Source organism: Cajanus cajan, chromosome 1 (assembly GCF_000230855.2).
Source record: "Cajanus cajan strain Asha chromosome 1, NIPB_CcT2T_4, whole genome shotgun sequence".
Classification (NCBI taxonomy): Eukaryota; Viridiplantae; Streptophyta; class Magnoliopsida; order Fabales; family Fabaceae; genus Cajanus; species Cajanus cajan.
This window is the reverse complement of record NC_138517.1, coordinates 17,256,358-17,328,446: the sequence shown is the minus strand read 5'-3', so window position 1 is coordinate 17,328,446 and position 72,089 is coordinate 17,256,358. Positions and strand designations below refer to the sequence as shown.

General features: G+C 33.0%; 6 protein-coding genes across 6 annotated transcripts; 1 reads left to right on the top strand and 5 right to left on the bottom strand.

Annotated features, from left to right (window-relative positions):
- Window positions 1-228: 228 nt before the first annotated feature.
- Window positions 229-3,460, bottom strand: LOC145953899 (uncharacterized). Its single transcript, XM_083067677.1, has 2 exons — window positions 1,131-3,460; window positions 229-1,049 (listed from the first exon to the last, which is right to left on the bottom strand). Exons 1-2 carry the CDS (start codon window positions 3,422-3,424, stop codon window positions 734-736), a joined length of 2,610 nt encoding a protein of 869 aa, XP_082923803.1. The 5' UTR covers window positions 3,425-3,460; the 3' UTR covers window positions 229-733.
- A 13,347-nt stretch (window positions 3,461-16,807) lies between these two features.
- On the top strand, window positions 16,808-17,839 carry LOC109818691 (acidic endochitinase). Its single transcript, XM_020384222.1, has one exon. The coding sequence runs from the start codon at window positions 16,808-16,810 to the stop codon at window positions 17,837-17,839; it is 1,032 nt and encodes a 343-aa protein (XP_020239811.1).
- A 3,537-nt stretch (window positions 17,840-21,376) lies between these two features.
- Window positions 21,377-23,393, bottom strand: LOC109796424 (auxin response factor 2). The gene is made up of 5 exons (XM_083061748.1): window positions 23,026-23,393; window positions 22,438-22,660; window positions 22,242-22,326; window positions 22,049-22,139; window positions 21,377-21,743 (listed from the first exon to the last, which is right to left on the bottom strand). Exons 1-5 carry the CDS (start codon window positions 23,391-23,393, stop codon window positions 21,479-21,481), a joined length of 1,032 nt encoding a protein of 343 aa, XP_082917874.1. The 3' UTR covers window positions 21,377-21,478.
- A 1,478-nt stretch (window positions 23,394-24,871) lies between these two features.
- On the bottom strand, window positions 24,872-25,594 carry LOC145950514 (uncharacterized). The gene has a single exon (XM_083061616.1). It carries the CDS (start codon window positions 25,592-25,594, stop codon window positions 24,872-24,874), a length of 723 nt encoding a protein of 240 aa, XP_082917742.1.
- Window positions 25,595-37,448: 11,854 nt separating this feature from the next.
- Window positions 37,449-45,470, bottom strand: LOC109818694 (plastidial pyruvate kinase 2). The gene is made up of 12 exons (XM_083075929.1): window positions 45,037-45,470; window positions 44,676-44,963; window positions 42,092-42,257; window positions 41,360-41,494; window positions 41,080-41,190; window positions 40,887-40,975; window positions 40,678-40,740; window positions 40,378-40,553; window positions 39,852-39,954; window positions 39,586-39,734; window positions 39,153-39,261; window positions 37,449-37,834 (listed from the first exon to the last, which is right to left on the bottom strand). The coding sequence occupies exons 1-12, from the start codon at window positions 45,271-45,273 to the stop codon at window positions 37,727-37,729; spliced, it is 1,734 nt and encodes a 577-aa protein (XP_082932055.1). The 5' UTR covers window positions 45,274-45,470; the 3' UTR covers window positions 37,449-37,726.
- A 10,037-nt stretch (window positions 45,471-55,507) lies between these two features.
- LOC145958461 (uncharacterized) lies at window positions 55,508-56,759 on the bottom strand. The gene has a single exon (XM_083075933.1). It carries the CDS (start codon window positions 56,455-56,457, stop codon window positions 55,813-55,815), a length of 645 nt encoding a protein of 214 aa, XP_082932059.1. The 5' UTR covers window positions 56,458-56,759; the 3' UTR covers window positions 55,508-55,812.
- Window positions 56,760-72,089: the final 15,330 nt, after the last annotated feature.

Genomic DNA, 72,089 nt, shown 5'->3' with positions numbered 1-72,089 from the left:
TAATGATTGAATTATATTTTGTGCCTTGGTTTTTATGACACCAAACCAACCTTGTTGTCCCTCAGGAAAGGATGTAAAATACACTTGTTCTGCTTGTTGAGCTAGTATAAAAGGATCATAGGTATGATATCTCCTAGATTTTTTAATTTCAACATTGCCATAAATATCTATTTTTGTCCCTTGAGAACTGGAATCAAACCAGTCACATTTAAATAAAACCAACTTCTTGTTAGGCCACCCAATGTACTCCAATTCACAAATATCAATTAACAGTCCATAATAATCATTTTCCATTACTTCATATTGGCCTCCTCGCACACAAACATGATGGTTTGTTGTACTCATTCCCTCATTTTGAGATTTAGTTACAAACTTGTATCCATTGATAGCACAATTAGGCCATTTTGTGACTTTTCTAATAGGGCCCCATGCCAAACTCCTTAAAAGCACATCATCAATTGCATTATCAGGGTTAAGCACCTACATTTGATACTTTGTTAGTCAAAGCTATTAAAATAAGGTACCTTGTTTGAAATAAAATAATTATTTCACGTACATGTGTTTTAAACCAAGTAGAAAAGTTCATGGAAATTTCCTTGTGTAGGTTGGCTTCATTTATCTCAGGGTCCAATTCCCGTAACAAATGCGAGTACATACTGCATATCCAAGATTAGGATTTAATCATTTTTAAGTTTGATTTAAATTTATAACACAATGTTTATATTAAATATACTCACTTTAAGTAAGGAACCACCTCTGGACAATTTAAAAGCACATACAAATGTGCAACTTCCATTTCCTTCTCTTCCAAGGTAGAATTGATATGTTTCCCAAAAAGACGACATGGATAATTGAAAATTGACAATGGAGGATATGAAGAAGATTGTTCACCGTCATCATTTCGTGACACTCTTGTTCTCCTTGATGGAATATGGGAAGGATAATAATATGATGCAAATGTGGACATCTCCTCAAGTAAATATGCTTTACAAATTGAGCCTTCCACATAAGCTTGGTTTGTAACTTTCTTTTTTAACGATCCTATAAACCTATGAAAAAAGTAAGTCTTTAAATTCAAGCAAAAAAAAAATAAGGATGTTGTAATAGATTTAATATTAATAATAACTAACCTTTCAAATGGATACATCCATCTATATTGAACAGGGCCACCAACTCTTGCTTCATATGCTAAATGAATTGGTAGATGTTCCATTGAGTCAAAAAAACTTGGAGGGAATATTTGTTCTAGTTTGCACATTATGATTGGAATGTTATCTTGTAACACGCACAACTTCTCTTCTGAAAGCAAGGACGAAGTAATTTCTCTAAAGAATTGACTAAACTCAGTAAGAGTGTTCCATATAGGCTTAGGCAACACTTTGAATGCGACTGAAAGCAAACGTTGCATAAAAACATGACAATCATGACTTTTCATGCCAAATAACTTTGCTTCCCTCAAGTCAACACACCTACTCAAATTGGAAGCATAACCATCTGGAAGCTTGAAACTTATAACCCATTGACAAACAGCTAGTCTTTGTTGTTTGGTTAATGTATATTGTGCCTTTGGCTTTACAAGGTTCCCATTCTTGCCGACATGTAGTTCTAAACCTCTACGCTTACAATGAACTTCCAAGTCCTTTCTAGATTTGATAGTATCCTTTGTATTTCCTTTGGTATCCATGACTGTGAACAAAATATTGAGAAATACGTTTCTCTCAATGTGCATCACATCAAGATTATGTCGAAGAAGATTTGTCTTCCAATATGGTAATTCCCAAAAAATACTTCGTTTTGTCCAATTGTGCTCTTTCCCATAGCCTGATGGATTTTGTTCTTGGGATTCTTCAATACTTGGTAGATGTTGTACCCTTTCCCATATTTCTTCACCACTCAACCTTCGTGGAGGAGTTAGAACCTCAACTTTGCCTTTTGTAAATGAAGTCTTATTCCTTCTATATGGATGATCTTGTGGTAAGAATCGACGATGGCAATCAAACCATGATGTCTTTTTACTACATGCAAGGCTAAACCCTCTATTATTTTCCATACAAATTGGGCAAGCAAGTCTTCCCATTGTCATCCAACCACTTAACATCCCATAGGCTGTAAAATCATTGATCGTCCACATCAAAGCTACTCTCATCAAAAAAATTTGCTTCAAGGACACATCATAAGTCATAACTCCATTATCCCATAGCATTTTTAATTCATCTATAAGGGGGCGCAAGTACACATCAACTTTATTCTTTGGGTTGGATGGCCCAGGAATTATAATGGTTAAGAACATGAACTCTCTTCTCATACACAACCACGGTGGCAAATTATAAGGAGTAACAATTACAGGCCAACAAGAATAAGTCCTACCAGTTTTGTCAAATGGAGCAAAGCCATCAGCACACAACCCTAATCGAACATTTTGAGGCTCTTGAGCAAAATCAGGCCATGTTTCATCAAAGTGTCTCCAAGCTTCTGCATCTGAGGGATGAGACAAAGAACTAGGTTCTCTTTGATGAGTATGATTCCATTTCATTTCATGAGCTGTTTGCATTGAAGAATACAATCGTTTCAACCTAGGAACAAGCGGGAAGTACCACATACTTTTAAGTGGCACTACTTTGTCCTTACCTCGTCTTGTAAAATGTTTATATCGCTGCCTTTGACAAACTTTACAATTTTGGAGCATCTCATTTTCCTTGTAGTACAACATACATCCACTTGGACAACAATCAATTTTCATACTTCCTAACCCCAATTCAGCAACTGCTTTCTTTGCTTGGTAAATATTTTTAGGAAAACGATTGTCATCTGGCATTATATCCCCCATAAATTGCATCCATTCATTAAAACATCCTTCGGATAAACCATAGTCTGTTTTCAAAGTTAAAGCTCTTAAAGAAGCAGACAAAACAAAATATTTATCACAACCATCCCATAAAGGAGATTGTGCATCCTTTAACATTTGAAAGAATTTTTGTGCCTCTACGTTTGGATCTTCCATCATTATGTTGTTGTTGTCATCATCATGTTGGTCAAGGTGGGTGCCAATTTCTGGTCCAGCAGCATCCATGACCAATTGTTGATAATTATCAAACATTTCCCTAGGCCCATTACTAGCATAGTATGATTGATCTGCAACCATAGGAGGAATTGGGGGTATTGGTTCACCATGATTTGTCCAATGATAATAGTTAGCCATGAATCCTTTCTTGCAAAGATGCACCCTTACTAAGTTAGGTGTTTCATATCTCCTACACTTACATTTCTTACAAGGGCACCTAATCTTCCCTTGTCCAATATCATGTTCATCGTGTTCCAAAGCAAAATTCACAAATTCATTAATTCCGACAATAAATTCTTCTGTGATACTTCTATGACAATCCACTCTATTATCCATCCACCTTCTATTTTCCGGAATATTCATTTCTGATGCATATAATAAGACAAAATTAATTATTATAACAATTTTAATCTATTTTCTCCTGTGACACTCCTATGAGCATTAAATGAATTTTGTGTATATATATATATATATATATATAGAGAGAGAGAGAGAGAGAGAAAAGAGATAGAGACAATGAGGGGTTCACTTCAACAATAACACTTAGTGGAGTTACTCCACTCAATAATAACACATACATTAGTCGTTTACATAGAGGCATAGTATATATATATATATATATATATATATAAACAAGGTTTTGAAAATATAAGTTTTGTGTATCTTAAGTTTTAATGAGGAAACTATTGTTTTAAGAGTGTGGTAATCGATTACCTATAGGATCTATGGTAATCGATTACACATTTATTGTAATCGATTACCAGACAATGAATTACTTATTAAAAGGTTCTCTGGTAACCGATTACAAATTTCTTGTAATCGATTACCAGACAATGAATTACTTATTAAAAGGTTCTCTGGTAATCGATTACTCATTTATTGTAATCGATTACCATACAATGAATTACTTATTAAAAGGTTTTCTTGTAATCGATTACCCATTTCTTGTAATCGATTACCATACAATGAATTACTTATTAAAAGGTTCTATGGTAATCGATTACCCGTTTTTTGTAATCGATTACCATACAATGAATTACTTATTAAAAGGTTCTCTGGTAATCGATTACCCATTTCTTGTAATCGATTACCATACAATGAATTACTTATTAAAAGGTTCTCTGGTAATCGATTACCTGTTTATTGTAATCGATTACCAGACAATGGGAATTATAGGTTCAAAATTTACTTATTAAAAGGTTCTCTGGTAATCGATCACCCATTTGTTGTAATCGATTACCAGCAGATGAAAATTTCAAAATTTGAATTTAAACTTTATAAAATTAACAAGCCATCGAGTTTAAAATTTAAATTCATCTTTGTATCTAAGTAAAACTTTATAAAATTTAAGATCATCAAATTAGTACAACTCAAGCATAAGTGTAAGTTAGCAAGATGTTACATCTAAATTAATTATTAAAAAGATTAAAAATATTTTGTAAAATTTATTGTAGCAATTACATTCAATTATGCCAGGAAAGAAGAGACACTATGTGTTTGAGTGTTTGTCTATTTTTAAAATAAATTAAAATTAAAATAATAAACTCACTTGGTTTTTTCTTTTGTATCTTCGTCTGAATCCTCTGTTGCAGTAGTGCCAGTAATGTTATCTTCCCAAAAGATTCCTTTGCGTCTCCGAAAAAGTCTTTCACTTTATCAAGAACGGTTTTTAGTTGATCTTCTGTTGGGAGCTTGAATTCAGAAAAACATAATATATTAGTGGGAGAGTATCGAAAATTATTTAATTAATTAGAAAGTATACATAATGTGGACTATTATCAATAAATCCTAACTCATATATATATATATATATATATATATATATATATATATTGAATGATGGAAAAGCATTATGATACATTTACGCACCACTTAAGAGGAAGGCCCTTGTATTCAAATCAAATGGTGTCAACTCCAGGGGGAAGCGCGGTGCTGAAGTGAGGCTTCAAAAGCGAAATCAACAAAGGCAAGTAGCCTATCCTAGAAAGAAACAGAATAAAAGAATTACAAAGTATCAGATTTAATATCAAGTAATTAGCAATTGTACCATTTAAAACAGAGCCCCAAAGCTCCACCTGATCAGGATGCGACATGTTCATGACATTCTTGCAATTACCATTTATTACATATGCAGCCTGCAGCAGTAAAATCAAAATTCATTTAAGAATGGTTAACTTAAGATCAAGGCTTTAAATAGTGCACTATAGAAAGTCTATCAGTGCAGAACAGCCCCTGCCCACTACAGGAGCTGCCATAGTGGCGTTGTGTTGATTCCAACAAAGTCTCTTTGCCTCTCATGCAATGCAAGTAGATGTGTTTATTAATCTATTAACAATACCATTTACAGTCATTGGTAGAAAAAAGTTATCTCTTGAATTAGTAGTGTCATTAAATGTAACCACTATTTAAACCATTCAATTCAAAGGATTTTTTTATAATAAAATTAAATTTATGACATTATTCATGTAATACCTTAATTAGTCATTTGTTTCTTAAATAAAGGATTAGAGGGAGTACTATACTAATTTATGAGAAGCAGAGTTACATTCAAAATTGTTTAGATGTCAAAGAATCCAATAACAATTTTGTATTAATAGGGATTAGGATATGCTTGTTTATAAATTTTCGAAGAATTAGGTAGTTAGACACATGCAGACTTTGGCAGGGAGTCATCATTTTAGACAAGCAAGAAAGTTTTTCGGAGAATCATTTGGTCTAGTGGCATACTAATTACCATCGAAGTAATATCATTATTCGAGAGAGATGTACAAAAAGTATATAGAAAAGTGGAACAAAACATTTTGGGAAGCTTATGAAGGTAGTATACCTACTACTGATTTTCAAAGATGTCATTCCTTATTATAGAACCTGCAGTACAAAGGCTGATAAGGAAGTAGAGGTCCCAATACTGGGCCAGAGTCAGAAAAGGCCTACAATATGGAGGGTTTATTCTAGATGGAATAAGGGCCTAGTGGAGAGTTAATTATCTTAGGTGGAAACTAGAGGGAAGAGAGATCATGTGGGAAAAGGATTATTTAATAAGCTGATTGGAGAATAGGGGATCTGTTATTGGAAATCACAGTTTGTTAGGCCTTTTGCTGGGCAGAGAGTGTTTTCTCTGGGGAGGTTAAGCTCTGGTTTCTTTCTTTCAGTTCTATAATAGCTCAAGCTCTCTTCAATTCAACAAAACTCATTTTATTCAATATTTTGTTTTCTTCAATATTTTGTTTTCTGGTTTCAGAATTCAGAATTATTCCAAGATCTGGAGACTATAAATCATCATAGATTCCATAGAGAACTCCTTATTTGAAAGTAGTAATAGGTTCTTCCTTGGATAGTCCACAAAGGAAAAAACTTGTATGCAATTCCATAGGTCCAATTGATTTTGTTCTCTAATAAGAATTGAAATTTCACCTCAATAATCCACGTTGACATGTAATGGAAACCTTTATCATGCAAATTACCAAGGTAAAAGTCCAATTCTTATTAGACAACAGCACCAAAAGTACCTATGGAACTACATCTAAGTTGTGTCCTTCCACAAAACCCATATATCCATTAACCTTAATAATTAAAACACATTTTATAGCAGCCAATTATCACAGATATTTTGGTTCATTACTCCATTAGCATCATTCCTTTCTTCCCAGCAAACCATCATTACCTTGATACATGCTCAATAAACCTTGAAACAACCAAGTTCCACTACTGATATCCATCCAAAACCATAAACCTAGCCCTTGACATTGTAGTTTCCTTAATATCGTATATGCCACACCAATAAACCATGTAAAGGACTCACCTTCACGCTGTCTTCACCTTCACAGGGAAGCAACAAATTACTTGGATATCCTCTAAAGTGTACCTACAAATCATAAGATACAGATTGATTGTAGCTAGCATAAAAATGTTGTAATAAATCCCTCCTAATTTCTTTAAGCAATCTTACTATTTCATTTTAAGCCCTACTCCCCTTCCCCTCCCAAAATCAAAAAATAGCTCATAGCACATGGACCTATATTCATTTGATAAGCAGCAAACGAAAATAAAACAAAAATCTTTACCGTCAAATTCCACGGCCTCTCTGGCTCCACGCATAGAAGATCAAAAAGAACACCAGTGGGTATATACCTGCACGAATCATGAACAAATTGGTGAGTGCAACGCGATGCGAGAGTGAAAAAAACATCGTAGACGCACCACTTAAGAGGAAGGCCCTTGTATTCAAACCAAATGGTGTAACTCCAGGGGGAAGCGTGGTGCTGAAAGCGAAGAGAAGCGAAATCAAAAGCGAAATCAACAGAGGCAAGTAGCCTATCCTGGGAGCCAACAGCTGAAAGCGAAGAGAAGCGTCTACGATGACTTAAGAAAGACTGTGGGATTGAAATGAGATGAAAACCTAACTTAAGAGGAGGAGGGAGAGTGCGTCTACTCTACGATGACTTAAGAAAGAGTGTGAGATTGAAGTGAGATGAAAACCTAACTTAAGAGGAGGAGGGAGAGTGGTTCAGATTTTTCAGGGGCGCGGGAGGGAAATTATTTTCCTATTTATTTTCAGATTTTTTTTAAAACACTTTTTTAAACAAATTCTACATTAATTTATTAACTATAGTCTTTTTTTAACTAAGTTATTTAATTTTAGTTTTTACAATAATTTATTTTTTATGAATTAACTAAAATTTTGAAATATATTTTTAAAAAAAATAATTTTTTAGTCAATACGGTGATTAAAAAGTATTATAATAAATAATTTTAATTATATTTTATCACGTTTTAATCAAGTGAGTGAATGATAATGAATTAACTAAAATTCTAAAATATATTTTAATTAAAAATAATTTTTTGGTAAATACGGTAACTAAAAAGTATTATAATAAATAATTAAATTAAAAAAGAATAAATTTTATAATGATTATTTTTTTAATGATGTTAAATTAAATATTTTAATTATTTTATAATAAATTAAAATGAAAATATAATAAAATATGTTAACTGATATTTTAAATAAAATATATTAAAATATTATAATCAAAAGAAATTTAATATTAAATCAAAATATTATATAAATCATAACTAAAATTATAATAAATATTTTGATATTAAATTTATTATATATTAAAATTAATTACATATTTGTATCAAAGAAATTGCTCTAGATTTTAGATTTTATTTATTATGTTTTATAATAAATAGAATCCAATATTAATTACATATTTGTATACTTTATCTTTTAATCAATAATTTTATTGAGTTTTGCTTATATATATATATACATATATATATATATATATATATATATATATATATATATATATATATATATATTGGACAAGATAAGAAGATAAGGAAAATAATCCTTATCATGTGTGTTTGGATGAAAAATATTACAAATTTAAAGAATTTTAAATTCTTACTATTTGAATTATTTGATGCTATGAAATTAGAAAGACATTTTTCAATAAACAACTAAATTAGTTAATTATTATTTATTTTATATTTGTGGACATTATCTTCTTATAGTTATTTTAATGAGTTTTATAGAATGTTTTAAAGTTTTTTAATAATTATTAGTATTTTAATAATGAATATTTATGAAAATTAATTTTTGTAATATTTTGATTTTTAAGTAGCCAGAACGGGCCGTTCTCAAACTGCAACGGGCCGTTCTAGACTACTAAAATAGCCTATTAAAAGTAAAGCGGAACAGACCGTTCTAACACATAAATTTATGATTAATACGCAAATATAGAATGACCCGTTCCCATAGTGGAACGGGCCGTTCTAAACTAAACTACTAAAATAGTCAGATGTTTATTGTATGGATTAGAGTGTTATGTAGGTTCTTAAGAGAACCATGAGAGAAACAAACAAACTATACAAGTTTATATTTTGCTTTTTGATTGTTCTGTTGTATTTCTTGTTGCATGAGATGTATGAATATCTATTTAATTCCACAAATAGATGAGTTTTGATTTGAATTAAACATGTTTGATATTTCAATTATGAAAAAAAATTAGATTATTCAATTTTTATTATTTGTGTTATAGTATGTGGGGGAGAGGGTGTCACAAAAATGATATATAGTTATTATTAATAAATAAATAAAATATATATATTATTATTTTTATAATATTATTGATAAATTAATATCAATAATATTATTAGTATATTTATAGATAAACTAATAATTTGATAAATATAACTTATTATATATTAATATACTTTTACAAAAATATAAATATATTAATTATAAATATACATATCTTATCTACTATATTTTTATTTTTGTAAAAGTATATTAATATATACTAAGTTATATTTATCAAATTATCAATTTATCTATAAATATACTAATATTATTATTGATATTAATTTATCAATAATATTATAAAAATATACTAATAATATTATTTGATCTATGCATTATTTGATCTATGCATTAACAATTTTAAATTGAACATTTTGATCGTTAAAATTTAATGTTAAACATAAGTTATTGAATGAAGTAAGTCTATGTAAACTTACTGTTGGAGTAAAAGGATCCCTATTCATATATTAAATTAGGTTATCACATACCATTATATACACTTCATGTCTTTAAATCTTTTAATAAAAAGTAAAATTAATAATTAAAATTTATTTATTCATTTCTTAAGAATTGAGGGTTATAATATTATCCATTATTTTGGAGACAAAAATCAGTTACAAGATGACGTAATATATTTTCCCTATATAGATAATCAAACAACTATATATTTAATTATTTTTCTTCCATTCATTATCTCAGTCTCTCTGTCTCTCTCTCTATATATATATATATAGACAAACAGGTTATACTAACACTGATACTGGGTGTAACTTTTATATATTAAATATTACACACCGCTTGATAATTAATTATATTATGAATAATAATATATATATTTAATTAATCTTTATTTATATACTTACCTTTATAATTAACAATCTACTTATTTCTAATTTTTATATATAGATTCATTGAATTTTTAAATATAATACTCATATATTTATACTCATTACCTATATTTTACAGATTTACTACTTAAATATAAAATTCACAATATTAGGATACTTGAAAATACAAGATCGAGTAATACCTGTCATATTAATAACTTTCATGCAAAATAAAATATTTCCATTTTTTAGGTTGTGTTTATTTCTTTCATAAATCTAAATTACATTATTTTATAAGTTTGCTTTTAAGCATAAAAATTAAGAAATTAAAGGATATTATTTTATTAACAAAAAATAAGAAATTTTTAATTTTTAACTAAAAATTTAAATTTTAAAATTAAAAATTATGAAATTAGAAAGATATTTTTCAATAAATAACTAAATTAGTTAATTATTATTTATTTTATATTTGAGGACATTATCTTCTTATAGTTATTTTAATGACTTTTATATAATATTTTAAAGGTTTTTAATAATTATTACTATTTTAATAATGAATATTTATGAAAATTAATTTTTGTAATATTTTGATTTTTAAGTAGCCCAAAACGGGCCGTTCTCAAACTTGGGCTTCTACGCTCTTAAGTAAAAAGAGTTGCGCCCTAACTATCAGCTATAGCTTTTGGCCTAGTGGCCTACCATGGTCATGTAATTGATTAACAGTATGTGTCTGCTTGTTAGAGCTGTCAAAGTGGGCTCCAGTCCGTGGGTCAATCCGGCCCACCTTGAAAACGGGCCGGGCCGGGCCAAAAAAATGAAAAAATTTATGATGGGTCAAAAAATGTGACCCGGCCCACTTTCGACCCGGCCCACCCGGGTTGAACCCGTGGTGGGCCGGGTGGCCCACCTAACCCACTTACCAACCCATCCCCTAAACCCACTAACAACTCACTTAACTATTTATTATTATATATGCATTATTTTAATAAGATCATTTTTTTATAGATAAAGATAAAATCAATGTTAAATAATATGACATTACTATAAATTTATCTATCCAAACCTCTAATAAAATTTAATATTGATGAATAATCACTCTCATGAAAGATTTTTTATTTTTTATTTTTTTAATTTTTTAAAGTTGCACACTTATTAGTTTAATTTTAATGTTGTACCCATGATACTTAGTTTAAAAATTTTTACTTTAGATTAAATATTATTTTATATTGAAATTTATTTTAAATTATAATTTTTTTTAAATAAATAAGGTGGGTTGGTGGGCTGCCCGTTTAGCCCACCAACCCGTCGTGGACCGGGCCGGGCTAGAAAATTTTAGATAATAAACTTGGTGGGTCGGGCCGGGTTGGCCCACTTAAAAAGTGGGTTGAGGTGGGCAGGGCCAAACGGGCCGGGCTGGCCCGTTTTGACAGCTCTTGTTCAGGTATATAAAATTAGAAAGATATTTTTCAATAAATAACTAAATTAGTTAATTATTATTTATTTTATATTTGTGGACATTATCTTCTTATAGTTATTTTAATGACTTTTATAGAATGTTTTAAAGTATCAGCTATTGGTCACGTAATCGATTATCAGTGCATGTTTGCTTGTTCTGATATATGTAATCGATTACAGAGTAGTGTAATCGATTACCAGTGCTAATTCACGTATCTGGGTATAGTGTAATCGATTACCGTGTAATGTAATCGATTACCAGTGCCAAAAATGCAAAGAATCTCAAAAGGTGTAATCGATTACCATAGTCATGTAATCGATTACACGACTCCTCTGCACTTAAAAAAGTGCAGTTCGTCTTCTTCCTCACCAAAGAAAACCCAAAACCCTCCGCGCCCTTAGATCTTCAAATCCCCATATCTTCCTCAAATCTTAACCAAATTGAGCCCCGTTTGTTCCATTCTTCATCGTTTTCAAGTCACTTCAACTCTACTGATTGCATTTTTCAAAACAAACACTCAAATGGCAGAATCATCCAAACGTCATAAGGGTTCTTCGTCTCGTTCAACCACCGACAGGCGCCAACAGCCTCCCTCCGACGACGCCCCTACTCCTACGAATCCCATTCCGTACGCTGGACGTGCTCTCGCTCTGTTCTCCACAGACGAACAACGAGGTAAGTACTACCAGTTATTTTCTGAGAGAAATATTGTTGATCCCAAATATATCAGTATTAATTTTTTTGAGGATGAATCTTTTGAGTGTTATACGATTTTTAAGAATTCTGGGTTAGTAGATTTTATGGCTATGAAAAACCCTGTTTATCCAGAATTAGTTAGGCTCTTTTACAGCAATTTGGAAATTAGGAATGGAGTTCTTTATAGTGAGGTTAAAAAGATTCCAATAGTGATAAATCAGTCTCTGTTTCGGGATTTATCAAAATTAAAAGATCAAGGTACTCTGTTTGAGGGAACGATTCCGGATACATGGAAACCAGAATATTCCCATCCCAATGCCCGAAGTATGATTTGTGTGGATAATGTTGACATGGCTGGAAGATTATTGGCTGGCTCAATGAAATTTGATTATAGAATCATGCATTACATAATTGTTCGGGTACTGCTTCCACGCACGACTAACCTTGCACAGGCTTCAGAAGAGGACTTAATTTTGATATGGGCTCTAATCACTGGCCGGGAATTTAGCTGGGGTGATCTGATTAGGAGTCGAATGAAGAAGGCCTTGCGGGTTAATGCTTCTCTTCCATACCCACATTTTGTAACTACTATTTTGGAACATTTTAAAGTTCCTTTGGAAGATGAAACCTGGGTTCCAGTTAAGAGGGTCTTTGAGATTGGAGCAAATGCAATTGCTTCCTTTGGGTACAAGAAAACACTGGACAACACCTGGGTCAGGAAGCGGGATTTTCAAGCAGTAGACACTGACGATCGAACTCCGTCACCACCTCCTCAAGATCCTTCATCAGCACTTCTCTCGGATGTTCTCAATGAAATTAGAGATCTCCGGTTCTATGTTGGTGAACGTTTTGATTCTCTTGACACTCGCATGACTCGTCTTGAGGAGGAAGTAAAATCTCTTAGACGCCCTTCCGAGTAGCTAGTTGACTCTGATTCTGTTATTTGCTATTTTAGTTTATCTTATGTTTTGGACTATTTTTTAGTCAATTTCTGGATCTTTGATTAGTATGTTTTAGATTAATTCTGCTCGCTTGACTCTGACTATTTAGCTCATAGGACATATTGTACTTTTGTTTCTGAATGGTGTTTGTTTATCTTATTCAATTTTTTATATATATTGTCTCATTCCTTTTGATGTTGCCAAAGGGGAGAGAAAAGGAAAGAAGGGTCCTGATCAAATATTAGATATTTTGAATTGAACAATTTAATCTGATCATTACAACTGTCTATTTAAAGTCAAATTTTTACAATATAAAAATTAACATCAAACAATGATTTATTAAGGGGGAGTGATCGATATACACTGTTTTATGTTTCTTTCCATCTACAGTATGTTGTCATCATCAAAAAGGGGGAGAAATATTGGATAAAGTTCTTGGCCATTTAAAATAAAGAATTTCAAAGAAAACCCAAATATGATTTATATTAATAAGGTTTTCAAATTAAAGGTTTTCAATATTTTAAGTTTTAATAAGGCAATTATTGTTTTTAAGAGACTGGTAATCGATTACCATTCCATGTAATCGATTACCAGAAGATGAAAATTTCAAAAATTGAAATTAAACTTTACAACGTTCCAATCATTTTGAAAATAAACCGTTGTAATCGATTACCAAGTGTTGTAATCGATTACCAGAGCATTTGTGAAATTTTTTGAAGTAGTAGAATTTCAAATTCTCCCAAAAATGTAACAATTTGAAATTTCTCATATTTTTTCCCCTTATTTCACTTATATATTTTATCTTATATCTTCATATTTTTAATTATTGAATATTCAAAATACTTTAAAAATTATTAAATATTATCTAAATTAATTTTTAAAATTATTAAATATTTAAAAATTGGTTAACATTTTTTTTATAAAATTTTATTTAAAAATCTCAACATATAAATATCTTTTTAAAAGCAATTTTATCATGATAGAATCATATTATCATATATCCAAATTAATAATTTAAAATTTAAAAAAATTGAATTGACTTATCCAAACAAAATATTTTAACAATGATAGAAATTGAAATCAAAGTAATTCAAATATCAAGAATTTCAAATTCCTTGAATTTGTAAAATTACTCATCCAAACACACCATAAGGGAATGCAATTGTAAGAGACAATTATATGAGTAAGATGTTTATTGTATGGATTAGAGTACTCTGTGAGTTCTTAAGAGAACCTGAGATAAACAAATAAACTATGTAAGTTTATATTTTACTTTTTGATTATTCTGTTGTATTCCTTGTTGCGTGAGATGTATCAATATCTATTTAATTCCACAAATACATAAGTTTTGATTTGAATTAAACATGTTTGGTATATTTCAATTATGAAAAAGATTATGTTATTCAATTTTTGTTATTTGTGTTATGGTATGTGGGGTAGAGGGTGTCACACAAATGATATATATTTATTATTAATAAATACATAAAATATATATATATATATATATATATATATTATATTTTTATAATATTATTCATAAATTAATATCAATAATATTATTAGTATATTTATACATAAACTAATAATTTGATAAATATAACTTATTATATATTAATATACTTTTACAAAAATATAAATATACATATCTTATATATCTACTATATTTATATTTTTGTAAAAGTATATTAATATATACTAAGTTATATTTATCAAATTATCAATTTATCTATAAATATACTAAAAATATTATTGATATTAATTTATTAGCAATATTAAATTATTAATAATATATAAATTTTATTTATTTAGTAATAATAAATATATATCATTTGTTACATTAATAAAAATTATAGTATATGTTAACTTAAATAACCTATTTGTGACGGAATTTTGAGAGGGAATAATCCGTCACTAAATTTTTTCATTTTAGTGACGAAATTTGTGACGGATTTTTTAGAGACGAAGTCCATTCCATCACAAAATCCGTCACAAACATTTTTTTTTTATTTAGAGATGAAATTTGTGACGGATTTTTAGAGACGAAAATTTTTCCGTCACAAAATCTGTCACAAATTTTTTTTTTTGATTCAGTGACGAAATTTGTGACGGATTTTTAGAGACAGAATAGATTCCGTCACAAAATCCGTCACAAAATTCAATAAATTCTAGTCCGTCACAAAACTTAAAATTCCCTCACAAAATGCGTCACTATTAGCGATGCTATTTTTTCCGTCACAAAATTCGTCACAAATATTAATTTTTCTAGTAGTGCATGTATAGCCAATTTTTTTTTTCCAACAGAAGCCAAACATCTCCTTTGTTTTTTCACACAAGAAAACATATCATGGATATGCTGGGGCAAACTTCCCAAAAAGCATAGAAAAATAAATATTTTTTTATAAGATAAAGTTAATTTATGTATAAATATTTAATTTATAAAATCTCTTTTATTAGCATTTTTAAAATTTTACTTTTCATTTATGCACAAAATAATTTTAACTTATTAAAAAAATATTTCAAACTTTCTAATAACCGAAATTTATCCAAACAAAACTTATGACTATTTCTCTTGGTAGGTACATAAGCAAATAAGGTCATGAATCGTCAAATTTCAATAAGTATAGTATCTGAATAATTTACCAAAGTATAAATGAGTGGCGTCAAAAGTTTCAACGCAGAGAAGAAACGTGTTACAAAACATCATTTTCACTTAATCCTCTATATCCATGACAGTGACGGATACAAGAGTGCAAGGAGAGCCTTCCATGACTCTTTGGAAATTGAACTGTGATAATATATATATAGTTATTATCTTAAATATATAATTATTAAAAAAATATTTAACTTAACTTTTAATTACCTCTTTCTGTTTCGGTTATTATAATTAAGAGACTTCTTTTAGATGGTAAAAAATAAACTTCAGAATAAGATAAATGATATTTCATTATTTGTTTAGTTTTATATAGAGAGATCGATTAAAAGTTTATATATATTTTATATTGCTAATAAAAGATATGATGCATTTAATAATTATAATCTAATATTTATATAAATTTATCATTAAAAAAATTCCTTCACGCCACTTCTTAACAGAGTTTTGGATCTATCCTTGTTCATGATAATTAATCATCGATTTGATAGTCGAGTAAAATCAAACTCGATCCTTTAAATAGGATTTTGAAAATCTTGAAAAAAATATATAATTAAATTAAAAGATCTACCAAAAATAACTAATCAATTTTTTTTGATAAATATTAGTCATCTAAAAATCAACAAGTATTTTACATAAAAGAAAATTTTCTTACCAATAAAGACATACATAGCTCCTTTTCCTTTTTACTTATGATCAACTAATCCTGGCCCATGCATTTAAAGAAGTACTTGACTAGAACTAATGGATTATCCTCAGAAGGATTATGTACTCTATGGTACTGGATTATTTTATGTATCTAATTTGTTATCTATTTTTTGGAGTCCTTGATTAAAATATAATTTAATATCATAAACTCAAATAATTAATTTTAATCAAGGGTAATATAACTTTCTATTTATCTTATGTATTTGGGTTTTACCTCTTATACGTACCTCTACATATTAATACAAATATTTGTTGGTTGATAAAAAAAATAAAAAAAAAAAAAAAAAAAAACAGCTCCACTATAAATTGGTTGTTACTCTACCCTGCACATCATAAACCTAAACAAGACTACCACTACCATAACATAACAACCAACAACCATGGCCATCCCAAAACAACCATCAACCACCCTCCTTCTCTTGGCCCTTGCAACCCTCTCCTTCACAACCACCTCCAACGCCGCCGACTGCAGCGGCGCCGGAGCCATCTCCGTTTACTGGGGCCAAAGACCCTCTTCCCAAGACGAAAGCACCCTACAAAGTGCATGCGAGACCGGGAACTACAACATCGTGATCCTAGAAAGCCTAATCGTGTACGACAATGGAACCACCCCAGCGTTAAACTTAGCAGATCACTGCGGTTCAAGCACAAACCCTTGCACCAAACTCCAGCCAGAGATAGAATACTGCCAACAAAACGACATCAAAGTAATCCTCTCCATTGGCCAAGACCAAGACAGACCACCAACCCTAAAAACCGGAAACCGGCACTACCGGTCAGCGGAAGCGGCGCAAGAACTCGCAACCTACCTCCTGGAGAATTTCCTCAGTGGCAAAGCCGGTCCATTGGGAAACGTGTCGTTGGACGGCATCGATATTTCTGACGTGGCGGACGGAGATAACCTTAAATGGGACGAAGTTGTTACCGCCATTAACGCGTCCACAACCGCCAGAAAAATTTACCTTTCAGCATCACCACAATGCGTGTACCCAGATTACTACCTGGGAAAAGCAATAGAAACTGGTCTCTTTGACTACATTTGGGTCGAGTTCTTCTTCCAGAACCCTTGCATCTACGCGAACAACAACGCTTCGAGTCTTTTGACCGCGTGGAACACGTGGATCAAAAATGTTCCCTCGAGTTCGATATTCTTGGGGCTTGCGGCTTCCGAAGACGTGGTGGGGTATGTGGCACCGGAAGTTGTTGTTTCTGAGATTCTTCCGAGCGTGAAGCTTGCTTCCAACTATGGTGGGGTTATGATATGGGACAGGTACAGTGATGAGCAAGGTGATTACTCTACGAAGATTAAAGATAGCGTTGGGAAAGCGTGTAGATGTGTGTGTGATGGTGATGCGTTTGCGTTTGCGTCCAAAAGTTTCTATGGTTTGGGGTCTAAGTCTCTGCCTCTGTAGATCAGAACCACGCATGCATGCATGCACGATGCGTACTTGTTTGTACGGAAAATAGCCATTAGGCACTCTCTCTATGTGTGGAATAACTGAATAAGTATGTACTAATGTGCGATCTATGCGTGTTTCATTACACGCATGTACTGGATTTCGCTTTAAATAAAGGTTTATTTCATGCTGAGATTTTCATTAAGATTGATAATCTTGGCCTTTTATTTTCTTTCATCCTATCTTTTTATCGCATTATTAATTGGTATGAAAGAAAGATAACGCTGTGGATCCCGATTGGGGTGGTGAAGAAAGAAAAATAAGGAGGAAAAAAACAAAGAAAAAGTAATGGATGTGGTAAGGTATAATGCAAGATTATTTTTTTGAGGGGTGAAACATTACACAACTAGAAAATTATCATTTTTTTAAAACTTTTTTTAAAAAAATATTTGTAGATTTTTTTTTTGTGAATTTTCTTAAATAATAATTTTACAAAAAAAATTTGCAAATTTATTTGAAAAAAATAATTTATAGAAATTTCTTACAAACTTTATAAAAAATAATCTACAATTTTCTTTTTTGCAAATTTTGCTACAATATTAATGATCATAGCAAATTTATTTCCATGGTAAAAATTTGCAGAAAATATTGTAAAAATTTTATCCTTTTTCTTGCGAATTTTCTTGTAAAAATAAATTTACAAGTAATGTTTATTAAATGGTAGAAAAATTTCGTAAGTAATTTTTCTTCTAGATTTTCCTGTCAATTTTAATTCGCAAGAAAAATTAAAATATATATAAATTATAAGTTTAAGAATTTAAAGAGTTTCCTCAAGTCTCACATTGATTATAAATAAAACAATTAAAGAGTATATAAGTTGGGGTAACACTCACCTTACAAGTTAATTTTGTATAGTTGAGTGTTAGACTTATAATTTACATGCTTTGGATGAATTTATTTTAAGTATTTGAAAGTTGAAGAATTATTAATAGAAATTGTACAAAAATTACCTTCGAATAGTAATTTCTTTGATTTTTTTCTTGCAAAAAAATTCGTAGGAAAATTTCTTGCGAATTTTAAAATTTACAAAAACATATTATCCACGAAGGTATTACCTAGAGATAAAATTTTGTAAAAAAATTTGTAAGAACAACATTTCTTCCAAATTTAAATGAAAAAATTCATAAGAAAAGTCGCATATAATAAAATAAATTATAATAGTTTAAAAACTAAAAGTAAATTATAATTAAAATTAATATATTAAATTGAACCAACAACTACAAGATTTATAACAATTAATCACATGTTATAAAAATCACAATCATATGAACCACACAAAAGATATATATGCACTAGCGATAGAAAATATATTCAATTTTTAAAATTTAAATAAGCAATTTTATTTATAAGAAATCTTTGTCATATTCTTCTAGAGGTTTATCTCAGCTTTAAACTCTTTGACCAGTATTGTTTTCACTAAGTAATACCTACTTGGGACAACTGTTCTATAGAGATCGTTTTAACTCATGACATTCTCATATAAGATGTAAATAGTCTTTTGATCTACAGCGAACACTAAATTATAAAGTCGGACTAGTTAGTGATTTAACGTATTCAAAATGACATTTCTCGGTTACCAAAACTACTTTTCAAGTGACATAACAAGCATAACTTTCGTCAAAAGTTTTCTATATATAAAGAGTAATTATTCATTAAAGGTACATAATTATTCCTAATTTACAAATATTTAAGACAAATAATGTCTTTAGCATTGGAACCTTTGTTGGTATTACCACTAGAGTTCGTGATCATCGTCAAAAGAACCATTATATCATCACTAGAGTTAGTGATTGGCACGACGAGAATCAATGTAAGAATAATTGAAAGCTTAATTATTTACTTAATCTCACAACAATCATCATTTTTTAAGTTTTAATATGAGAATAGTAAGAATAATTCATGCTCTATTTGGAGAAAAAAATATTACGATGAAATAATAATACTTCAATTTCTTTTTTATTAAAAAAATAGAAAAAAAATGACCAGGCCTTACAAAATTATGAAAAATTATGAGGTTTATTTATAACAATAATAGAGTAGATAAATGTTGGAACGTGAAACAAGAAAGAGAGAGAATACGTAAACCTGAAGAGAGAGGATATTATGTGAACGTGTAGAGAGAGGAAATTACGTTTGCATGTATATCACTTTATTATACAAGTGGGTCTATTTATATGATCTGAATTACATTTCAACATTCCCTCTTAATTCAGATTTTCTCAACATCACGAACTTTCAACTTATCTCTTAAAACTCGAAACCTTTCTCCCTTCGTAGCTTTAGTGAACACGTCTGCCACTTGATCCTCAGTGTTGCAGTACACAAGCTCCAACTTCCCTTCATTCACTTTGTCTCTCAAGTAATGGAACTTGGTTTCAATATGCTTACTTCTTCCGTGAGTTATCGGGTTCTTTTGACAGGCTTATCGCTGACTTGTTGCTGATGAACAACTCACTACTACAAAAGCACTGTTCTACATCGGTTCTGGAAGGTAATCTACATCGGTTATAAAACCGATGTAGAATAGAGCGATGTAGATTTGCGTTTAAATCTACATCGGTTGTCAAAAAACCGATGTAGATTTGCGTTCAAATCTACATCGGTTGTAAACAAAACCGATGTAGATTTGAACGTAAATCTACATCGGTTCTACCTTAAACCGATGTAAATTGCATTTTAAAAAAAAAATCAATTATTTTTTTAGATTCTTTCTGAGTTACCTGTATAAACATATTTCATTCATAGTATAATTTCAAAATCTAATTGTTGAGTTCCAATTCCCTCAATTAGAGGTTATCAGATACAATAACTACTCTAATAAAGCTATAACTTTGAATTCCATTTTATTCCTAAATAACTGTATTGAATAAGAGAAATCTTAAATAATTGTATTGAATGAGAGAAATCTTAAAAATAGGAAAGTCAACATATTTCCTTATTTCCTTAATTAGGAGACTAGTAGTATATATAAATGTATTTTGAGGAATTTTTAATTATAGCTGATTATTACAGTTTTTATTTCCTTAATTATAGCTAATTTGTACAGTTTTTTATTTCCTTATTTCCTTAATTAGGAAACTTCTAAATAAATCTCTAGTTTTCGATTAACTTTTAATTTTTAGGAAAGTTTCCATTTCATTAAGTTCATAAATAGGCAAAACAGGGAAATAAAAAAAGGAAACAAATAATAGGCAATTCTTATAATTAAATAGGAATCCCTATAAATCAGTAACAATAATAAAGAATAAATCGTAGATCCTAATCCCTGAAATTCTGCAACATAATAATATCCCATAAATTTTGGGATTTCTATCCAACAGTGATTATTCTGTTAAATTTTTTTGTTTATAACTATTCTGTTAAATATATTGTTATTACTATAATTATGTAAATTTAAAGGTTTTTTTATGCATACATTATATAGAAATATAATTTTACATTTTAGGCAAAAAATATAGGATCTTACAACCCTCGGTTTCAATTTTTCTCCCCTTCCTGATCTTAGGTAAAATCTCAATTTTAACAACATTGCTTTTGAGATTTTGCATAACTGACAGATAAGTTCTCATGACAAACATCAAATTAATGAATCATCTATAGTTTCCACGACAAAATGGAAATCAAAGGTCCAATAATTAGAGTATGAAGTTCAAACATTTTGCAAAACAAAAAATCTGATCCATTAATAAAGTACCGTGGACTGTAGAAAACATGAAACATGCTTTTCGCGAATATAGCATTGGCCACAGAAGAAAGGAAATTGGGATAATAACTCTGGCTACCAACAATTGATTCAGGAAGACCATTTCTTGGTCGAGCAGCTTTTCGGATTCCCAATCTCAATTCTCCATTTTCACCCCTACAAACAAATTAATGACCAATAAGAAACAAACATTATAATGATTTTATTATCAGTCATTTTCCATGCTTCCAAATTTTGGCAAGACAAATTCTAGATCCCCGAGAACCAAAAATGTCACTATGCTAATTTGGTACTTCACTGTCACTATGACAAGAAGCTTCCTTAATATTAACATCAACAATGAATGTTTACTAATCATTCCAATAAAAGAACAAATTAACAGTGATTGCTAGAACAGTATAGGAAAAACAAACATATCAATACCAATGAAAACAATATCCTATTTGAACATGTATACACACCTTAGAAACAGAACTGCATCTCCAGAAACGAGATTCTTTTGGTTAACAAAGATACTCCAGCCAGTAGTGAGCAGATGCCGCCTTGGCTGACCTGACAAAAAGTTACCACATGGACTTTTTGTATCATTTATGTCAATCAATATGTGATTATGAAGCCAGCAACACCAACTTTTTCATTTATTTTTTCAATTACCTCTGTAAATATGTCTAAATTTCCATTCCACACCATGCAGGTCTTTGGCAACAAGCTCTTGAGAGGGTCTCTGCTGCTTATAATCCTGTAGTGAGCACAAAAGCAATTCATCATTCTCAAGGAGACAAAGAATTCAAAACTCTTGAAAAATTTAGTTGTAGAACTTATGAGTGCAAAGTAGAGCATGGTGTCACACCAAAGGAGGAAAACAGTCTTCAGCAGCTCTGCGAGGGACTGAGAACCCCCCATGAGTGCTGGTGTCTAAGGCTGTAGGCGTTTTGCAAAACATGTGAGGTGTTGACTTGGCAGGTGTTGTTTCATTTCCCTGTTCATCTGCTCTCAATTCCTCACGATCTTTACCCTCCAAATACAATCCTGCCAACTGAACACAACCCAAGATTTCAAGCACTCCCCTTGTACTACAAACAATGCTCAAAATAATAAGAATTTCTCTACTTTTACAGAAGCAAAATAAGGTTTGAACAGCCACAAATGTTAGTCATGTTGCATATCAGCTTCAACAGCCAGCACCACAAGAGTTGTTACAAAGGAGAAAACAAACCTTTGCCAAGTAAAGATTGCGGTGGTCATGAACCTCATTTTTTGCTTTCTCCAAACATCACCGCGTAAAATTAAAAACAAGAGAATCACACAATTGAAGAGTAATAAGAAAAATTAGGTCAGTGGCATGAGGGAAGTAACCTTCGTTGCCGAGAGTGGATTGTTGTTTGGGGTGTTTCAAGATGGAGAGGCCGTGCTTGAGAACTTTCTCGGAACGGTGAACCTTGAGCTTCCTGACAAGGCAGAGGTAGTCCCACGCGCCGCCAACGGCAGTAGCACAATGCCCATAGCCTCTTCACTCCCAACAGCAATCTTAACCCCCGAATTGTGGAGCGCAGGGAGTTCGTGCTCGGTGACGTCTGCATCGTCGAATTGGAATGCATGAGGGTTTGAATTTAGGGTTTGGGAAATGAGGAGGGGAATGCGGGAGGGGGCATTGGAGAGGAGGAGGTTGTTGAGGAGGACGAGGAGGAAGGCGCAGGATTCGTGTAGGGTTAGAAAATCGGGGATAGTGATGCGGTGGTTGAAGGAAGTGGTTGGAGTGGTGTTGGACGAGGAGAGTCTATCGAGCGCGGTGGAGTCGATACGCATTTGAGAGCGGGAGCGACGGCGAAGACAGAGGAGGAAGCACTTGAGCTCTCCGTGGTTGCTCGCGGCGGCTGGGACGTTGCTGAGTGAAAGGCTTTAACCTAGCGTGGTCGCGGGGGTACATATCAGGGGCTCACTTCTACATCGGTCATAATAAAAACCGATGTAGAATGGCTCATATTTACATCGTTTCTCCTCCTAACCGATGTAAATATGTTTACATTTTCTATTTATTTACAAGTTTGCCACCGCGTTTATGATTTACATCGGTTATAGTAAAACCGATGTAAATTTAGCGATGTAAAAGAGTGTTTTTGTAGTAGTGACTTCACTCCTTCATCACGCTTCTTCTTCAACTCAATTAGCAGTTTGTCTAACCATGCAGCCTGAGATGCACACAGGGCAGCAACTATATACTCCTCTTCGCAAGTGGACAAAGCCACCACGGTTCCTTCTTCGAGCTCCACGAGATAGGCCCTCCTTCAACAAAGAATACAAAACCAGTTGTACTCCTACGATCATCCTTGTTTGCCCCCCAGTCCGTATCCGTGAACCCAGCAACCTCAATTTCGTCAGTCGTGGTGTTGTTCTGTGGGAACAAGATACCACTTGACATGGTTCCTTTGATGTACCTGAGGATCCGTTTAGCAGCAAGAAGATGAGGTTCCCTGGGATTCTGCATAAATCGTGACATAACTCCGACAGAGAATTCTATGTCCGGACGTGTATGACAAAGGTACCGTAAAGATCCCACAATTTTCTTATACATAGTTTCATCAACAGGTTCTTCGGTCCCTTCCTTCTCCAATATCAAACCGGTCTCAGATGGAGTAGACGCTGGATTGCAGTTCAGCATGTTGAATCTTTTCAACACTTCCATTGCATACCGCTTCTGATGCATCATCAAACCTTCTTTTACCTTTACGAATTCAAATCCTAGGAAGTACGATAACTTTCCTAGGTCTGTCATTTCAAACTCATGCATCAATTCTCTCTTAATGACCTCAACATCTCCAATATGATTTCCTGTAATTAGAAGATCATCCACGTACAAACACACTATGACTAAGTGTTGTTTTTGGCGAACATATACTCCAAATTCACAAGTGCATTTGATGAATCCAAGCTGTATCATGTATGCGTCAATCCTTTGATTCCATGCTCTCGGCGCTTGCTTGAGTCCATAGAGAGCTCTCTTCAGTTTGTACACCTTAGCTTCTTGTTCTTTAATTTCGAACCCAGGAGGTTGTGATACATAAACTTCTTCGTCTAGAGGTCCATTCAAAAAGGCGAATTTTACGTCCAACTGATACATGATCCATCCTTTTGAATTGGCAATGGCGACCACGGTTCTTATCGTTTCAATCTGAGCCACTGGTGCAAACACTTCCTTATAGTCGATGTCAGGTTTTTGAAGAAAGCCACTTACCATTAACCTTGCTTTATGCTTCACTACCTTTCCTGTGGGATCGGTTTTGGTCTTAAAGACCCACCTTAGACTGATTGGTCTCTTTTGGAAGAGTCACTAGTTCCCACACTTGGTTCTTCTCAATGGATCGAAGCTCATCCTTCATTGAATCAACCCATTTGCTGTTCAAAATGGCCTCTTCAAAGGTGACTGGTTCAGTTTCAGAGAATAGAGCAAAGTGAACAATATCTCTGTCTTCATTTACATCAACATCAGAAATCATTTCAAAACCTTTGAGTCTCCCTGGAATACGAGTATCTCTTTGAGATCTTCTAAGAGCATTGGACGTACATGCTCCTCCCGATTCTTCATTTTGATCTTCATTAGTTTCGGCGTCCACGGAATCAATGATTACCTGACTATATTGTTCATCCTTGTTTGACTCTGAGTTCCATCCCTTTGACTCATCAAGCATCACGTCCCTACTCACCACAATTTGCTTGCTAATGGGATTGAACAACTTGTATCCACCTGTTGGATGATATCCCAGCAGTATCATCTTTTCACCTTTGTCGTCTAGCTTTCTTCTCAATTGTTCAGGTACGTGTTTGTAACCCATTGATCCAAACAGTCTTAGGTGGCTCACGTCTGGCTTGTTGTTCGACCAAACCTCTTCTGGAGTAACTCCCTCCAGCCTCTTCGAAGGACATCTATTTAGGATGTAAGCAGCGGTTGACGCAACCTCCCCCCAGAAATACTTAGGCAATTGTTTTGCTTTTAACATGCTACGTACCATGTTCATGATGTTTCAGTTCTTTCTTTCAGCAGTTCCATTGTGTTGCGGTGTGTATGGAGGCGTGACTTGATGCTCGATTCCTTCCTTTTCACAAAACCTCTCAAATTCTCTGGACGTATATTCACCTCCACCGTCGGTCCTCAATACTTTGATCAACTGGCCACTACTTCGTTCCACCATAGCTTTGAATTTTTGAAACACTTCTAACACTTCACTCTTTCTTTTGATCAAATATACCCATAGCTTTCTAGAGAAGTCATCTATGAAAGAGATGAAATATCTATTACCTCCAAGGGACTCAGTTTGAGTAGGACCGCAAACATCAGAGTAGAAGACTTGTAGCCTTTCTTTAGTTTTGGATGAAACATGCTGTTGAAAGGAGTTCCTCGGCTGTTTAGACTCCATGCAATCACTACACACTTCATTGGGTGGAGATATATGGGGTAAGCCTCGCACCATGTCTTTGGATTTCAGGTTCTGTAAATCTCTGAAGTTGAGGTGTCCAAGACGGTAATGCCAAAGCCATTCCTCCTTTTTTACCACAACTACAAGACATTCTTGATCTACAACATCAATCTCTACTTTGAAAGTCCGGTTCTTCGTAAGGGGTGACTTCAATATCAGGTGATTTTTCTTATCGTACACCCTGAGCATCTTATTTTCCAATCTAGAGGTGTATCCTTTCTCTAGTAATTGTCCTAGGCTTAACAGGTTGCTCTTCATTCCAGGGACGAATAAGACATCTGTAATGAGAACTTGGTCGCCATTCTTCTTCTTTACCGTGATCTTTCCAACCCCTTCTGCCGTTAGAACGCGAGCATCTGCAAACTTCACCTTGCCTTTAATTGATTCGTCGAGGCTTGCGAATCAGTCCTTCCTTCCCGTCATGTGCGTTGAGCATCCCGTGTCAAGATACCAACTATTATCTTCTAGACCTTCTACTTGGACAGTGGTTGCCATTAACAGAACTTGTTCTGAGTCGTTGTCCTCCTCATGAGCCATTTGGGCTTCGTTTCTTCTTGGATTATAGTGCCTGCAATACTTGGCAGTATGACCCATCTTATTACAATTGTAACACTTTACCTTTTTTATGTCAGGATTACGTCCTTTTCCTTTCTGAGGTGCAACTTTATGCTTGCTGTCTTGAATCTCGTCACTATTCACTTCTTGCCTCCATTTTCCTTTGTTCTTGGGTTTCTTCTTGAACATCGGATTTATGTTAGTCTGTGCCTGGAGAGCTTGCTCATTCTTTCGCTCCTCTCCCCTTTTGATCAACCTTAGTTCGTGTGACTCCAAAGAGCCTTGAAGCTCATCAAGATCATGTCTTCAAGGTTCTTTGACTCTTTTACTGCCACTACTATGTGATCAAACTTCATGGGTAGTGTGGTAGCACCTTCTCAATCACATTTAGCTCAACCATCTTTTCTCCAAGGCCCTTCATTGTGTTCACCATCGTTTGAACACGAGTGATGTAGTTAACCACTGTCTCGTTGCTTTCCATTGATAGAAGCTCATATTGACATCGCAGCGTTTGAAGCCTCACCTTCTTGGTCTTCGTTGCACCACCGTGGACCCTTTCAAGAATCTCCTAGGCCTCCTTGGATGTCTCTGCTTTTGAGATTTTTTCAAAATTTGCTGCATCAACGCTTTGATGCAAGATGTACAGGGCCTTGCAATCTTTCCTTTCGATCTCCTTATCTGCAACCTTTTGGGCTTCTGTTCCACCTGCACCAGCCAACTTGCAACCTTCTTCAACAAGGTTCCATACCCCTTGAAATCTCAAGATCACTCTTATCTGAATTTTCCAATTATCATAATTCTTCGTCGTGAGAATTGGAAGATTGGTGGAGATCGAAGTGAGTGATGTAGCCATAAATTTCTATGGCAGTTGACCCTTCGAACTTGTGCTCTGGATACCAAATGTTGGAACGTGAAACAAGAAAGAGAGAGAATACGTAAACATGAAGAGAGAGGATATTACGTGAACGTGCAGAGAGAAGAAATTACGTTTGCATGCATATCACTTTATTATACAAATGGATCTATTTATATGATCTGAATTACATTTCAACATAATCTCATTTGGTTTCACATTCTTTTTACCAGAGATAAATGTTAAGAGCACATTTTTTTGAGACAATGTAGGTACATCACTTTGGCATGTGGTCTATGGTGCACAACTTTCATTGACCATTGGATTTTTTCTCATCTTATGAGAATATCACGTATCCTGAATCATTTCTTATATATTTTGGATGGTATGTGATTTTAGTTTCTTTATTTTAAAATAGATATATTTAATTTTTTAATTTTAAAAATATAAAATTTTTATTCTCTAATTAACATTTATTTATTATTAAATTTTAATATTTATTCATATTTAAATAATATAATATTTAATAATATGACGTTTAAAAATAAAAAATAGAAGAAAAAAGATATAAAATTTTTATTAATAAAATAAATATCATCACTCTTAAAAATTTATACATATAAAAAAATTATTTATTATTTTTATTTTTTATCCTTATATATTATGTCACTTAATATCATATCATTTAAGTATAAATAAATTGTTAAACAACGTTAAAATTTTATGATCAATAAATATCAAATTAATAAAAGAATCAAAATTTTATATTTTAAAAAATAAGAGACTTCTCTATTTTAAAATAGACTTGTCAAAACTGCATATCGATGAAAATAAGGAACAAAAATGTAATTTAGTATAAAATAAAATTATTTATATTTTTCACTGTTTGAAAAATTGCTCTTATTTAATTTATTATATCGTAGACAAATTTTTACATGATTAACATTTACGTTGTTGCATTGATGGGGTAACAAGCCATGTTCGTGAATTGTAATGTCGAAGAATATTTATATTCTAAAAGCTCAGCAAAATTATGAATAGTAAAAATAAAGAGGAAGACGATAGGAAGTTATGGCATAGTCGGCATGTGGTGACAGTGAAGAAATAAAAGAAAGTATTCAGTACAGAGAGAATACAATAAAAGTGTGGGAATGAATTTAAATCAATGGTAACTAAAATGGTTCACACTAGTCCACCCATTAAAATAGTTCACCTTTAATCTTGGTCTTCTTTTTGTGCAGCATCATCACCGTGATCACACACAGTGTCGTTATCGTGATCGCATGCACAACATCATTGTAACCGTATAAGTAGCATTGTCACCGTGATTGCATGTACAATGTCATTATTGTAGCACAAGTAACATCGTCATCATGACTACACGCACAATGTCATCACCAACCACACGCATAGTGTCTTTACCATGATCGCACGCGTAGCATCACTGTGACTGTATAAGCAGCATTGTCACTATGTTTACACGTGCAATGTCATTGTTATCGTCATCACACAAGTAGAGTCGTCACTATGACCGTAAGCACAACGTCATCTCTAGAAACGGATGTAGGTTGGTTGAAGTTGAGGCAAATGTCTCTACTAAATTTTTTATGTCAATTATTTTTTAATATATATTATAATAAAATAATTTATTTACCATGTTAAAAATTAAGTATTTCCATTTTGTGTTTTATGTTGTAAAAAAAAGTTAAAATCAATATATTATTTTTGAAGTATATTTTTCTTTTAAAAAATACATCTGAGTATAGCTTGCTAATTTAATTTTTCTCAAAAATAAATAGATGTAAGTTATCAAATTTATGTGAGACTTGTTAAAATACATCTTCTTTTTTAAAAAGAGTATATTAGCAAGTTATAATTGTAATATTTTTTAAAAGGCACCTAAACATAACTTGTTAACTTACTCCTTTAAAGAAAAATAAGTAGTTGTGAATTTGCAAACTTATATGTAGTATGTATAATGTGTTATGTCAATTATAATTAAGTAAACTTAGTAAAAAAGATGATGGTTTATCTAAGTTCATATTATATCTTTTTAAAAAAGATAATATTTTAATATGAGAAGTAAATGATTAAATGATTGTTTTGTTACTTATATAAAAAAAAAAATTTAAAAAATGAAAAAATATTTAGTATTTTTAGAATATAAAATCTAATTGAGAACAATTAAAATGTATGTTTTTATTTTAAAAAAATGTGAAATTATATATTTATTATTATAAATTTGTATATAAATATTATTCTTACTATTTAAAATTTTTGAATCCATCACTAGTCATTATTGTGATCACATGCACAACGTCATCATCATAATCGCACGCACAGTATCGTCACTATAACCAATCGTATGTGTAATATTATCATGATTTCTCAAATATTTTTTGTATTTTTTTTGTATTTTTTATTAAAAATCTCTTAATATGGATCATTTTAATTAGTGCCTCCATGAGACATTTACTTTAATACTTGATGCTAAAAGGACCCTAACTATTCTGGTGAAAAACGAAAGAGATGGGAGTACTGTTACTAATTAATCAATATCAACAGTGTAAAGCTGAAATCGCAAACAAGGAAAAAGAAAAAGAAAAAGAGAGAGGGGAAAAAAGGAAAATATATAATTATGATATGTAGGGGTGAGCAACGGGTGGATTTGGTCGGGTTCGGGTTAAAAATGTCCAACTCGTTGTAAACCGACTTTGAAAAAATGTGACCCATATCCGACCGACTGAGCTTTCGATTTGAGGCGGTTCGGGTTGAAATGGATTCGGTTTTAAGCGGGTGGGTATAATCGGGTTTGAATTTTTTTATAGACCAATTTATCTTAACGAAGATGAAGCTTAAAACGATAAAAAATATTTTTAAAATAGTGTATAAAAATAGAATGAAGGTGACAATAGATGGTGTAAATAAATTCGTAGTTGAAACATTTACAAACTAAAGAAGCAAAAATAAAAGATAACAAAATTCATAGTTGTTACATGGAAAAGAAATATAAAGTTAGATTACAAAACCATAAGAAATCACAGTCACACAAAATGTACTCAAAATGGAGATAAGAAGATGGAAAAGAAAGACAAAGAAAGAAGCAAAAAGATAACTCTAAAAATGGACTAGTGTGTTGAGAAGTTGAATGAGGAAGGAGAAGACAAAATAAATATCTAAGTTATGAGAAAAAGGAAAAAAATAAGTTACAAATTGATGGCTATATTATACTTGAAATAAAGACTTTTAAATTTGGAGCATTGTTGTTTAGTTATACAAAAATAATAAAAATTTAAACTTATCTCATTTTCGGTTGGGTTCGGTTTTTAGCGGGTTTAAAAATTCAAAACCGAACCTGCCCAATATAACCCGTATAAAATCAAAATTTTAACCCGATTTACCCATAAGACCCGCCCGAACCCACCCAAAAACAATATTTTTTTTCGGGTTTTTCGGGTTCGGTTCGGGTGTCGGTTTAATGCTCACCCCTAATGATATGATAGATAGAGCTCTTTGTTCAAGGGTTATTAACTTTATTTTGTTTTCTAGCAAAGAAAGTATTGGCGAGTAATGTTGGTGCATGAATCTATGGATTATTACTCATATCTTCTCAGTAACACAATTTTGAATTTTCCCTCATAATAACATGTGTGACGTTTTTTGTGCATGAATGCGAAACTAATGTATGTGATATCTTCCATGTGATGTGATGAAGAACTCATTCCACGTGACTCCCGGACGCCGCATATGCAAGGCGATAGTAACATTTTCTATATAATTTATTATACAACTGCATAAAACTCAATTCATTTTATGTATTTAAAACACAATACAATATATAGGATTGATTTGTTTAAACTAAAAAATATATTATAGTTTTTTTTAAAAAGGTAATTTTTTAAGTAGATAAAACTTGTTTCTTAAAGAAAAACTACTTATTTTCATAACAAACACAAAAATACTTTTTTAAGAAAAACTGCTTATTTTATTAAAAAAAATATCATTATTGGATGACATAAATTTTAACATAACATTTTGAAAAAAGCTTGCACTGAATCTATTTATAGATTTGTTATATGAACTTTTTAGCTTAATTCCATAAGCATCACAATTAAGTTCATTAAAACAAACGGTTAAGCTAACCAAAATGACATTATTCAAGACCCAAACAAACTCGTCAAACAAAATTATATTAACTTTCTTTTTTACCACAGAAACACCTCTCCTAAAGAGATTTAAAAATTTATTCAATAAATTATTATCCTAACATTCAAATCCAAATCCTGATTTACATTTAAGCTCTTGTTAAATAAATTATTAAGTCATCTATCTACCGATTACCAATTAGGGTGACTCTGGAGCATCGTTAGTTAAGGCTAAGAAAGTTCATGTTCCTAACCAATCCACTATCCTGATTCAGTCCAAAATACTCTTGAAAAGTTTGAATTTAAAAAATTCAATACATTTTAAAAACAAGTGCAAGTTACCTTTGAATCGTCATATCATATACATAATAATTATGAATAATATATTTTCTTAACTTAATAATATTTTGCCTAACATGATATTAAATTTGTAATGATATTACTTATCTTGAATATATATTATAAAATATACCTTAATTGTAGTTACATACTTTTTAAAAATTTAAAATTAAACTACATGTAATTTTTTTCTTTCAACAATTAATTACATGCAGTGGCGGAACTTACTAAAAAAATTTGGGGTGCCAATTTATTATTTTTATATATATAATTATAAATTAAAATTTTTATTAATTAAAAATAATAAAATTTCTCTTTTATTTATTTAATTTTTTTAGTTTTATTATAATTAATAATATGATAATATATAAATATAATATATATATTATATATATATGAATATATATAATAAAAAAATTAAAAAAGTTTGGGAGAGTCGTGACTCCTGCTGCTGATTACATGTAATGTTAAAATTAGTGTACTAACACAATAGGTTCACCTGGTCCTGTTAAATCTTGATGGAGCCAAGTTTGAGTTCATAAAATTGATCTTATCAAACTTTTAACTGAGTAGAAAGACAAGAAAACTAGTCCCACAGTCACCCCCTAGTTAAGGCATGTAGGCCGTATGAAAGAATAGTGTACTCTTGAGTGCTGCTCCTTTAAACCAGTACCCTACTAGATTTTCAGGCACTCATTAAGTCTTATTTTTATCAGCGTTTTATACTAAAAAAAATGCTAGATATTGAAATATTAAATTATACAACAAAAAATCTGAAATCTTTTATCAAGTCAGATATTTTGGAAGGTCAGTTTAGTTGTTAAAGGAAAGCTCGGTGAACAAGTCACTCCTTGATGCTGAAAGCATGTTTCTGAATCTCATTTGGTTTCACATTCTTTTTACCCTAGATAAATGTTAAGAACACATTCTTTTTGAGACAATCTTGGTACATCACTTTTACATGTGATCTATGGTGCACAACTTTCATTGACATTGGATTTTTTCTCATCTTACGAGAATATCATGCATCCCCAATCATTTCTTATTTTGATGATATGTAGTTTTAGTTTTTCTATTTTAAAATAGGTATATTTAATTTTTTATTTGAATATGTAGAATTTTAATTCTTTTATCAAATTAACATTTATTTATTATTAAATTTTAATATTTATTCATACTTAAATAATATAACATTTAGTAATTAATATGACATTTAAAAATAAAAAAGAGAAGGAAAAATTAAAATTTTTATTAATAAAATAAATATCAATTACTCATTAAAATATATATATATATATAATTGTTTTTTATTTTTATTTTTTATTCTTATACATCGTGTCACTTAATACCATATCATTTAGGTATTAATTATTAAACAATGTTAAAATTTTATGATCGATGAATATTAAATTGATAAAAAAAACCAAATTTCACATTTAAAAAAATACGAGACTTTTCTATTTAAAAAAAAAATAGTCAAAACTGCATATCGATGAAAATAAAGGAACCAAAAATGTAATTTAGTCTAAAATAAAATTGTTAAGTATATTTTTCACTGTTTGAAAAATTGCTCTTATATAATATATTACATCGTATACAAATTTTTACATTATTAACATTTACGTTGATGCATTAATGGGGAACAAGCCATGTTGGTGAATCGTAATGTCGAAGAATATTTATATTCTAAAAGCTCAGCAAAATTATGAATAGTAAAAATAAAGAGGAAGACGATAGGAAGTTATGGCATAGTCGGAGAGGCATGTGGTGACAGTGAAGAAATAAAAGAAAGTTATAGAGAGAATACAATAAAAGTGTGGGAATGAATTTAAACCAATGGTAACTAAAATGGTGGACACTAGTCCACCCATCAAAATAGTTCACCTTTAATCTTCTTTTTGTTCAGCTTCGTCACCTTAACTGCATAGGCAGCACCACCATGACCATACAAGTAACATCGTCACCGTGACTATACGGACAGTGTCACCGTCACTGCACAAGCAGCCGTTATCGTGACCGCACGTACAATACCGTTACACTCAGTGATAGATCTAGAAATTTTAGGTAGTAGAGGAAATACTTACTCATATATTTGTAATATTAAAACTTTTACATATTACTTTTAAAAGTATAAATATATATCATAATTATTTTTACAATTTTTTATATCTACAATTATGATTAAGGATGGAAATAAATCAGGTAAGACTAGATTATATTATAATTTAATAAATTTGAACCTAACTTTCTTTAAAATTACATGTCTTTAATATGACTTATTTATCTGTTATAGATATTTTTTAAATGTTTGGTTAGAACTATAATCTTAAAGACCTATTTTATAATAATTTAACACTAATAAAACCATAAAAATAAATATGTTAAATTTTATAATAAAAAAAACAAGTTTAATTTATTTATGATATAAAATATTTTTAATATCTGATATATATTTTTAGATGATAATTTATTTTAAAATATATTTTATAATACAAATTCAAAATAGAATATAAATCTTCCAACCTTTCCTATTTTGATTTTTTTAATCAATATATACAATCTTACAATCTTTACTATTTTGATCTTTTTAATCAGCGTATACAATAAATAAAAAATATAAAAGGTAAACATCATAGTGCAAATTTTATTTTATCAAAAATTAATTTTTTTAACATATTACTTTATATAAGTGAACATCAATATATATATATATATTATAATTAAACTTTTTTAAAAAAACTAATTCATTATTAATGAATATTCTTTATCACATATGAGAACTAATTTCCTTCAAAAATTTTAAAAAATATTAAATAAATAAACACTTCTTTCAAATTTATATTTTATACATATGATAAATTTATATTTTATACATATGATAATTTAAATATATATATATATTAGAATATAAATTTTATTTTTTAAAATATATTATTTTTTGGATAAAAAAAAATATATGCATAAAATGATCTATCTCTTATGTAGTTCCGTCCGTGATTACACACAACATTGTCACCATTCTTCAATATTTTGTGATTTATTTATATTATTTTTGTTAAAAATCTATTATTACCGGTCGTGCCTCATCCATGATGTACTTATTTTAATAAGAAATGATTTTTTCTTCGAAAATTAATATTTGAAATTTTTTTTGAAAGTTTAAAATTTCAAAATATTAGAATAAAAAAAATATTTTATCTAGATGATTGACATATGTAAGTCATTCGCTGATTTGAAAGATAAATCGGAGAATTTTTTTGAAGATATAGCATATTCCCTACTTTAATACTTCATCCTAGAAAGACCCTAACTATTCTAGTGAAAAACGAAAGATGGGAGTGAATGTTACTATCAATATCAACAGTGTAAAGCTGAAATTGCAGACAAAGAAAAAATAAAAGATAAAGAGAGAGGGGAAAAAATAAAAATATATAATTATGATATGATAGATAGAACTCTTTGTTCAAGGGTTATTAACTTTATTTTGTTTTCTAGCAAAGAAAGTATTGGCGAGTAATGTTGGTGCATGAATCTATGGATTATTACTCATATCTTCTCAGTAACACAACTTTGAATTTTACCTCATAATAACATGTGTGACTCTTTTGGTGCATGAATGCAAAACGTCAATGCATGTGATATCTGTGATGAAGAACTCGTATTCCATGCATGTTTTACATGGGACGTACAGGTTTGCATGCATGTTTTACCTGGGAGCTGTCACCTAGGCATGGCAACGGGCCGGGGCGGGGCGGGTTTTACGTTCCCCGCCCCCGCAAATTTAAACCGCCCCCGCCCCCACCCCCGATACCCGCCGGGGATAAAATCTAGGTCCCCATCCCCATCCCGGCGGGGTTCGGGTTTCCCCGCCCCGCCCCCGCCCCCGCTTTTATTTTTTTTTCTTCTTTTTTTCTTTTAAATAAATATGAACAATTTAAAAAAAATAAAAGAAAAATAAAATAATATAAATTTTTACATATAAATATTTATAATTTTGGTTTATATATATAAAAATAATTTTTTAATTATATTATTAAGCGGGGCGGGGGCGGGGGCGGGTATGGGGACGGGGGCGGGGTGGGTATTAACATCCCCGCCCCCGCCCCCTTCCCCGATTTTATCAATCGGGGAAAACCCGAACCCGAACCCGAACCCGATAAACACGAGTTTTCCCCATCCAAATCGGGACGGGTTCGGGCGGATACCCACGAGACCGGGTTAGATTGCCATGCCTACTGTCACCCTTAGTGATATTTTCTGCAATTCGGTGACGTTTTATGTACCTATGTGTCCCAATTAATTTATTTTGATAAATTATTTTTTAAAAAGATTATTTTACAAAATAATTTTTTAAAATTTTATTTAGATTAAAAAGCCCTCCGATCAATCCTTAACATTATTATACAACTGCATAAAACTCAAATCATTTTATGTATTTAAAAACACAATATAACATAGGATTAATTTGTCTGAATTAAAAAAATATTATAAAGTTTTTTCTAAAATGTAATTTTTTAAGTAGATAAAAATTGTTTCTTAAAGAAAAACTACTTATTTTCATATTAAATAGTTTAGACAAACACAAAAATATTTAAAAAAAAGCATTTTATTTTATTAAAAAATATCATTATTGGATGACATAAATTTTAACATAACATTTTGAAAAAAGCTTGCACTGAATCTATTTATAGATTTGTTATATGAACTTTAAGTTAACCATAAGGACATTATTCAAGACCCACACAAACTCGTCAAACAAAATTATATTAACCTTCTTTTATACCACAGAAACACCTCTCCTAAAGAGATTTAAACATTTGTTCAATAAATTATTGTCCTAACATTCAAATCCAAATCCTGATTTACATTTAAGATCTTGTTAAATAAATTATTAAGTCGTCTATCCACCGATTACCAATTAGGTTGACCCTGCAAAACTAGGAGCATCGACTGTGCTCCCTTAGTTAAGGCTAAGGAAGTTCATGTTCCTACCCAACCCACTAACCTGATTCAGTCCAAAATACTTTTGAGAAGTTTGAATTTAAAAAATTCAATACATTTTAAAGACAAGTGCAAGTTACCTTTGAATCGTCATATCATGTATATAATAACTATGAATAATATATTTTCTTAACTTTAATAATATTTTGTCTAACATGATATTAAATTTGTATTGATATTATTTATCTTGAAATATATATTATAAAATATACCTTAATTATAATTATATACTTTTTTAAAATTTAAAATTTAACTACATAAGATGTTAAAATTAGTATATTAACAAAATAGGTTCACCTAATCTTGTTAGATCTTGATCGAGACAGATTTGAGATTTGAGTTCATAAAATTGATCTTATCAAACTTATCAGGGTTTTAAACTAAATGTATTGAAATATTAAATTTTACAACAAAAAACCTGAAATCTTTTATCAAGTCAGATATTTGAGAAGGTCAGTTTAGTTGTTAAAGGAAAGCTCAATGAACAAGTCAGTCCTTGAAGTTGAAAGCATATTTCTGGATTCAATTGCTAAACCAAAATTTCAATAACATTTAGAAACAAAACAAAATTACAGAGGAAATAAATAAAACCAATAACATTCAGAAGAGAATATGAAACATAGGATGGGAACAAAGCAACTAAGAAACAAATACTGGCAGCAACCCACTAAAAGGCAATAATAATAAGATGATGCTCTTGACTCTCTTGTGAAGCTAAACGTACTACTACTGCGTCTTGAAACATTATTTGTGGCCACTCTCCATTCTTTTGGTTTACACTTTCCTAACCTGGATATTGTGTGTGGATTGGAACCTCCATATGGGTTGCCTACCACTTTGTACAAGTGCTACTTCTTCTCCTTCCTTCACCATTCCTTGCTTCTGCACACGTCACGCAAACCATGCAATGTGATCATAAATAAATAAAAAAAATCACACAGATCCATGTTCTAGTATGATCAAAAAGAACAAACATAAATACAGAAATAACTAGTATTTGATTTCATTTAATAGACATGTGTAAAAAATCGAATGATATCAAAATTAAATTCAAATGAAGTTTTATTATAACCATAATTTTGATATGAAACATTTACTGTTTCACCGGTAACTAATTCCCCATTGGAGATTTTGATTGGTTACCTTCAATGAAGTCTCCCTTTCCAACCAACTTTTTTCCTCTACATGAATTGAGTATGAGATCTTGCTTAAAAGAACCAAGTGTACTACCACACAGACCAACTATTTGGTAATAAATTCAAATGAAGTTTGACAACCCGTTTAAAAGGATTTTTATTTTTTTTTACTTTGATACACAAATTCCTAGGAATTGGAGAGCTAATTGTCCCTACCCATTAGTGGCATTGCACAAAATATGAAAGGTTAGTTAATAGAAACAGTAGACATTTTCATAGGTATGTAAAGCAGTGGCATCAGGCATGCACTAGAAGCAAGAAGATCACACAAAGGTCCATTGATAAGGTACTGCATGCATGAATAGACTAAAACAAATAATGCTTGAATGTAAAAGCTACCCTGATGGAATCAGGAGTGTGAAGCCATATAGGGATTTTGTAATCAGTTCAAACTAGGCATGGAAACGGGGCGGGGCGGGGCGGGGGCGGGTTTTACGTTCCCCGCCCCCGCAAATATAAACCGCCCCCGCCCCCGGCCCCGCCCTTGATACCCGCCGGGGATAAAATCTGGGTCCCCATCTCCACCCCCGGCAGGGTTCGGGTTTCCCCGCCCCGCCCCCGCCCCCGCCCCCGCCCCCGCTCCTATTTTTTTTCTTCATTTTTTTTCTTTAAATAAATATAAATAATTTAAAAAAAAATAAAAGAAAAGTAAAATAATATAAATTTTTACATATAAATATTTATAATTTTGGTTTATATATATAAAAATAATTTTTAATTATATTATTAAGCGGGGCGGGGGCGGGGACGGGTATGGGGGCGGGGGCGGGGTGGGTATTAACATCCCCGCCCCCGCCCCCGCCCCCGATTTTATCAATCGGGGAAAACCCGAACCCGATAAACACGGGTTTTCCCCATCCAAATCGGGACGGGTTCGGCGCGGGTACCCACGGGGACGGGTTAGATTGCCATGCCTAGTTCAAACTACCATTTATCATAATATTTAATGGAGGTAATTTGAATCCAAAACAACTAAACCATTGAACACATCCTCCAAACATTACCTGCAGCAAATCCAAGGCTCTTGAGAAAGTAGCTTCAGAATCGTCACAGAATTCCATGTATATGGGACAGACTCCTTGATACAAAGCGAGCTTCTGCCGTACCCTCTTCCTGCATGACCAGAAAAATTAGGTAGATAAGAAGTCTGTCATAGTATACAAGCAGATATGCATGCAAATTGATTCTCATTTTTTAGATGCCAACGAATCAAAAGCAGAACAGTTGTGAATTGTGATTCAATAAAGAAGCTGATTCGTCAAATAGGTGACCAGTAAAGCAATTTTGTATTGTTTGGTACTACATATACAGGCATTCAACCAAGAAAATGAGAACTTCAAGCTAATATTTCAACAAATAAGGGAAAATATCCGCATAATTTTATTTTTTTAAGGAGGTCTTGTTATCAATAAGAGAAAGGGTACAAAAGGAACTCACTCATCTGTAAAAGCAAATATGGAGCCAGAAGGACGATAATGGCTCAGTAGGATAGCCATGAAACCCGTTCTAGTGAAGACAACGGTTGAGGTTCCAAGGGTATTAGACATCATAGTTGCATGGTATGCAAACATCTCGCTCATGTGGTTCTACATTGAACCAAATAAAAAATAAAAGATACAAATTTTAGATCTGACAAGCAAATGAGGAAGTGCAATGGATTAAATAAAAAAGCCAACATGGTTATAAAATAGATTGACTTAAACCTTGAACACTTGACCAATGTTAGGTGGCATTTGACCACCTGGTATAGTAGCTTCTGTCCGCAATGCTACCGTGTGCATTACTTTCACAGCTTTTAGTGGGAACCTGCATTATAATAAATTAAATAAATCTTTTTGGCTGCATAATAAAAACATTCAAATGCATGATTTTTACAGTATCAACCATGCCCCTGCTTCTGTACAAACATTAGAAACATTGCCATTTAAGCCCAGATTTGGCCACAAGGTCATATACATGCTACTATTAAAATAGTGACTTAAAATTATTACTTGAGCATGTAAACTCAGTAACCCAAACACAACACTTTATTCTTATACGATCAACTATTCTTCTTTTTATACTTCTAGTGTTTAACTGAATTATAAACAAGAAAGTATGAGTGTGATTTTTATTTTGTCTTTTTGGGGTTGAGAGAGGTGAGAGAAGGAAAAATAAAAAATAAAAAAGTTTGAACTGAGGCAAAATGTAGTAATTGGACACTTGGGGGCAGGAAATCTATTTACTTACTTCCCATGAGCTGTTTCTCCCGACAACATTATAGCATCAGAACCTTCTCGAACAGCTATTGCTATATCTGATACCTCTGCTCTGGTTGGAGTTGGGTGAACAATCATGCTTTCTAGCATATTTGTTGCCACAATAACAGCCTTTCCCATGCTACGACACAAGTTGATAATCTCTTCCTACATTGACAGGCAGTACAAATGTTAAGATGACACCAGCTTGACATCCGTCCAGTGGGATAAATGATACAAATCAATTATTATCTTTACTATTCATCCTTGGTCCTTTAGTAAAGGTGTTTACCTGCAAAAGTGGAACCTCTTCAATAGGGAGCTCAGCACCAAGATCTCCTCTGGCAACCATAGCCTAAAACACAAGGGTAAAAATCAACAGGTTAACATCAGCAATCAGTAGTGTACAGAAATACACCACAAAATCAATATGTGCTAACCGACAAGCAAAATACATGCAATGCAACACTAAAGAAAATAATGCAAGGATTAGATTAGCACCCCATCAGATGCGGTGATAATTGAATGCAAGTTTGGTATAGAGTCTGCACTTTCAATTTTTACGATGACATGTATATCAGCACCACAGCCTGCAGTATTGAATACAAAAGTTATCATATTTATAATTTAAATAAGCAGCAAACTAGTTGAATAGATTTTAAAAAGCAGTTCTTGAATTGAATTAGATATTTACTCTTCAAATAATTCTTCAATTCATGGACAACTTCAGCATCCTTAACAAAGGAAACAGCATAGAAGTCAACTCCGTTATCCACTCCAAACTTGATATCATCCCAATCCTTCTCTGCAACAAATCAATGTAAATATTATTGTCCATAGACCATAGGAAACCACCACAACATCAATCTCCAGCAAAACTACCCTTCCACACAACTATAGGAAAAAAAAAATATATATATATATATATATACTAGAAAATTATCAAAATTCGGGCTAATAATCTTAATTCTGACCAGTGATTGAGGGAAGTGTTGCACTCTTTCCTCTAACATTCAAATGTCGCCTTGACTTGAGCTCTCCTCCATCAACAACTTCACATTTCACAGAATCCTCTGTCTTAGACTTAACAATCATAGACATCATACCACCTACATCACACACCAAAGAGTAAGCAAAAATACATTTTCACCTGAATGTTGCATCCCTTTAAAAATAAAGAGACATCAGCATTACTTCTTTCAACAATTTAGTTCATTTCATATGTTGATTGAGACTTATGTAACAGATATAAACAGCATCCTATTATCCTGCACAAATAAAGATGGAAGGTAGGATAGCAGTCTTTTAACATGTTTGTTTGCAAACTTAATGATAGCATACAATAGATTACAATACTTATGTTCAACCAAATGCTTTCACCATTAACACTGAACTTGTTTATTTGATCAAAAAGCTACCAATGTGCCTCAAAAATGGATTAAAACACCCAGATAAGTGATAACATATTTTCACCAGAATGTGACCTTGAGAGACGTATCTTGAAGAATGCATTAATATTGTATAACAATGAGATTTGCCACCATTGCAGGGAAAACTCCTTAATAAGATTTAATTTAAATAAATAGACAAAACTGAAATATACCAATGTTTGAGTGCTGATTTAGTAATCCATGAGCATAACAAAAAGTTTAAGTAACTTAAAACATTTTATTTGAATATTGCAATTGATCAGTTGATAACCATACCATCAACAAGAAGCATGTCCCCCACTTCCACATCACTGACAAAATCATCATAGTTCACACTAACACTATCTGCAGTTCCAACACCTCTCTGAATAGTAAAAGTGAATTCCTGCCCAGGCACTAAATTGATTGGCTGTGGCAAATCCCCGCTCCTAACCTCAGGACCCTGAGAACAAAGAAAATATATAATAAATAACTAAGAAACAAATACTTGGGATTTAAAAAGAAGAATGTTTGAGAGGAGTTTCGTGCATAAGCTGCATATTTGATCTTATGTTTGTACATATTATATTAACTTATTATCTGTTCAAAACAGCTTATAAACAAAACCTTGCTGAGAGGATTTTTGACAAACAAAAAAAAATCAATTGTGCTGAAATTTAATAAAACCAGATATGCACTCTTATTTATGGCTTGATAACAATCAAGCAATCAATGGAGGGAAAAGGGGCAGTAAGAAGCTAAACGGACAACCTTATAATCAGTAGTCTATCTGGCTATCAATTTAATTGCAGTTGATCAAGTGCTAATACCCTAAATATAAGAGCTATGGACTTCCCTTGATCCTTCAATAGTAGAATAATTTCTGCTGATTAGCTTTGGGGTCTCTGCTACAAGTAAAACTTTCAATGGCAATGTGCAACCTATGCTATTATTTAGAGCCATTGGTTGAAGCATAACCCTCTCTTTTATCTACATTTTAATAGGTCAAAAGTTAATTCTGATCAAAGTAGTTAATGGACAATGGATGTAGGTGGGTTTAAGTGAGGTTGAAACAGGGTTCAATGTGGAATGGAAGCTGTCATTGCATCTTACCACTGCAGCACTCAATACCACGATGATAAAGTGCTCAGCAACATGCATTCAGAAGAGACTCTGGCCTAAGCTGCTATAACAGCTATTTTGTTTGCATTGACAAACTTGATTAGGATTAGGTTGGGTTATATGCTGACCGGCTTGTTTGGGTTAAAGCCATTGTCTCTTCAAGCGGGTTCCCTTACAGATATTCAGAGGACTGGGCAGCTTTGCTCTATTGATGTTTCCTCTTTCTCAGCAGTATTTTCCATTTTTGTGGCAGGGGATCCTTTATGCTTGAATGAATTGCTTTTATTTTTATTATTTACACCTTAAATAACACAGATAGACAACAGAAAGTAATTGCACAAAATTCTCCAAATTAAATTATGGCAGTATGTAGCATAATGAGTTAAATCATTCTGAGAAAAGAAACAAAATTAGAATAATAATTGCCTACTGATACCAAATTTGTTAGCTATTGAATCACTGAACAAAAACACTGACATTTGGTGTTAAAACATTTTATAACAAAACAGAGAAACACAAATTTGCAACAGGAGTGGATAAAAAGTAATCTATATATAGACAGAAAATATTATAGCCATCAAAGCCACCGCTACCTGGTCCCTTGGGAAACAGCAGAAGAGGAACCGCTGCTATCCAAGGTAGACCCTCATATTTGCCATGCATGCCCTCTCCTATAATAATCCAAACTTCAACCTCAATATCATATCAAACTTATCAGACAAAGATCTAAATGAAATCACATACAATGGAACATTGTATCAACCAATCATACTGTATACAAATTTCATATTTTCATCCAGAAGCTTAGTTACAGGGGGCACTTATATTATTAACCACTCATACCCGCCATATTAAATAATATATGCATTGATGAATCAAACTGCTTTTCACCTAGAAAACATGGTCAATACAATTAAGAGGAACAATATACATCAGCAGTCACATTCATAATGTAGGGTGCAATAACTAAACTTTAAAATATCAACAAAAACAGTCCATTTTCATTGCAGCTCCCTCCAAGATGATCACGACACCAGTTGCCACATTAGCAAGTCGAACACCACACACAAAAATCACTAATAAAGAACTAATCAAAGTAGATAAAAGTTAAAATTTAAATTTAGGCAATACGCCTTTCAGTCACCGTTTTTTAATAAAAATAAGGTTTAAATTGTGGTCAGTCATGGTTTTGTCGCATTCCTTGAAATTGTGGGAAATTTTGAATAAATGCGCCAATACAGTTACAATTGTGATCATTTAACGGTCATAAAAATTCAAGTGATCATTTTACGGTCATAAAAATTCCAAAAATCTCAAGGTTGCAGCTGAAATCACAGTCCGGTTGCAGAACGATTTTTAAAACCATAGTTTTAAAAACCAGCTACAACTACAATTTCAGCCACAACATCAAGATTTTCGGGCTAGCCACAACGGTATTACAATCACAATTGCAGACGCATTAGTCACATTTATCCACAATTTCCCGTAATGTGAAGGATCACAACAAAATCACAACTGCAATCACAATCTAAAACCTTGGAAAAATCCAAACACTAATTACATTTTATACAATAATAGCTATTTAAAAGCCATGGATAGAAGCATCCCATTCAACCATTTTTGAGCAAACTATCCTGCCTACCTCCAATAAAAAACTGTGACAAATGACTAGCAAACATACAGGAACAACATAGCCCGTCCTAGAAAATCAAAAGGGAAAAAACATGTTTGAGGGAACAAGAATAACCAACTAACTAACCTTTGTGTCAAGCATGATTGCAATCACATTGTCCTTGCATTGAGCATTATATTGCTTAACCAAGTCAATAACCTTCTGGTGAGAAGCATGGTCCCCATGAGACATATTCAACCGAGCAACATTCATGCCAGCCTCAGCCAACTTCCAAATCATTTCCTTGGTATCGGTAGAAGGTCCAATGGTGCACACAATCTTCGTCTTGCGCCTAAACGTGGGCTTAGACCACATCCCACCCGAATTCTCACCAAATGACTCCACCCCACGTAAGTGTTGCAAATGCTCCTCAATCTAACCACCACAACACAAAAAGGGTCACAACGATCACCCCCAAAAAACTCAACCAACGCAAAAAAAAACGAACCTTTGGATCATCTTCGGGCGACACGGGGACAACTTCAGAAGAGGCGGAATTTCTTGCACTGATCTGGAAGCTTCTGAGGGGGAGTTTGAAGCGTTTGGTGGTGGACCCTTCGAAAGGGAACACCTTGGAAGCAAAAGATGGAGGCTTTAAGAGGATTAGAGTTGTGTCACGTGTGGATCCGAATGGGGGGCACAAAGGGGTGGTTTGAAAGGATCGTGAGGCTGTGACCTGAGCCATTGTTAGAAAGAGAGGGAAATGGGGTGAGAAAAGAAGGAGTGTGTGCGTGTGAGTATAAGAAGAAGAAGAAGGAGAAGGTGAGGGGGAAAATGGAAGTTGGAAAAATCGCCGCGAGGTTCTGAGAAGACAATGTTTTACAACTTGGGAAGGAGGCCTCGTTCGTATCGAACACAATGAATGAACATTGTGCTCTTTTGTTTTGAACAACTTTCTTCAACGTGGTTGGTGTTGGAATTTAATTAAAGTTATTATTAAAATTAAAATGGACCCTATTTTTTTTTTAAGCATGCTCATAATCCAATTCAATCAGTAGGGTGGTGTTTCGGGTTAGGTTTTAGAAAATATCCAATGATAGATCAAAATAACCCAATGTATAGAAAATATCTTGTTTTATAGATCAAAATAACCCAACTTTTAGAAAATGTCCAATGATAAAATTCATTTTGGATACTTAATACATTTTTTTTATAAGTCTCTCAATGTTATTATATATATAATTTAAAAAAAATTCTATTTTTTTTCCGGTAGAAGTACTAAACATAAGTTATTAATTTATTTTATTTAAGTTTTACGGTGAATTCACTTTCATCTTTTTTTATCAAGAATCAGTTTTACATGTAAAAGTCATATCATTACACTTTAATAATAATAATAAAATAAGAATTAGTTCTTATTTTAAGAACTCGTATAAACAGCTCTACAGATTTTACTTTACTTTTAGGAGAGATTTTAGTTAAAGTTTATGACAATTATAAAATACTTACACCCGTCTTTTTTTATAAGAAAACAAATAGATGTGTTTTTTTTATCCGATTTATAATAAATAGATATATATACTTTTAGATATATTAATCGTTAATTTTTTTTATATAATTGTGTAAGTGAATGCATTTATTAGTCTTTTAAAACTACAAGTTACACTTGCAAATAAAAAATATTATCTTTTGAATTAGGTATGATCATTTAAAATCTCTATTTAAATTTTAAATCAATCAATTTAAATGATATTTTTTAAATAAAATTTATTTTTATGAGATTATTAATGAAAATTAACGATTTTAACTAGTTTTATTTGTTTTAATAAATTAATTATTTTTCCTATACAAAGGACTATGTTTATTAAATAAGAAGTGAAATGTAAAAAACATAATAATAATATGAAGTGAAGCAAATGTAATTTTATATTGTCTCCATCTTATAATAAGTATCATTTTAATTTTTTAATTCAATATATTTTTTTGTTTATATTCCTAATAAATGTTGATCAAGAGAAATGATTTTATAGAAATTAAAAAAAATAATATATATATATATATATATATATATATATATATTAATGTCATAAAGTTATTATTTTTTACTTATTTACTAATTCTTTATTATGAAACAGATAGAATATTTTTTAATAAATTTTATCTAATTGTAAATAATGTGTTTAAAAGAGTATTATCATTAACCAAGTATAGGAGTTTGTAACTATTCGACTTGGTCTCTATACTGTACGACATAGGTTGAATATCTATAACTTAAGACTATAGACATACAAATACTATAATATGTATTATATTGCACGTGTATGAAAGAAATCAAATAAGTAAATAGATGCAATATACGTATAATAACCCAGTAATGTAAACTATACATTTTTAGTTATTGGTTAGGCAACTACATTGTCTATACAAATCTATCATCAACGAGTAGTCAACAAAATATCCTCCAACTTCTATGTCACTAGGTGGCCTCCACAACAACTCCTCAGCTCTATCCCTATCCTACTCTCATATCACGTATGGTCATCGTAGTTCACATCACATAGAAACACGCAAGGGTAAGTTAAAGTAAAAAAGAAACAACACACACATATATATATACCATACTAGAACATCATATCGTCATCTCTTCTTTGACAACACAACAACTTTACAGGTCACAACAACACACTTGATCACAATTCAACACAACACATAAACAACATGATCAACTCAACATATCATATGTTCGACATAGCAATTATATGCATCATTACACATTTTAACTAGGAAATCTCCAACAACACAGGATGAATAATTTAAGTGACTTAATCCTACCAAACTGACAACATAAGGTGATCTTTTTGGGCTTGCCAGATCAATAACAAATTGGATATAAATCCACAACACAACAACTCATTTTCTCAGATATCGCCTTTTAAATACAGAAGTATAGTATTAATGTCAGGATATAACAGTTGGATATGGGGCCTACCATTGTATTAACTAGTTTAACCAAGTCTCCTATAAGATTAGCCCATCTATTACCCTTCAAATACTACAACCTTCCGATATCTAATTATGAACTAAGTTCCTGACTTTATGCTTTACATAATTTGGTCACTTGTAATTAGTATAGCTACCCATCTATTATGGTCGCTTCGTATATGTGTACCTCGATCTTATCCACACACAGTACCAATAAATTTCTAAAGGATAAACAACATAACATTCACTTTGAGGGTTATCTTTCCAAGAAGGGTTTTCAACAAATTTGGGCTCTTAGAGCATCACAATACAATATTCACAAAATGGGATATGTAACTTTTGAAAACTTCCTCTCTAATTCTAAGTGGTCAACATAGCTCAATAACTCAACAACTCTTTATAAATTCAACACAGCAACAGAATCAATATACAACTTTACATCTCACAACTCAACCATCACAACTCATATTCAACTCTAAAATCAATAATTATTTCAACAATGTATTTTATATTCAACACAACTACACAAACAACATGCAACTCAGTCAACATACAACTCATAACTCATATCTCATATTGCCATATAACAACTTAAATTAGTAAGAAATCAATAATTCATCAACCATATCATCATGTTTTTCTTTAACAACTAACGCTAGACACTACTCTCCTTGTGCCCAACACCATCCAAACAGGGAGCTCTCTACCTTGTCCATGTCTGGTGCTACACGACCCACATCCATCGTAGCTAAGGTAGAGACCCTTAAGACCTCATGCTTGGTGGGGTAAAACATCATGTCTAGTCCCATCTCAAGTAAAGAGTCCCTACCTAACTCTCATTCGACACCACCCCTTTGGTGCTTAACAAAATCCAGACAAAGAGTTTTGGCTTAGCCATGATCAGTGCCACACAACTTTAGGCCCAACGTCACCATGTCAAAGGACTTTCAGGGTTCCTGTGCCTGGCTCCATTTAACCACATCCAATGCCATCTCAACCCGTGACAAGTCTCTCTCCTCATGTCCGGCGCCACCAATCATGCGCCTAGTGTAATTGAGATAGAGAGCCTCAAGTTAAAAGAACGTTTGACACCTTGAAGACACGCCCTACGCAGTATCATAATTTTGTATATATAGAACCTAATTTTAAGCAAAAGCCTACAATGCAAAAAGAATCCAACACATGCAACATCAAACAACAACCATATACATCACAATCAACATATATGTACACTTAGATTCAACATATGCAACCACAAAATATATTTAATCACCACATTTTTCACCAAGAACCCAAACCCCAACTTTCAACACACAACACTCTTTGATTTGATCCACATTCAGCCATGAATTGAAATGAAATCATGCAACATACAGCCAACACAACCTTAAACAACTCAACCAAACCACAAAAGCAAGAATCTAGCTTCCCTTACCTTAGGTAGCTTGAAGTCAAGGTAGAAGAAGAAGAGAACAAAACTCCACACGAGATCAATGACTTGATTCAAAGTTTCCACCACTTAAATCACAATAATATAACTTAGAAAAGAATTAGGGAGGAGAAGAAAAGAAGATTGAGAGAATAAGAGAGCTCACAAATCAAAGACCTTCTCTCTAGAATCCTATATCTTTAAAAAGGCGAGGAAAATGAGTTTATGAGACTTTGTTCAAAATAGAAATCTTATATATTCTTCTCTTCAGGGTCAAACTGGGTCTCTACTTAGAGAATCCCTTCTCAACACCATTGAATCTCTAAAGTGATCCTCAAACCTTTAAATCTTTCAATTCTGACAACTTAACTTAACAATTAGAGGTAATATAATACTATCACAACTTATAGTGTTATAGAGTTAATCCTAAGACTGAAAATTTCATGTTAACAAGGAAATAATGACAGGATTTGGAGATCACTAGTTTAGTTAGACTTTTACCTTAGGTAAATTATTTAAGTCTTTTTTTTTTCTTTACACTTTTACAAGTATAAATTTAAAATATAAATGTGTTATTATATTATTTAAGTATAACCTTATTATTTATATTTAAAAAATCATTTAATTTCCACCTATTTTAGATTCTACCTTGTAGACACCCAATTTCGTCGGGAGCATACAAACAAGGAAATGAACCTTTGTTATGGAGGGAAGGAGCTCCCGAAGCATGCAGAAAACAAGACAGGACATTAGAAGGCCCAAAATCCCAAACAAGCTGGTTTTAGAAGACTGGGACGAGCTGTTCTAAAACCGGAACGGGTCGTTCCCAATTTGGAACGGGCCGTTCCAAGTTCCTAAAAGGGCCAAAACCCTAGTTTGGAACGGGCTGTTCCTGAATTCGAGTGGGTCGTTCCAAGATTGGAACGGGCCGTTCCAAACTCCTCAAAAAAGGGCTAAAACCTTAACTAGAATAGGTCGTTCCTAAACTAGAAAACAGGTCGTTTCAAGTTATTAAAATGGCCTAAAAACTCCCTTTTGGAATGGTCGTTCCAGTCTAGGCAATTGTGTGTTAATCTCATTTTTGGAATGGGTCGTTCTAGTTTCAGAACAGGTCGTTCTAGTCACAAAATTAACACACAACGTTCGGATCCAGAACGAGCCGTTCTAGTTTTGGAACGAGCCGTTCTGGAAACTTTCTGTTGCCTATAAATAGATAGCTTGGGCACAATTTTCAGGGCTGTTAAGATAATTCTGTTTAGATATACTAGTTTATCTTCTCCTAAGTTATCCTTAGTCAGTTTTATCTAAATCCCTAAACTTTAGGGATTGATTATATTTTATGCCTATTTATTTTATTGTACTCATTCAGATTCAGAATAAGAAATTATTCATATTCAAGTTGGTACCAGAGCACTCTGGTCCAGGAACCCTAATCCAGCAGCCAACATCTAGGGTTTCTAGGGTTTTTGAGTTTTGTCCGCGGTTGCCGGAGTTGACACCGCCTGCACACTCAAAGGTCGCTGATCGGCCACCCCGTCGCGTGTCGCCGTCTCACGCGCGGTTATTGTTGAAGAAGCTCGCCGGCGCGCGGGCTTCACGCGCCACCCTCCCAGCCTCCGTTTGCGACGCGGTTCACTCCGTTGGACTCGCCGGCCCTCCCTCTTCCCGTTTTGACCTTTTCAGGTTGTGGGTCACACTCTAGGTGGTCTTTTGGTGGTCGTTTGGTTGCGGCCTCGGAGTTTCATGGTCGTTTGGTTGCTGCCTCGAAGTTCCGTGGTTGTTTGGTTGCTGTCTCGGAGTTCCGTGGCTGTTTGGTTGCTGTCTCGGGGTTTCGTGGTGGTTTGGTTGCTACCTCAGAGTTCCGTGGTTGATTGGGTGCTACCTCGGAGTTTTGTGACTGATTGTTTGCTGTTTTTCTTCTTTTTCTCTTCATGGCAGAGATTCCTAAGGAGAATCCAAAAAATTGAATCTTCCAAAAGGGGGTTGGTCTCCTTTGCCTTTTCTGGATCACCTACTATTACATCTGAAAAGCTTAATGGTAAAAATTATTTGGATTGGTCCACTGCGGTTGAAATATGGTTTTTAGGTCAGGGTCTCTATGATCATCTTACTAAAAGGGCGTCCGAAATTGATAAAGAGGTGAGAGATGAATGGCAACGAGCAGATTATCAACTTGTATCTCTATTGTGGCAGTCCATTGAGCCTAAATTAATGGTGCATTTTCGTCCGTACAAGACATGTTATGATATTTGGAAGAAGGCTCGAAATGTTTATGCCAATGATATCCAAAGAATATACGAGTCTGTTCATAGTCTGGCAACTCTTCATATGGTTGATAATGATTTGCCAACGTATTTGAATCGTGCTCAATCCACTATTGATGAGCTCAAGCTAATGTTGGTTAGTGATGATCCTCAACAAATATTAAACAAACTTGATAATATGTTTATGGTGTTTATCCTTCAAGGACTCCACAAAGATTACGGATCTGTTCGAGATCAAATCTTGACAAATCCTGTCATTCCTACAGTAGAAGAACTCATAGATCGACTAATTCGGGTCCCTTCACCAGAGGCAGATCCTCACACAGAATCTGAGTCCTCTGCTTTTATCTCTAGTACAGCTGATCGTGGAAGTCGAGGGCGTGGTCGAGGTTGTGGTCGTGGTAAAGGGGGTAGAGGAAACCTCCATTGTACCTACTGTCAGAGAGATGGACATATACGAGACAGGTGTTATTCCTTGCATGGATTTCCGAGCAAGACAACTAATGTGGTTCAATCTCCAACTTTAACTCCAGAGCTCAAGATTGAACCAGAGGGCAATCATCCAATCACATTATCTACCGATGATTACCAAGAGTATCTTCAATTGAAGGCAACTAAACAGGCCTCCTCTTCCATCACTGTTGCTCATACTGGTAATTCTACAGTTTGTCTCTCTCATTCTACTTCTATTGGACCTTGGGTTTTGGACTCCGGTGCTTCTGATCACCTAACTGGTAATGTCTCCCTTTTCCCTAACCTATCATCACCTAAAACTCCACACCATATCACTCTTGCAGATGGGTCAAAAGTTCAAGCCACTAGTATTGGCCAAATATCACCTCTCCCATCACTACCATTAAAATATGTTTTACTAGTTCCTGGATGTCCCTTTAATTTGATTTCTATAAGTAAGTTGACTCGGTCACTAAACTGTGTCATAACCTTCACTTCTGATTCTTTCTTGATACAGGACCGGAGTACGGGACAGACGATTGGAGCCGGATCTGAATCACATGGTCTCTACTACCTTCAACCTTCTACCTCTACCATATGTGCATCTATTGAGTCTCCTAGTTTAATTCATCGTCGCCTGGGTCATCCAAGCTTGAATAAATTAAAGAAAATGGTACCTCATCTCTCACGGTTGGTGTCCTTAGAGTGTGAGTCGTGTCAATTAGGGAAGCATGTTAGAGCTTCTTTTCCTAATAGTATTAATAGTCGAGCTATGTCTCCTTTTGATGTTATTCATTCTGATGTTTGGGGTCCTAGTCTCATTCCTTCTCTTTTAGGACATAGGTATTACGTCACCTTTATTGATGATTTTTCTAGATGTACTTGGATATTTTTAATGAAAAATCGTTCTGAGTTATTCAATATTTTCCTAAGTTTCTATTCGGAGATCAAAACTCAATTTGGCAAAGTAATTCGGATTTTACGAAGTGATAATGCTAAAGAATATTTTTCAGATTGCTTCAAATCATTTATGGCTTCCCATGGCATTCTACATCAATCTAGTTGCCCTCATACACCTTAACAAAATGGTGTAGCTGAGCGAAAACATAGACATATTGTGGACACTGCTCGTACTCTTTTATTGAATGCCAATGCACCCCCAAAGTTGTGGGGCGATGCTGTCCTCACTGCAGGGTATTTAATAAATCGAATGTCATCGTCTGTCTTGAATGATCAAGTACCTCATTCCCTATTATACCCATTGGATCCCTTTTATTCTGTTCATCCTCGTGTCTTTGGCTGTACTTGTTTTGTCCATGATCTTTTCTCAGGAAGTGCTAAGTTGTCTGCTCGGGCCATCAAATGTGTGTTCTTAGGATACTCCCGTGTCCAAAAGGGGTACCGTTGTTACTCTCCTGCTACGCATCGATTTTACACCAGTGCAGATGTCACTTTCTTTGAAGATACACCATATTTTATTGCCATAGATGTCTCTCCGGTTGACTCAGATCTCCTCTCTCAGGTATTGCCTATTCCTCATTTTGATCATAGTGTGCCTTCTACCACACCTGCTACTTTAGAGGCACCAGATCCTCCCGCACTAGCAGGATCTGATCATCCTCTACACCGATTTGGGATAACCTATGAGCGTCGATCACATATTGTTGTTCCTCCCAATGATTCTTCAATTGAGCCATGTGATTCTACTCCTGCTTCAGTCTCCTCACCTACTCCGACCCCACCTACCTCAGTTGACTTGCCCATTGCTCTTTGTAAAGGTAGTCGTTCTACTTGTAATCCTCATCCTATTTATAACTTTCTTTCATACCATCGTTTGTCTCCTACCTATTATGCTTTTGTCTCTGCTATTTCCTCTATTACCATTCCCAAGACAGTACAGGAGGCCTTAACCTTATCCTATTGTTGGATGTCGGTGGGTATTTAATGTTAAAGTGGGCCCTGATGGACAGGTGGATAGATTGAAAGCTCGTCTTGTGGCTAAGGGATACACGCAAGTATATGGCTTGGATTACAGCGACACCTTCTCTCCAGTTGCGAAGATGGCCTCAGTTCGTCTCTTCTTAGCTATGGCTGCTATGAGGCATTGGCCTTTGTTTCAATTAGACATCAAAAATGCCTTCTTACATGGTGATTTGGAGGAGGAGATTTATATGGATCAACCTCCTGGGTTTGTTGTGACACCCTCTACCCCAACTTAATTACTTAATAAGCATTAACTATATTAAAAAAAATATATTAGAGTGATAATAAATATCATAAGGTAGAAGATGCACATTCGTAATTAACATTTATACCAAACTCAAGAAGTCATAATAAAACAAAGATTATAAATTAATCCCAGTAAAGGTGGCAGTGCCTCCTAGTTAGGAATCAATTTATAATTTTTTTTGATATCATACAAATATATTTAAATTTCAAAAAAAAAGGAAAATAAAACATTATTATCCCAGAAAGAAGCCTAGCTAAGCCCGATGTCACATCCTATCAGAGCATGCCCACTTAAGCCTCTAGACTTCATTACCAACATCCTCATGATTAAGATTACCTGCAACATAAATTTAAACATATACAAGAATAACAAGAGGAGTGAGAAACTTCTCACTTAGTTGCAGGTATAGAAATAAAAGTTAAATAGCACACACACACGCAATATAATTCACATATATAATCAATCCCACATATATGCTTATGTATAATGATTTTCTTGACTTGACTCACTAATGTATGCATGTGGCGCCATACGGAAGTTTCAGAATTTATCACTGGTGACCCAAAGGTACACCTATCACTGGTGTTCATACACCTCGTTAGCATGTTACATCACTGGTGTCCCGAAGGCACACCTATCACCGGTGATCATACACCTTGTTAGCATCACTGGTATGCGGCCTCAGCGGCACACCTGGAATAATATATGCATATGATGCATGTCATACATTCATAGACTCAACATTTAGCATATTACACATATAAGATTCATATTTCATAATTATGATTTATTTTATTAATCCAACTTTAATAGTCCAATAGTCCAACAGTCCAATAGTCCAACGGTCCAATAGTCCAACGGTCCAATAGTTCAACAGTTCAACGGTCCATTCATGGATCGTAGGTCACAAGTCATGAGTACATATTTCATACAGTCATATCCTCATAGGTCCGCATAGGTCTCATATATACTTCATATACTCAAGTCATAATAAGATCTTCATAAGTTCGCATAGGTATTTTTATTCTAAAACTTATTCTTTTTTAACATCAATTACATATTTATTAATTAATAGGAGGCTTAGCCTTCCATATCTTTATTAATAAACAATTTATTCATTTTTTTTTCTTTTATAAAAATAGTATAGTTATTATTTACTACGGACAAGAAATCAAGTAATGCAAAAAGCAAAGCACATTAATAACAATATTTCATACAAACAAACAACAGGCATAAGATCGGGAGCCAATCTAACAAACAACTATTTAACGATTACTCCAACACCCCCAAGCGAGGTTTCCCACTCCCCCCCTTACCTGGATAAAAAAGAATTCGGCAGAATCTCCTCTTTTTCTTCTTAGATGATTATCGAAACAAGGGCAGAACCTTCTCTATTCTCCTCCTCTTTCAAAACCTAGGCAGAACCTTATTTTTTTTTTCCTTCTCTCTCTCTTACTTTCTCTCTCTATTTCTCCAGAATTTCTTTCTCTCTAGAATTCTGAATTTCCAAAACCTTAAGCCCCTATTTATAGAAATTTTGAAGTTACTATGCACTATGCACTATTCATTAAAATAATATTATAAATTACTATGCACTATGCACTATACATTAAAATAATATTATAAATTACTATGCACTATGCACTATTCATTATTATATTCAAATTAATTAAAATTTTGAAACGGAAAGAATCCGCAGCCCACGTTTCAGCCGCCCCTTCACTGTGCAATTGCATAGTAAAATACTATTCATACATACGTATACGTAATTAATAAAATACGTATATATAAATAGTAAAATACATATACATGAATAGTAAAATACGTATATAAATAGTAAAATATGTATATAAAAATATGATATATCTACTAAGAATCTCAATACATAAAAATAAAATTTTGGGATGTTACATTTCTCCCCTCCTTTTAGAAATTTCGTCCTCGAAATTTACCTGAAAATAGGAATGGATATGCTTCACGCATCTTGCTTTCTAATTCCCAAGTAGCACTTTCTTCAAAATTTCCTCCCCAAACGACCTTAACCAAAGGAATTTCCTTTCCTCTTAGTTGTTTTACCCTCGTATCATCAATTCTTAGAGGAACTGTTTCATAGGTAAGATTATCTTTCAACTGAATGTTGTCAGACTCAATGATATGGGAAGGATCATGGACATACTTTCTGAGTTGGGAAACATGAAAGACATTATGAAGATTTGAAAGAGATGGGGGTAAGGCAATTTGATAGGCTACTTCACCAATTCTTTTAAGGATTTGATAAGGACCAATAAAACGTGGAGTAAGTTTACGGGACTTCAGTGCTCTGCCCACTCCTGTCCAAGGAGTAACTTTAAGGAATACATGATCACCTTCATTAAACTCAAGGTCCTTTCTCCTCTTATCACTGTAACTTTTCTGCCTACTCTGAGTTGCTCTCATTCTCTCCTGGATCATCTTAACTTGTTCAGTAGTTTGTTGAACTATCTCAGGTCCTAAGATAGCATTCTCTCCAGGTTCTACCCAACACAAAGGTGTTCTACATCTCCTACCATATAGAGCTTCATAAGGTGCCATCCCAATACTGGAATGGTAGCTATTGTTGTAGGTAAACTCTATCAAAGGTAGGAAACTATCCCAACTACCCCCATGTTCTAAGATGCAAGCTCTCAACAAGTCTTCCAAAGATTGAATAGTTCTTTCGGTTTGACCATCTGTTTGGGGATGGTAGGCTGAACTCAATCTAAGCTTAGTGCCTAAAGCCTTATGCAAACTCTCCCAAAATCTAGAAGTAAATCTAGGATCTCTATCAGACACTATACTAGTAGGAACCCCATGTAATCTCACAATCTCACTTATGTACAACTTGGTTAGTCTCTCCAAAGAGTATCTAATGTTAATGGGAATAAAATGGGCAGACTTAGTCAATCTATCTACAATAACCCATGTAGCATCTAAGTTTTTCGTAGTTTTAGGTAATCCAACTATGAAATCCATAGAGATGCTATCCCATTTCCATACAGGCACATCCAAAGGTTGCATCAAACCTGAAGGTTTTTGGTGTTCTACCTTAGCTTTTTGACATACTAGGCAGGCATACACAAATTCCTCCACTTCCTTCTTCATCTTAGGCCACCAAAACATCTTCTTAAGGTCTTGGTACATCTTAGTGGCTCCAGGATGAATACTAAGGCTACTCCTATGTCCTTCTTCAAGAATTGTTCTCTTAAGTTCAGGCACACCAGGAATACACAACCTATCCCTAAATCTCAATACTCCATCTATTCCAATTCTAAATTCACTTTCCACACCTTGATTCAACTTCTCAGCTTGACTCAATAAGAAAGGATCTACCTTCTGACCTTTTCTAATTTCATCTATCAAGTTATTAGTCACCTTCAAGGTTCCCAACCTAATACTCTTAGAGGTTAGTTCACACCCTAAACTCATATCCCTAAATTCCTCAATCATGTGCAATTCCCTCATCATTAAAGAAGAAATTCTCAAGGATTTCCTACTCAAAGCGTCAGCTACCACATTAGCTTTGCCTGGGTGATAGTTCAACTGAAAGTCATAATCCTTAAGAAACTCTAACCATCTTCTCTGTCTCATATTTAATTCCTTTTGGTCAAACAAGTACTTAAGGCTTTTATGATCACTAAACACCTCAAATCTAGATCCAAACAAGTAGTGTCTCCACAACTTAAGCACAAATACTATTGCAGCTAACTCAAGATCATGGGTAGGATAGTTTTGCTCATGGGTTTTAAGTTGTCTAGACGCATAGGCTACTACCCTTCTCTCCTGCATAAGTACTCCACCTAAACCTGATTTGGAAGCATCACAAAATACCTCAAAAGTCTTGCTAGGGTCAGGTAATACTAACACAGGGGCACTAGTTAGTCTTCTCTTAAGTTCTTGAAAACTCTCTTCACACTTAGAGTCCCACACAAAAGGTTGGTTTTTCCTAGTCAATTTGGTCAAAGGTAAAGCTAATTTAGAAAAACCCTCTATAAATCTCCTATAATACCCAGCTAGTCCTAGAAAACTCCTAATCTCAAAAACTGACTTAGGTGTTTTCCATTCAAGAACCGCCTCTACCTTAGAAGGATCTACAGCTATTCCATCCTTGGATATCACATGCCCTAGAAAATTTACACTCTCCAACCAAAATTCACATTTTGCCAATTTAGCATACAACTGTTTCTCCTTAAGGGTTTGAAGGACAATCCTAAGGTGCTCAGCATGCTCCTCCCTGGTCTTGGAATACACTAGGATATCATCTATGAAAACCACTACAAATCTATCCAAGTAAGGGTGAAAGATCCTATTCATGTAGTCCATGAAAACACTAGGTGCATTAGTCACACCAAAAGGCATCACTAAATACTCATAGTGCCCATAGCGGGTCCTAAAAGCAGTCTTTGGGATATCCTCGGATTTCACTCGGATTTGGTGATAACCTGATCTCAAATCTATCTTACTAAACACACAAGCCCCAACTAGCTGGTCCATAAGGTCATCTATTCTAGGCAATGGATACTTATTCTTAATGGTTACCTTATTCAATTGTCTATAATCTATGCACAATCTCATGCTCCCATCTTTCTTCTTGACCAATAGAACAGGCGCTCCCCAAGGTGAAACACTAGGCCTAATGAATTGTTTCTCTTGTAGTTCCTCTATCTGTTTCTTAAGCTCAACTAACTCTTTAGGAGACATCCTATAGGGTGCTATAGATATGGGTGCGGTACCTGGCACTAAGTCTATACTGAACTCAATCTCTCTCTCAGGTGGTAAACTAGACACATCCTTAGGAAATACTTCTGGAAATTCTCTCACTAAGGGAATCTCATCTAGCTTATTCTCAGTCTCAACTGTTAATGAAGATAAGATCATGTATACCCTTTCATTTTCCTTTAAACAAGTTTTAATGTTAGAAGCACTAAGAAATTCCGTACTCTTACATTCACAAAATGAAATGGATTTATCAAAGCAATTTAAAAGAACATGGTGAGAAGATAGCCAATCCATACCAAGGATTACATCTAATTGACTAAGAGGCAAACAGATTAAATCAACTAGAAACTGTTTATCAGAAATTGTCAAAGGGCATTTTAAACACACTAGGGATGTAGTTACAGGACCATTAGTAGGAGTTTCAACAACTAAATCAAAATTTAACAAAGACACAGGCAATTTCAGTTTTTGGACACAAGAGATGGAAATAAAGGAATGAGTTGCACCAGAATCAAATAGTACAACAAAAGGAGTCTCAGCTATGAAACAAGTACCTTGTATCAAATTTTCTGACTGAGCAGCTTCAACACCACTAAGAGCGAATACTCTTCCTACAGTCTTTGGTCGTTCGGTTTGCGATCCTGATCCAACGACACGTGTTCTTGGTGGTTCAGGACATTGAGTACTGATGTGTCCTTTACCATTGCAGTTGAAGCAAGTAACCTCCTTGTCACGACACTCTGATTTAATATGACCGATCCGTCCACACTTTCCACATCTTCCTGAAGAAATAGACACAGACCCTCCAACACTACCAGTAGTGTTCACAGTGGACGATTTAGTTCTATTGGCAGCAGCCATATTTCCCTGAGATCTGGTAGAAGCAGAATAAGGCTTACTCTTACCAGAAGTATTTGAATTCACTGCACGAATAGGACCTCCAGCTCCCTTGTAAAAGACAGAACGTGCACGATTATCACGGTCATAGATTCTACTCTTGTTGACAAGCGTTGGGTAGTGATAAATCTCTTGATAATTAATTGCGGTTTTTATCTCAGGACGAAGGCCATTCACAAACTTAATACATTTAGCCCGTTCGCCACCCTCACCATGATAATGGGTACAATAACGGACCAAGGCATCAAATTTTTCAGCATAGTGTGCCACCGTATCATTTCCTTGCTTTAACTCGAGAAATTCAGCTTCCTTCTGGCTTCTCACATCATCCGGGAAATACTTCTCAAGAAAAACTCTTTTGAAGTTTTCCCAATTTAATTGCATTCCTCCATCTATTATCCTTTGAAGTGCTCCTTCCCACCAAAAATGGGCATCAGCAGTAAACATAAAGGTAGCCAACCTCACTTTCTGAGGAAAAGGACATTCCATAGCATTGAAGATCTTTTCGATTTTCATTAGCCAATTTATTGCAACATCTGGGTCATATCCTCCTTTAAAGGTCGGCGGGTTATTCTTCTGAAATTGCTCCAACCAGTTAGGAACAACTCCAGCCATATTGTTGTTGTTCATAGCTTGGGCTAATGCTTGGAGAGCATCAGCAATCGCACGATCATTTCTACCAGTCATAATCTGGATATATAGAACTTTTAATAAACACAGACAACTATAACATAATATATTTACAATCAATAAACATAGTAGACACATAACTCACGGCCGATAGAATCGACCTGCTCTGATACCACTAAATGTGACACCCTCTACCCCAACTTAATTACTTAATAAGCATTAACTATATTAAAAAAAATATATTAGAGTGATAATAAATATCATAAGGTAGAAGATGCACATTCGTAATTAACATTTATACCAAACTCAAGAAGTCATAATAAAACAAAGATTATAAATTAATCCCAGTAAAGGTGGCAGTGCCTCCTAGTTAGGAATCAATTTATAATTTTTTTTGATATCATACAAATATATTTAAATTTCAAAAAACAAGGAAAATAAAACATTATTATCCCAGAAAGAAGCCTAGCTAAGCCCGATGTCACATCCTATCAGAGCATGCCCACTTAAGCCTCTAGACTTCATTACCAACATCCTCATGATTAAGATTACCTGCAACATAAATTTAAACATATACAAGAATAACAAGAGGAGTGAGAAACTTCTCACTTAGTTGCAGGTATAGAAATAAAAGTTAAATAGCACACACACACGCAATATAATTCACATATATAATCAATCCCACATATATGCTTATGTATAATGATTTTCTTGACTTGACTCACTAATGTAAGTTTCAGAATTTATCACTGGTGACCCAAAGGTACACCTATCACTGGTGTTCATACACCTCGTTAGCATGTTACATCACTGGTGTCCCGAAGGCACACCTATCACCGGTGATCATACACCTTGTTAGCATCACTGGTATGCGGCCTCAGCGGCACACCTGGAATAATATATGCATATGATGCATGTCATACATTCATAGACTCAACATTTAGCATATTACACATATAAGATTCATATTTCATAATTATGATTTATTTTATTAATCCAACTTTAATAGTCCAATAGTCCAACAGTCCAATAGTCCAACGGTCCAATAGTCCAACGGTCCAATAGTTCAACAGTTCAACGGTCCATTCATGGATCGTAGGTCACAAGTCATGAGTACATATTTCATACAGTCATATCCTCATAGGTCCGCATAGGTCTCATATATACTTCATATACTCAAGTCATAATAAGATCTTCATAAGTTCGCATAGGTATTTTTATTCTAAAACTTATTCTTTTTTAACATCAATTACATATTTATTAATTAATAGGAGGCTTAGCCTTCCATATCTTTATTAATAAACAATTTATTCATTTTTTTTTTCTTTTATAAAAATAGTATAGTTATTATTTACTACGGACAAGAAATCAAGTAATGCAAAAAGCAAAGCACATTAATAACAATATTTCATACAAACAAACAACAGGCATAAGATCGGGAGCCAATCTAACAAACAACTATTTAACGATTACTCCAACACCCCCAAGCGAGGTTTCCCACTCCCCCCCTTACCTGGATAAAAAAGAATTCGGCAAAATCTCCTCTTTTTCTTCTTAGATGATTATCGAAACAAGGGCAGAACCTTCTCTATTCTCCTCCTCTTTCAAAACCTAGGCAGAACCTTATTTTCTTTTTCCTTCTCTCTCTCTTACTTTCTCTCTCTATTTCTCCAGAATTTCTTTCTCTCTAGAATTCTGAATTTCCAAAACCTTAAGCCCCTATTTATAGAAATTTTGAAGTTACTATGCACTATGCACTATTCATTAAAATAATATTATAAATTACTATGCACTATGCACTATACATTAAAATAATATTATAAATTACTATGCACTATGCACTATTCATTATTATATTCAAATTAATTAAAATTTTGAAACGGAAAGAATCCGCAGCCCACGTTTCAGCCGCCCCTTCACTGTGCAATTGCATAGTAAAATACTATTCATACATACGTATACGTAATTAATAAAATACGTATATATAAATAGTAAAATACGTATACATGAATAGTAAAATACGTATATAAATAGTAAAATATGTATATAAAAATATGATATATCTACTAAGAATCTCAATACATAAAAATAAAATTTTGGGATGTTACATTTGTTGCTCAAGGAGGGTCTGGTCTTGTATGTAAATTGCAAAAGTCCTTGTATGGCCTCAAACAATCACCTCATGCTTGGTTTGGTCGGTTTAGCAAAGTTATACAAGAATTTGGAATGATCCGCTGTGAGACAGACCACTATGTCTTCTGTAAACGCTCATCGACACATAGATTTATCTATCTTGTTGTTTATGTAGATGATATTGTGATTACAGGTGATGATCAGGAGGGCATCAAGGCTCTGAAGCAACACTTATTTGAAAACTTTAACACTAAGGATTTAGGTCCCCTACGTTATTTTCTCGAAATTGAGGTCGCTCAGTCAAAGTCCGGTATTGCTATTTCTCAGAGAAAATATGCCCTTGATATTCTAGAAGGGACCGGACTTACAGATTGTAAGCCAGTTGACACACCCATGGATCCTAATGTGAAGCTTATGACTAATCAGGGGGAGCCTTATTCTGACCCAGGGAGATATCGGAGATTAGTGGGAAAATTGAATTATCTCACCATGACCAGACCTGATATATCCTTTCCTGTCAGTGTTGTAAGTCAGTTTCTTAACTCTTCCTGTGAGAGTCATTGGCTTGCAGTTGTTCGAATCCTTAGATACATCAAAAGATCACCAGGAAAATGACTTGTTTACAATGATAGAGGACATACAAACATTGTTGGATATTCAGATGCAGATTGGGCAGGTGATGCAAGTGATAGGCGGTCAACATCAGGCTATTGTGTCTTCATGAGTGGTAATCTTGTCTCATGAAAGAGTAAAAAGCAAAGTGTTGTTGCACGATCAAGTACAGAAGCAGAATATCGTGCTATGGCTCACACCACATGTGAGCTCTTATGGCTAAAATTCTTAATTCAAGAGTTGCAGTTTTGCAAGGTTGGTCATATGGAACTGGTTTGTGATAACCAATCAGCTTTATACCTCTCCTCTAATCCAGTTTTTCATGAGAGAACAAAGCATATAGAGGTTGATTGCCATTTCATCAGAGAAAAGATTCTCTCCGGTATCATCAAGACCTCCTCAGTTTGCTCCAAGGATCAACTTGCAGATATCTTTACTAAATCTTTACGAGGTCCTAGGATAACATATATATGTAACAAGCTAGATGCATATGATATATATGCTCCAGCTTGAGGGGGAGTGTTAAGATAATTCTGTTTAGATATACTAGTTTATCTTCTCCTAAGTTATCCTTAGTCAGTTTTATCTAAATCCCTAAACTTTAGGGATTGATTATATTTTATGCCTATTTATTTTATTGTACTCATTCAGATTCAGAATAAGAAATTATTCATATTCAAGTAGGACTCCCAAATTTCGTCCAAAACTCCTTAGAGCTCGAAATTTCTCTCTCTTTCTCTCCTATTGTATTTCTTGAGTTTTGTAAGGCTTATTGTAATGTGAAAGGTTGCCACAAAGCACCTAAAATCTCCATATTTGAAGATTCAATAGAGCTCGTTCAAGAGGTATTTCAGTCAATCTTCTTCTCTCCCTTTTATTTCTTATCTTTGATAAACATTTTTATAATAAAAGCAATCCATGTAGACATTTTAGGGTCAATTGTATAATTTAAATTTCAAGCATGTAAATAGTTATTAATAAAAGGAGATTTAATATTTATATTATTATTCTTTATAATGCTAACTTCATCATAGGGTACCGATTAAGGGCGTTGTAGGGGTGCTTAATACCTTCCCTACACGTAACCGACCCCCGAACCAAATTCTGGTTATCAAGGTCATTATTGGACTTTTAAAAAACCTTTTCTTTTTCCAATGTTTTGAGTAAAACATTGGTGGCGACTCCATGAACTTATTTTCAAAACCATTAATTAGGGATTAGTCTGGTTTCCGGACATTCCCTAATTGATGAGATCTTTAAAAGGATGTCTAAACCATTAGTCGCAAGATCAGAAATTTTTGAGTTGCGACAGATGGCGACTCCACTGGGAAAGTTTAAAGAGGGTCAGACCCATTTAATTGATGAAGTTAATAAAATAAAAACAATAATTTAAATATATTTCCCCTTTACTTTTTCTGTTTTATTTGTTTGGCTTTAATATATGTTTGTTTATTTGTTTAAATTCTGCACCTGTTTGAATAAAACTGTACACATCCTTTGCACACAACAGTTCCCCCTACACCCGGGGGCATGAGGGTAATAAACATAGAGAGTGGTTGACGTATGACCGGCCCAAGTTTGGCCTTGGAGTCTGCGAGCCTTGTCAAAAATCACACTCAAGGTGATAATCGGTTACTCTAGCCTGAAATACTGTGACAGACCTTAGAGTTTGCCAGGTGACGGAGACAGAGATACTGGGTCCCTATAATGGGGGCAGCTTGGGGGCCTTAAGACCAGTGAGATTAGAACTGTCCTATACAATGCACTTTTCTTGTAGGGACCACAAACCAAGGATTTAAACGTGACTGTTCGCGGGTGTACATTTGTTTGAGCATATGTGTGTTGCATTTGTTTGTGTTTATTTATTTCAAATAGATAAGAATTACAAACAAATAGATATTAATAAAAAAAAATATGAAATTTTTTTTAACTCCCTTCTATATACCCAAACATCAAAGCATCATATAGGATAGTTTATTTAAAAAAAACAAAATAAAAAAAAATTAATATATAGCAAAAATCATGCATCATTCCCCTTTAGTAAAAAAAATGATAAAATTTAGGCAAAAAGCAAATATCATGCATCTTTTAATTTAGCATATACATTCATTAGAAAATGGAAGGCACATAGTATGCAAAGATTTTTGAGAAAGGAGAACATTCTAAAGTACAATCGTGTGCCCTTATACTAAGGAGGCCTACTAGACTTTGGACTCTCGTCATTCTTTCAACAGAAGGCAAAGTCTACATCTTCTCAGACTTCTTCCAATTTAGAAATATTTCATTCCTCAACCCAAATAGGAGATTATTTGAAATTTCGAAAAGAAGGCACGCAAAAAAGAAAATTGAAGCAAAAAAAAAACAAAAAAAGAGAGAAAAATAATTTGCTTCAAAAGAACATAGTTTGGGAAGCTAAAAAAAACTTCGTTGATGAACGAGAAATCATGAACCTAGGGAGTTTAAAAAAAATTGATGATAAGCTCCCTTACACCTCCAATTCATTATCAAATCACTCCAAACTGCATCTTTCTTCTCTGACTCATCAACCTCGTCAATAAAGATGAAAATTTTGGGGCAATCACCAAAAAATAGTGGTGAACCAAAAGATCCTATTGACGGTTACTTTTTATGGGAATAGTAAGAAGAGAATCTGAGAAGAAACATGAACTAATTGCAAATCAACGAACGAGCAAGCATGTCTATAGGGACATCACTCAAGCATTAGCTTCTGCAGCCTGTTACAACATCGTCAAAGTGCACCGAAAGATTTGTACAAAGAATATTCTCTAAACAAACAAATCAATGAGAATGATATTTGTTGGATTTCTCAATCACCTTTGCATCATATTTTGCACCTCATATAGATAATATGCCTTCCTTGTAAATAATAAATAAAAATAAAAAGGAAAACCTAACTTGTGCGTGTTAATCAAATAGTGAGATCACTGGTAATCAAGTGCAAACTCGATACATCAAATTGGAAGCACTTAAAAACCAGTAATTGTGCAAGAAGACTGGGGAGCATAACACGCCTAAATTGACGATTCAAACACCAAGAGTTCCCCATGCAGAAATGACAACTGTTGGGATAGGAAGAATGATCAAGAATGAATGAATCCTTGCTTCTAGGTAATTACAACAAAACTCAATTGAAGAATAAAGGCATTGCATGACAAAAACCCGTTAGGACGAAAACCCGTAGAAGGCGTCCTAGGCAAAAATTAGGGTAAAGGAATCAAAATCCCGATAGGATACATCCTATGCAAAAGTCAGGGATATATATATATAAAAAAGCAATGCCTACTCGAGTTGAAAACCGAAAGGCGGCTTGAGTATTCCCTTTAGAAAGCAAGAATTCATAAAGGTTTCACTCCGAAGTCGAAACACCCACATTCAAGCAAGTGGGAATGCGTTCCTAACGTAGTTCAACCAATCGTCAACCATGTCTCTCTAGGGGGAAACATCGGTTAATCTCTCTGTGTACGAATCACGAACTCGGGGCATGCCCAGGCCTCCGAGCTTTGCTAAAGGGGCACGTGTAAATTGGAAGTACTGTTTTAAATGCCATAACATTCTTTCATTTCTCTTCTCCCTTTAAATATTCACTATAGGCCTCATCCATTAACCCTTAATAAACAAAATGTATTTGTGACAAAGATGTTACTCAATAATAACATGGAAAGGATAATAAAGGAACAATCAGGAATCCAAACATCAGGAATCCAAACATGACTGGGTTTAATAAAAATAGGGTGTCCCATATAAACGCTGAAAAAATGAAAGCCCGGTAGAAATCCACTAAGGGGGCCTATGCAAAATTAAGGTAAGATTTGCTAGGCAACCCATAAGTAAAAATGGGTAACCTAGGCAAAAGAAAAGATCAAAAGAAAAATGTCCGCTAGGGAACACATCTCAAGTGACCTAGGCAAAAGTTAGGACGTTAAAGCAGCAACCTAAGTTGAAAACCGAAAGGCGGCTCAGAGGAATCATCCAATCAGAGTACGACCCCGAGTCATCAGTTCACTTTCCAAAAAGGCTAAACACAATGATAGCTTCTTTGTAGCAAATATGCTTTGTTTAATAGCCATAAACACTAAAGCCCACCTTGGCCAGCCATTCTTCTAAAAACCCCTTTTGAAAAAAAAATCCCTGCTAACAACCTTTTGAAAAAATACAAACATCTCTTTTCTTCATTTCTCTTGACCCTTATGGTATTAAAATGGTACAAAAAAGATACACGGAAAATGCACAGTGAATACTCGTAGAAGAAAGGTCGAGACGTCCCCGAATGGAGTTTGAAGACACTTGACTATACATCGACTAGATAATCAAGGAGCCACTGAAACCTTGAGTTCAAAAGAACATATCCCGTCGATAATCAAAAACAACATGGATAAAAAGAAATCGTCAACATTAACCTTAACGCGCACAGGTTAATTTCCCAACATAAAAAAAAAACTAATTTTGAATTGCATGTTTAGGACTAAACACATGAGCATAAACTGCATTGCATGCATATGAGGTAGGGGCATATGGAAGGGTGTTACACAAAAAAATGGAATAAATAATAAAAGAATCATTCCTGTATTGCATTTTCATTGCATCCATGCATACAAGAAAATAACGATTTTGTGACGGTTATATGACCTACATTGCGACGGTTAGAACTGCCGCAAAGGCAACATTGCGACGGTTTGGGAACTGTCGTAGAATTGTCCGTCACCAGGCAATTTTGAGACGGTTATCAGAACCATTGCACAAACCGTCGCAAAATTGGAATTGTGACCCCTGAAGCACCCGATGCACTAACTGCCTCTATATTAACATTACGACCCTTTCATCAACTGTCGCACCAACTGCCTCTAAATTAATATTACGACCCTTTTTTTACCCGTCGAAAATTATTATTATTTTTTAATTTTAATAAATTTATTAATGTAACAATCCTCAATTCCTCATATTTGGCCTCTCAAGGGTTCTATTTCACGATATTTCACTTTTTAGCAATTTCTGGGAAACTTCCCAGAAGGTCACCCATCCCTGTACTACTCCAAGTCAAGCACACTTAACTGTGAAGTTCTGATGAGTAAGCTACCGAAATGTATATGTATGTTGTCGGTATAACTTGTACAAATTAATTCATTTAAGTCATCTTCAAATATACAATCTCATATTTGTACTATAATAATAATATATAATAATTTTATATTACGAATAATAATAATAATAATAATATATTTAGTTATTCTTTATTTATATGTACTTACTTTTATAATTAACATCTACTTATTTCTATTTAGAATTATAATTTAAATTATTTAATTTTATAATTTATAATGGTAATATAATTTATAAAATTATAAAGATTTATTTATTACATACTTATAAATTAAATTTTAATATTTTAAATAATTATTAATTAATTTAATATATTTATTTACCTTAAATCAAACATATAAAATTCAAAAAAATGTATTTATCCTTATTTTATTTTCTAATTATCAACTATTAATAAAATACTAACTTAAAATCTTATCTAATTATATATAATATTATCATGTCAAATTTAAAACCAGATATTAGTTATACAAAAATATTAAGATCATATAGTAAATTGTCAATAAGATTTTAGTTAAATAATTTAAAATAATTAATGTTTCAATTATATTGTTAATTAGTAAATAATTTATTCCAAAACTAATTAATTTTTTACATATTAATTATTAATAAAATTTAATAACTTTTAAATTAACAATTAATTGGATTGATGAAATTCAACACACACCATGAGTTATTGAGCGGAATAACTTTACCAAGAGTTATTTTGTAAGTTATCTTAAATCAAACATATAAAATTCAAAAAATGTATTTATCCTTGTTTTATTTTTTAATTATCAACCATTATACTAACTTAAAATCTTATCTAATTATATCATAATATTTTCATATCAAATTTAAAATCAGTTCTTACATTTTCGACAAATATAAATTTTTCTGAAATATTCCATCACTAATATAGCTTTTCCTACAAAAATTTTCTCATCGAAAATATAAATTTTCCGACAGACTTAATTTTGTTTTATAAGAAATCATCTTCGATTAATATAACATTTTGTATATATGATTTAAGAGTAAAAGATTTTCAATTTAACGGTTGAATTTACAAAATTCACATTTAATATAAAGTTATTGAGTGATGTAACACTTAGTAAAATTTACACTGATGTAATTATAACCCCCCCTCATATATATATATATATATATATATATATATATATATATATATATATATATTAAATGTGACTTTTACTAAGTATTACACCGCTCAATAACTTTATATTAAATGTGAATTTGGTAAATCCAACTGTTAGATTGAAAGTTCATATCTCTCATAGATTATATATACATAAATTTATATTAATCTAAGATGATTTTATACTTCATTTTTATAAAACAAAATTGATGTAATATATTCATTTCAAAATACACTAAAATATAAACACTTTGATTACCTTCCAGTTGTTGTTTAATTTTAACAAAATTTGATATACACTTACAAAGTGATATGAACTTTCAATTTAATGGTTGGATTTACAAAATTCATATTTAATATAAAGTTATTGAGCGGCATAATACTTAGTAAAAGTTACACCGGTATAATTATAACCCCCTATATTATATATATATATATATACAAGGACGGATGCACGTTTGGAATAGTGGGGCACTTGCCCCCACTACTATTTGATATATACATAATTTTTTATCTAAAAAAATAATATATTTTAAAAAATAAATTATATTCTAATAAAATAAAAATATAGATTCAGAAAAAATGTTTATTTATTTGATATCTGTCAAAGTTTTGAAAGAAATTAATTCTCATGTAATAAAATTTTTTTCTTAATAATGAATTAATTTTTTAAAAAAGTTTAATTATTATATATATATATATGTATATATATATGTCTTAATATTCACATATATAATGTAATATATTAAAATAAATAATTTTTTGATAAAATAAAATTTGTACCATGCATGTTTATCTTTTGTGTTTTTTATTTATTGTATACATTGATTGAAAAAATCAAAATAGTAAAATTGTATATATTGATTAAAAAAATTAAAATAAGAAAAATCAGAAGATTTATATTCCATTTAGAATTGTTATTATAAGATATATTTTAAAATAAATTATCATCTAAAAATATATATTAAATATTAAAAACATATTTACATCATAAATAAATTAAACTGGATTTTTTATAAAATTTAACATATTTATTTTTATATTTTTAATAGTGTTAAAAAGATGGACATTTAAAATAAAATTTATAAAATTTAACATTGTAAATTATTCAATAATATGGGATGTGATAACTCAAAAATTAAGTTATAAAATGATAATTATATTTATTTATATACTCTAACACATCTTACATACAAGATAAATTCATAAGTTTGTTGAAAGATAAATTTATATTCTAGTCACGATTTTTAAATTATATAAAGAAAAAAAAATCGTGTAACTCATGTTAAAGGAAGTATATATAAAATTGTTAATAAAATATAAGTTTATTAAGATAATATACATAATACTTCAAAAAAACTTTTAAATTCTAATAATAAAAAAAATTGTCTTGTAGATTGCGACGGTTTATAGTAAACCGTCGCAATGCTGAAAAATTTGCGACGGTTTATGACTAACTGTCGCAATGTTAAAAAAAATTTTCGACGGTTTATGATTAACTGTCGCAATGTTAAATAAATTTTGCGACAGTTTACGATAAACCGTCGCAATGTTGAACAAATTTTGCGACGGTTTATGATAAACCGTCGCAATGTTGAACAAATTTTGCGACGGTTTATGATAAACCGTCGCAATGTTAAACAAATTTTGCGACGGTTTACGATAAACTGTCGCAATGTTGAACAATTTTGCGACGATTTTGAAAAACTGTCGTATGAAGGGTCGCAATATCAAAGCGATGACGATTTCTAGATAACCGTCGCAATTTTTCTGTCGCAATTTATCATTTTCCTTGTTATGTATGTGTCCACTAAGCAAAGACATATCAACAGTAGAATAGAATAAAATCGACCAAATAAGCAAGTCTATAAGCATGAAGAGGTCACCATGCCTTACTTCTTCACCAAATGAAAGATGATCCAAGAGAATGCCAGACTAGGAATGGTTTCTTCACCAAAGCCAGGAGTGGCCTCCGAAATAATACTCATTAATAAAGATTCAGCAAATAACATCATCATGGGATGGGATCCCTCCACCAATGATGACAACACAAGATAAAACAGAAAAAGGCAAGCTTCGTAAATGTTGAAAAAGCCGAAGCATTTACAAAAATAGCAAAAAAAATAAAGCTTCAAAAATGAAAGAGCCGAAGCTAAACAAAAATGAAATTTAGAAGAAAAAAAAACTCTATCACAAGTAGGCACCTGGAGAGGCATCACAATACTCACATGGCAGGGGCAACACTAGAATCCCTGTCATCCATCTATCTCTGCCCACTAACACAGGGGTACATCAAACATCTCCTACCCATTCACTTAGGGGCAGTCTTTCATCCCACAACACCAACAAGAAGACATCAAGTACAAGATCAGAAAGGGTTGCTAGATCCCCAAAACTAGTACAAGATCGGAAAAGGTTGCTAGATCCTTAAAACTAGTACAAGATCGGTAAGGGTTGCTAGATCTCCAAAACTAGTACAAGATCGGTAAGGGTTGCTAGATCCCTAAAATTAGTACAAGATCGGTAAGAGTTGCTAGATCCCCAAAACTAGTACAAGATCAGTAAGGGTTGCTAGATCCCTAAAACTAGTACAAGATCGGTAAGGGTTGCTAGATCGCCAAAACTAGTACAAGATCGGTAAGGGTTGCTAGATCCCTAAAACTAGTACAAGATCGGTAAGGGTTGCTAGATCCCTAAAACTAGTACAAGATCGGTAAGGGTTGCTAGACCCCAAAACAGCAGTGGGCCGGCTGAAGCTCTAAATATCAATCCAACCTGGGGAGGCTGAGCTCAGAATATACTCCCTCTTCAACAAGCTACAAATAAAAGAGCACACTACCATGAAGCAAGCAGAAGTAGTAGGAAGCATCTACATCAAGACCAGAAGCCTAGATGTTTCGGTTTACCATCCTTGAACACCCAACGGAGCATATAACCCAACACT

Bases quoted from the DNA above. Each gene is read 5' to 3' on its own strand.
- LOC145953899 (XM_083067677.1), bottom strand. From the start codon at position 3,424: ATGAATATTCCGGAAAATAGAAGGTGGATGGATAATAGAGTGGATTGT. The intron at 1,050-1,130 runs GTTAGTTATTAT...CTTTTTTCATAG, and splicing joins TGGATGTATCCATTTGAAAG to GTTTATAGGATCGTTAAAAA.
- LOC109818691 (XM_020384222.1), top strand. From the start codon at position 16,808: ATGGCCATCCCAAAACAACCATCAACCACCCTCCTTCTCTTGGCCCTT.
- LOC109796424 (XM_083061748.1), bottom strand. From the start codon at position 23,393: ATGCGTATCGACTCCACCGCGCTCGATAGACTCTCCTCGTCCAACACC. The intron at 22,140-22,241 runs GTAATTGAAAAA...ACTTTTTGTCAG, and splicing joins ATTTAGACATATTTACAGAG to GTCAGCCAAGGCGGCATCTG. The intron at 21,744-22,048 runs GTGTGTATACAT...ATTTGTTTGTAG, and splicing joins GATGCAGTTCTGTTTCTAAG to GGGTGAAAATGGAGAATTGA.
- LOC145950514 (XM_083061616.1), bottom strand. From the start codon at position 25,594: ATGGTACGTAGCATGTTAAAAGCAAAACAATTGCCTAAGTATTTCTGG.
- LOC109818694 (XM_083075929.1), bottom strand. From the start codon at position 45,273: ATGGCTCAGGTCACAGCCTCACGATCCTTTCAAACCACCCCTTTGTGC. The intron at 42,258-44,675 runs GTTAGTTAGTTG...CTTTGTTCTCAG, and splicing joins CAATCATGCTTGACACAAAG to GGTCCTGAGGTTAGGAGCGG. The intron at 40,554-40,677 runs GTAAACACCTTT...CTGTCAATGTAG, and splicing joins AAGAGGTTCCACTTTTGCAG to GAAGAGATTATCAACTTGTG.
- LOC145958461 (XM_083075933.1), bottom strand. From the start codon at position 56,457: ATGGCACCTTATGAAGCTCTATATGGTAGGAGATGTAGAACACCTTTG.